Genomic DNA, 72,089 nt, shown 5'->3' on the forward strand with positions numbered 1-72,089 from the left:
TTTGGAATAAGAGTCAAGAAAGTAGAATTCAATGGCCGAAGCATCTGCTTGCTAGAATAGGATTCCTTAACCACCTCCAAAAAATCATGATTAATGATGTCCCAAAATTCCTAAAATAATTCAACTGGATAGCCATCATGACTAGGAGCTTTTCCTTTGAGCATACCAGAGATCACCTCCTCTAGCTCTTCCAAAGAGATTAGTCACATGAGATAATCATTCATTTCCTAAGTAATAAGGGAAGGAATACAAGAAAAAATAATATTTTCTTCATTATCAGCAGGAGGAGAGTTCTTAGAGAAGAGGGTAGAAAAGTATCGAGTAGCCTCCTGGAACAAAGTAGGCAAGGAAGACAATTGAATACCTTGATAATTAACCAATGAAAAGATATTGCTCTGATTCTAGTGAGATTGCACAATTTTATGGAAAAAAAATAATGTTCCTATCTCCTTCATGGAGCCAATCAACTCTAGCCTTTTGCTTCCAAAAATTTTCCTCCCCAAGTTCCCATTCTTCTAGAACTCTAGAAGCTAGGGATTTAGCCCTTCCAAGATACTCCAAGAAATCTCGATCTCTAATATGCTTGGCTATGACATCAAGATCTTCCTAAGCAAGCCTCTTCATATAGTGAAGGTTCCCAAAACATTGTCTATTCCATATCTTGAGTTGTCTTTTAACATATTGAAGCCTTTTAGAAAATGAAAATATAGCAGTACCATATGCAAGAGCTCCATCTCGCCGCCAACATAATACAAGATCATGAAGAGAGGAGTCATGAAGCCACATCAACTAGAACTTAAAAGGTGGACACTTTGAAACAATAGCCCCCCAGTAGCAAAAAATTTGATAGGCCAATGATGAAAACCCCTCCAGTCTAGAATTTCTAAAGAGAGAGTAAGGGTGTCACTAACCTAGAAACAAGAAACAAGAAATATGTCCAAACATTTTGAGATAACATCAGCTCCAGTCCTTTGATTATTACAAGTATACAAACCATTAGAAGGCTTAACATTAGAGAGGTGCAAAAGAGTTATGTGCTGACGAAGAAGAGCAGAAGAAGGCCCCAATCTAGCCAAACCACCTTGCTTCTCCTCTAGACTTAAAATTGAATTGAAGTCTCCTGCTAACACCCAAAGATGAAAAGGGTAACGATTTCTAACTTAGTGAATGTGCCTCCAAAGTTCCTCCTTTCCCACAAAATCAATAGGCATATACAAATTAGTAATCATGATTACCTCTCATGAGTCCAAAGCAGAAGCCACCATAGAGAGAGAGCTGAGCGAGAAGACACCCAACCAAGGGGATAGATTTTTTGTAGATCCCAAAAGATAGCCAAACCACTAGCACTTCCCATAGCCCCAACAAATTGGAATTTCCCACGAGGCCAAATACTAGAGGCATATCAGACCATAGACTTCATAGAGAGCCTAGTCTCTTGGATACAAAAAATGTTAGGAGAATGATCAACCACTAGATTCTGAATAACCTTTTGTCTAGGGATGTTATTCAACCCCCTAACATTCCATGAGAGAATAATCATCATTTAGTAGAATGGGGAAAATGAGCATCCAATGGTTTCACTGACCCAAACTCTATCAATGTATCTCTTGTAAGTTTAATCTTCTCCTGGTCTGTTTTGCGCCCACTCCTTAGAGGAGTAAAGGAAACCCGCTTAAAGGGTCTATGCATCAACCCCAAGGGGAGAGGAGACCCCTTACCCTTACCAGATGCTAGCGCATCCTTAACCAAGTCGGTCAAAATAATGTCATTATCCTTTGGCACCATAGGTGTGACCAAAGTAGCTAACTTAGGAGCTATAGGGACCTCACTCTTATGGTGAACCACAACCTAGGTTGCCCCACAAGCATCATGAGGTGAAAGTTCCTCATATGGGCAAACTGGATCAAAAGAGATACTAGGAGAAATACCCTCCTCTAAAACCATACTATCCAGCACCTCAAATTGATTAAAACCCAGATTAGATTATCGATCTTTCAAAGGCCTCTTTTGACCATGCCCCTTAGCTAATGGGCGAGCAAGGGTAAATTCATCCTTATCCTGCATTTGAGCCTTTCCTTTTCTTGTATTATCAGGTTGACTTTTCCCCTTAGTTGTATTATCCATTTGAGCTTGTCCTTTTCCTACAACATTTGCCAGACCACCACCATTTTTGGCCATAGAACCATCCACTCCTTTGGAAGTTAGGTTGTGAGGACACTAACACTGTAAATGACCATACTAATGACATATCTAGCAATAGAAAGGAAGGGATTCATAATCTAACTGTTGCACCCAAGAAGAAGCCCTAAGAAAAATTTCCAAAGAATCTACTAATGGGTTATTCAAGTAAATTTCAACCCAAATTCTAGCAAAAGAGATAACCTTTTTATCGAGGGATTGATGTGCAATCATAGTTGGCTTTCCTAGCAAAGCAACAATTTGATGGAGAATGTCTTCTCACTAGGATTCTAGGGGAAGATAAGGCAAGTGAACCCAAACTAGCACTATAGAAGGGAGATCCTTAGTAGAATTGAATCCTAAATGCTAGGGTTTGACAAATAACCCCACATGGTTGTAGAAATAAGGCCCTCCTTCAAAAACATGATCACGATTAGACATACATGAGAATACAACAAAAAAAAAAACTATTCCTAGCTAACATGATATCCTTATCTCCTTCTACCTACCATGAGCGACAGATCCATGCCTCAAGAGTAGATAAGGAAATCCAAATTCCAAGAAATTTGCATATCAAAGCATGCTTAGTCCAATATTTAATATCCTCCATCACCATCGTTGGAGGAATAACCAGAATAGGGCGATCATGGCTACATAGAAAACAACCATTATTTTTTTCAGCTTGGAGATCTCCCCTGAATAAAATGATTTAGACCTTGTTACATGTACAGTTGGAGAAGAACCATCTATCCTCACCAATGTAGAAGAAATCATAGGCCTTGCCATGCAAACAATAAAAACCCCAATCTAAGAATGTTTGCAAATGCTCTCCAAAATCTGGAACCCACCCTAACTTTCCCAACAACCGTCAATCCAAAAAAGAATAGAGAATAAATTTAGCAAGGAAGACAAACAACAAACACAAGGGCTAGGGATTAAGCCCTAGCCTAGTATGCCTCCATCACTCCTCATTGAAATTGTAATCTAGTTCAATGACCTAAGGTGATTGAATGCCAATCTTTCTCCTATATAGTTTCCTCTTTTTTAATTTCTATCATCGCAAATTCTAAGATCCCCTAAGCTCTCTTTCTTTGAGATAACCTTGGAATAGGTCAACTTAGAGGACTAGGTTGACTTGTGAGGAATAGGTTGACCTAAGTCAACATATTCTAGGCCAGGTCAACTATCCCCCAATATGTTGAATTCTAGGGCCACTTTTACCCAGGGGAATTAGTTTTTAAAATTGGGTGACACCATCTACTTGCTTTATTTTTTAGGCTGAAAACTAGTATAAAAGGAAGCATACACACCTCACTTTTACATCAAGAGACATCACAAGGAATCATTGAACAAGAAAGGATACTAAAGCTAGCAAATTTACTAAGGCATTTTGAGTATTCATCAAGCATTCAAGATTCAAGGATTTTTTGTGAGCATTTCCTCTTCACAATCTAGCACTTTTTTGGCCATCAAAGGAGAGATATATATTGAGGTATTTATCATCTTTCTCATTGATGCACATTTACATTCATGACTCCATGACATGGTTTTGGTAGATCCATTGCACTTGTGGAGATTTCATACATCCTACATTGCAAATTCAACATCTACAACATACAAACATTGTAAATCCTTATTGACAAGGGTTTTGACAAGTATGGTGACAACTTACATTTATCTTGCTTCCTTTACATATTTTTCATTTCCTTTTTCAAGTTTGATTCCTTAATCTCGGGCTTGACCAAGGCAAACCCTCGTCCAAACAAAACAAAAAGCAAGTTTTACTTTATGTAAGAACAAGATAGCTGAATTGTGACCACAAATTTGGAAACTACTCACTAATACATTTTCAAAGAAGTTGGTTTGAATTTGCTAATATGTCTCAAGAACCTGTATATCTTCCTACAAAGTGTCTGGACACTTTACCACTAGGTTGATGTCTTCTCGAAGGCCTAAGAAAAATAACTTTTTTTTAAAAATTTTCAGTTGTGGTTGCAAATTCATAGTCGAAAGTTCTATCACATGTTCAGATCCATGATTTTCAGAGCAAAAATATTTCCTTGCACATTTTGAGGTCAAAACTTTATTATTTATTTCACCTTTTAGTCTAGACCTATTTTCATATTTTAATTGTGTTGATCACATTTATTTACCACCTAGAAGAATCTTACTATTCTCATTAAATCGATTAAGTTCAATTTCACATTCACATTGCATATCTTTAAATAATTTACATCAAATGAAAGAAGACTTGCTTGCGTACTTCCTTGATATAATTTGGGTTTAGTATTGACATCCCTTCATCTTATTTGGGTTCTGCTAATAACACTTGGGTTATATTGAGAGTTATGTTTGGAAGCCCCTCTTTCTCTTGTATTGAATGTTAGTGTGAAAGTGGAAGTCTTATGTTTAAACACCTTATCGAGCACTTCCATTTTCCCTCTAAACATAACTAAAGTGGGTATTTGTAATAATGTAATGCTTCAACTCTAAGTCTAGGCCAACAAAGTGGCGTTGGAGGTGGCTCACCTCTAGGAATGTTTATATCATTACAGAAACATCTCTTGTACAATTGCCAAAGTTCCTTTAGACAACTCTTTCTCTAATGTGGGCCCCACCTTGTAGTTGCTATCTTAGTCGTATTTCCTCTTCTTGATGCTCTCAAACTCTGCAATCCTAAGCTCCTTGTCCCCAATCTATTGGTGGGAGTAGTTTCAACAAGTGATGCTATACCTCTCCATTGTGTGAAGGTTTTTCCTTCGCACGAGATTCGAGGAGTTGGTTCATCAATTAGTAGTAAATGGTTAGCAGATATTTGGTAGGATGGTGGTTGACTTGATTCATTCCAATGCCTTCCCAAGTTGACTTTCATCATTTTACACACTTTTGAGGATAAATACAAAAGAGGAGGTTAATGTTAACGACAAATACTCTCTCCTTAACACAACCCCTTATCCTATTGATTTATGAGGAAGCTAAATAACAATGACCCTCTCTGCCACCATCTAGTGCTATTGTTGTTACTTAAATGACTTATTTTTACTATTTTCTAGCCTTTTGAACTCTACCTGTATGTTTATGTTTCTTCAGAATTATTCAAATGATTCTAAGAAGTGACCTAATATCGTACATTTTTGTCTCTACATAAATTAATAGAAATCATACATATTATTCATTGATTTTATTTTTAAAATTATACCATTCATATAATAAACAAGGACACGTAATGTTTAGTTCATGCCGTTAGAAATTATGTTTTGATGTTATCCCTGCTATGGTATTTGACTTGGTAGTAAGAAGTCAATATATAGAAAACTTGTGTGAAGTTTGGAATGCCAAATTTTGGTAAGTTTCAATTTTTCATTTGCTTGGCAAATGATTCTAGACTTTGAACAACTCTACGAATTTTCTATAATGTATTTTATTTTTAACATTTAAAAATATTAGTGACCAAATAGTTGACCTATTTTATAACAAATGAACAAGATGTTTAAACAAATCTTCTCAATGCTATATGAAAACAAACCTAAATCAAGTCTTTAATTTTTTTATGTGAAAAAATTATAATATCAAAATCTACATTAATAAATTGAAAAATAAAAAAATGAATGTCAAAAATATAAAATAGAATTATAAGAAAATCCACTTGTAAAGAATTGAAGTTAAGATTTTCAAATATCATATACAAATAAAACAAAAGAAAAATCACAACAAAACACATGAAAATAGGAAAAAAATAAAGTCCTAAAAAATTCTAATAACTATTATAATAAAAATCACAAATAAAATTACATTTAACTTGAAAGGAAGATTGACTATGCACAAAATTTAATAAAAGAAAACACCTAGAATGATCCAGATAAAAGGATCAACTCATAGTAATGATAATTAAATGCTAAAAGCAAATAAGACCTCTTTATTAATTTCAATTTAATATGCCAAAAGTTAAAAAGACCAAACGATTGGTACATTTTTTATTTTCTATTATAGTTGTCATTTTAGGAACATTAAAATGTAGAAAATTTCTAAAATTATTATTACTTTTTGTCAACAAAAGTCTCACACACCTATGCAATAACAATCTAGATAAATAAGGACGCAAATCATCTAGTTCCTGCTGATGGTACATGGGGTGATAGATATAATTTTAGTAGAAGCATGGGGTGGTAGATATTATTTTAGTAGAAGAACATATTGGAATGGTTTTATGTTGATAATTTGCCATTTTATTTTACAATGCATTTCATCTAATACATTGTTTAGATACATTACATATTTTTCAAAGTATTGTTATGTATAGTTCTATCATACATTTGATTGTTTATGCGAAAAATTATGAAGATAAGATCAGAAATGCTACAATAGCTAATGTTGTGGTCTGATAACATTGGCATTATTTTTGTTTCACAAAATAACCATAACTGATTATAATGTACTAATGTTTGGTTTTATATTTATTTTACATCCTTGGAGTTGAAGCATTTCTACATATTTGGACTAGTATAGTAGAATACATATGTATTCTAATTATTTTGCATTCTATTATTACAATGTACATATCATTATCCAACATAGATTGTTGGAGCGAGGAAAGGTGGATCATAATTATTCTTTTTTTGTTTGCAATAGTAGGGGAAGAATTGAGTTAGATATGTATGTGTGATATATTAAATATTATTGAATTAATTTTTTTGGTTGCTCTATTAAATTCTGTGGTGTACCTTTTGTCTTTGTTGATTGGTGGAGACCTGATTAACATTGATTATTGCATTTGCAATTAATTTCTAAATACAATTTTAATCTATGATAAAAATATTTGAATTAGTTAATATATTTGATTTTTTTAGTACATATGCAAAAATAAAAAATAAAAACCCAATCTTATTTATTATTCTACTTGAACATGTATGCACTTTTTACTTTATTTTCATTTCTAAATAAAACATTTTAGTAATAAAAATTCATTTTCCTCATCTCATATTTACGTAATTTCATATTGCACTTCCTTTATTGCAAAATAAACAAGGACACAAAGCATCTAGCTCTTGCCGATAGAAGAAAATAATATGAATTTTATGCAATAGTAAAATGCATAAATTCTCTAAAATAATTTGAAAATAATATTAATTTTATGCTATAGTAACTCATATTAATGGTCTTCCTAAAGATACAAATTTATTTTGGAATATATTGTTGTCTAACATTCCTTGGCAGATCTGGAAGTGCAAGAACGAGGAAAGGTTCCAAGGTAAGCTGAGGGATCTTACTAATTTTTTTCGAAAATTTACTTATTTAAAATTTTTTTTTGCAGGTGCATGCTATTATGTTGATTGAGCATGACAAGATGAGAAGGTTCCTTCAAGATGGGCATGCTACTTTTTTCTACTATGAGTTGAATCATAGATACCAATGGCGTAGAACCTTGGATGATCTATAGGCTTTTGAGCAAGCTTGCATTAGGCTGAACAGAGAAATCAGTAAGAAAGTGAAGGCTAGAAAATAAGATTTATTCAGGTTGAAGCAAATTCAAGAACGTAAAAGTATCGTTTGGATGGAGTGTCCCTTAGGTTGGACTGCTTGGGTGGTGAACTACTATGATGTTCTTAGTTAGATAGTCCTTCTTCTCCTCTTTTTGTTATGTTGTATAGCTGATACTGTTCTTCCATAGTGAGGCTTGGCCTCCTTGTTGATTTTTGTGGTGGTACTTTGGTTGCTTTGTTTTTTTTTCTGAAACTATTATATCTAATAGGAAAAAAATTTAATTTGTTGTATTTTGTGTAAAAAAATTAAAAGCCCTACAAAACAACAATCAATAACGATAGAAGAAAATAATATGAATTTTATGCAATAGTAAAATGATGTATAAAATCTCTAAAATAATTTAAAAAAATATGAATTTTATGCAATAGTAACTCTAAAATAATTTGTTGCATTTTGTATAAAAAATTAAAAGCCCTACAAAACAATAATCAATAAATATATTTTTATAAATTATTTCAAATATAATATAGATGAAAACTTTATCGTTGCAAAAAGTAATTGAATAATTAATTATTTTGATTGAACAAACAAATAAAGGAAAAAGTTGCACTCCCTAGTGTAGCACAAAACAACCACTCAAATTATGAATAAATATATCGTGCTGAATTATTTTAAATATAATAAATATGAGAATTTTTTTTTTTTGATCAGTAAATGGGCCAAAGCCTAGATTAATTATTATTTGTTGGTATTAATTATTATTATATGTTAAGTGAAGGTAGATTCGAACCCATGACCTCCCACATGAGAGGCTCGCAAGTTACTGTTGCGTTGTACGCTTTTGCCTAATAAATATGATAACTTTATAGTTCAAAAAGTATTTGAATAATAAAGTGTTCTAATTGGACAAACAAATTAAAAAGTAAAAGTGCATTGAATGCTATAGTTTCTTGCCTATGCAGGAACTAATAATAATAACAAACACCCACATGATAAAACATTATTTAATTTCTCAAGATAAGATGTGTGAGAATATACAAAAGATATTCACATCCTCTCAAATATATTGTCCCACTTGTGAAACAAAAATATAAAAGCAAGTTTGGGAACAAAAGTATAAAAGCTCCTTCATGACTGTAGTAGGCAACAACCAATAGCAGGAGACATAAATGTCTTATCAAAACACTAATCAAATCTGAAAATACATAAGAATTATATAGAATGGAAAGTTTTTGAAAAATAAATGGTTATGATTGGAAAATTTAATTAAAAAAAACATTGTAATGAATGCTATAGTTTCCTCCACGAACTAGTAATTTCTTATAGATTATTAAAAAATAAATTAAAATTCAAACTATATACTTACGAAAAATTGCTTAAAAATAAAATGTTCTAAATAAAATGTTCGTAATTTCTTATAGATTATTAAAAAAATAATATAAATTCAAACTATATACTTTAAAAAAAAAAAATTTACTAGAAAAAAAAATGTCCAATATGTCCAATAGTAAGTAGCATTTCACCAAAACTAATAGTATCCTATGGAATCTGCCTAGAAACTAACAATTTATTAAAAATATATATAAAAGTCGAAAATGGATGTGAGAAAACTGCAAATGCAACTAAGCAAAACAAAACAATGTAACTCCCTAATCTTTGCGACCAAGGTCGGTCGGTCTACGTGCATATTAATCTTGAATAAGATGTTGAGTTTCTTCCCTATTTTGGCGAAAGGGTAAAGACTTATTTGCTTGCCTCCCATCTTCCTCCCTAAGTATATCTGCAGCCAAAACTTTTCTCAGGCGGCGCATATTTTTGTTTCGCAGCTGATCAATCAGAAAATCTTTAATTGAATTTTTCTCTTCCTAAGCGGGAGGAGCAAAAATGGTATGTATACGATTTCCTTTTACTCTGCTATAAACCGTTTCATGGTTTTGAATTTTTTCTCGTCTTTTAATCATTGTTGATGATAACGTTGTTCATAGTTGGTCGATATTTTTCTTCTGGGTACTTTTTTTTCCTGCTGTTTTTTTAATCGCGACAAGGTAATTGAATACTTGCAATCATTTATGTATGGGTTATTTCTGAAGTGTAAAATTCTTTCCGCGTTGAAATCTAATAGCCAGATTTCTTATTTTTAGGGTTTTCTGTAAAATGGCTGGTTTGGGTTCCGTAGGATTTACGCCCTTGACAGAAAATGGCTTGATTTGCTTTATATGTATAATATGATTATGGTGCTATGTATATGACTCATGTGGTATGTGGTTGATTGTGTCAGTCCAAGGGGTCTGTTTTGCAAGATTGATCCAAGTATCAGTCGATAGATTCCATTAGTTTTTCACCATGGAGGGGCATTGAAATGTTAGTCATCTAAATTTTGTGTAGGTTGAAGGGTCGTCGTAAAGATAAGCTCGTTTAATTGATTTGATATCAATAAATTTTGCCAATGAAGTGGAATTGCAACCGGGGCAACATGAGTTTTCCCTTTGTGATATATTTTTTCTTTTCAATATTAGCTTCTCAATAATTGTCGTTAGTTCCTAGTTAAAATGGACTAGCCAGAATTTGGAAACACAGCATCCTAGATAGCTGTCTGCATGCCCTAGCAAGTCAGTCCTATTTGTTTAGAGATTTCAATTAAATGTTTAACGTATTTTTGCTTGGTAAGTTTTGGGTGGGTTAAACTTTGGATCGCCCACTTAAAAGGTCTCTCAATACCGAGTCATGCTTTTAAATGTGCCCCATGCAACAGAGCCTTGCCAAGTGTCCTGCTGGTGTTATGGGAAGCTCTGTTGTGATGACTGTTATGAACCTGTGTTTTACATTTTGGAATGCCCGACTTTTACCTTAACTTTTCCCTTGTCCTATTTGTGTAGAGATCTCAATTAAAAGTCTTACTTGTTTTTGCTTTTTAAATCTGGGTGACTTAAGTTTTGGGTGGGTTAAACTTTGGATCACCCACTTAAAAGGTCTGTCAACCCTGAGTCATGCTTTTAAATGTGCCCCATGCATCAGAGCTTTACCATGTGTCCTGCAGGCGTTTTTGGAAGCTCTATTGTGATGAATGTTTTGAACCTGAGTTTTACCCTTTGGGATTCCTGAGTTTAACTTTACTTGCCCTTCGGACTCCAACTTTGGATCATAAGGAAATTGTATCAGTATTGTCCTACATAGCTTGGTGGAGAACTCCCTGTAATGAAGCTTTGACAGATTTCAGCCAGTATTGATTAGTAAATTTTTGTTAATTCGTTTGGGTTGAAGCCTCGTCACTGGTTGGGCTCTGTGAATTTATATCACAGACCACAACCCTATAGTGTTCTACCACAACCCCGCTAATATGCATGGCATTCACTACTTGAGTAACCTTCCTGGCTAGTTAATGGTCATTTTAAAATGATATTTTACTTTGATTGAAGAGGGAAAAAACAAGGAGGAGACCCTTCAATGTATTGACACCTTTTGCCTGGCTTTAGCCTTTGCAATTCAATGGCATAAAGAGTGTTTTCAACAATCCTTCCTCTTGGCTTTGCTTTGGATGCTCTAGTATGGAGGGAATTAGATTGGGTATTGGGCAAATCTTTCAATTTATGGGCATTCTCACTCGCCTTCAAGCCTCTTTTGAGGACCTTTGGAATTTGGTTTTTGCAAGAGTTGCAAAGAAGCTTTTTTATGGGATTATCAAACCATTGTTCTTGGCTAGTAAATTATAGGTGTGTTCTAGAATTCTCGTGACCTCGCATGTATATTATACTTCGTGTTAGGTGTAAGCATGCTTTCAAAACTCGATTTTCAAACTTCAAAATCAACCCCAAAAATGAATCGTTGTTTGGTTTTGGTTACTGATGACACCTTTGTAAAGTTCGAACTTTGCAAAAGCAGTGTCCTATGTTCATGTTGAACTTGAACTTGAACCTAAAAGTTCAAAGGTTCCAAGTTCAAAGTTTGAAAGGCAGATTCATATGTTCGGGGGTTTAGGTTCAAAGTGCAGAATCAGAAGTTCAAGTTTTATGGTTTCAAGTTCAAGTTCAAAAGTGTGGTTTATTTATACAATTCAAAGGTAACATTGCTGAAGCAGTCCCAAGATTTAGATTTTCAGCTCTGATGTCCAAGGTTCTAATTTCAAGTGTTCAAGCTCAGATGTTTGGGGCTGAAGTACAAAGTATCGATTCACTAGTTTAAAATGTAGATCTCAGACTAGAATCTCAATTGCACATAATTTCAATATAGGCTCCATTGTACAAGTTCTATCGCCACCTTTGGTATACTATAAGCTTGGGGTTTGTTCACATGACTACTCGGTTGATAGCATGAAAATTAAGTAGTTGATTATTAAATGTTCCCTGATGACATTGTTGAGGTTTATGTCATGAGCACCAAACTTGGGAGTCCTACCAAAGCCATGTGAACTGTTTTACAAAATGCCCATGTGTTCATAGCATTTGATAGGCCGCGACATGCTATTCCATCCCAGTATTGAATAGTAAATTTCCAAAATAAAGGTACATGGCGGCAACACACATTGGGACATACCGAGAACCCCATGACAACAACGGTACTTGTTTAATGAGATTGAGTTCTACAATTGGTAATGATAGTTTATGTAGGGAGAATGCTATATCAGGATGATGAGAAGGTAAGCAACGTGTTGACTCCTTTGTGCATAGGCCTAATATGGAAGAAGAAATGAAAATGTCTTCCAAATTATACCCATCGACACACTCTTTGGTGTTCAAAAGCGGTGCAAGCCTGATTGAAATTTTCCCATTTTGGTCATTCGCCTTAAAGGAGTGTACTAAGGCTAATGTCGTCCAAAAATATGGAGCTCCTACGCACCGAATTTGTTTAGTGTCACATTTTATGAGTAATCGAGAGTGAAGTTTTTGTTCATAATTGAACAACATTCGCAAGAACATTGAAGATAATTGGCTTATAACAAGCCTTAAATCTATTATTGTGATTTGCATATGTTATCCTTTAGAAGACTGAGCATAAAGAATAAACCAACATTATTAATAGCGGTGGAGATATGGTGAATCGAACGTCATTGGAGTCTGTGGATCGAAGACACAAGAAGAGTTGAAGCACCGTGGTAGCCCAATCGATTATATAATTGAGGAGCATACAAGCTATTTGATAGAATGCTTGTGACGGTCGAGGGTAAAGACAATTTAGAGATAATGATTCTTGAATAGCCATTTTTGCTAATTACATATGCACATCATCGTGGTGAGTGCCCAAAGCATGTATCGTGCCATCTGTGACAGGTGGAAGGCTCGATCCTTCATTCATGGAGTCTTAACTCAGCACGGGTATTGAGAAGCTGCGTGCACAAATAACAGATGCACAAGTGTATACCATGTGGTAGCAAAGGAAGCACACAGCTGTGTGTAGAGATCACTACTGAATGCTAAATGCAAAGTTGAAAGTCTTCAATTTTAAGAGTGCACAAAAGCTTAATCCCCAAGATCATTAAGACCTTTGGTGACTCATGGTAGAAGTCGCACAATAACCTAAGGGACAGGTGGTCGTTTGAAAGCTCTTCTTACATGTCGGTTTGATTGTTATGGTCAAAGTGACTTAAAAAGAAGGCATTGAGAGCTACAAATGCTTGATTTGGGCCCTATGAAAGAAATGCGCAAACTATTTGACATAATGCTTATTAGATGTTCAACAATGTCACATGTGTGTTGAATTACACAAATTACCCATAGGAGATAGCTTGAGAAGTCATAATAATGAAAAGAATGTGGGAATGTGATCGATGATTGATCGAAGAAGATAATCCAAAAGGGCACTCGACTCACATATTCAAGGTTGATGGTTTTAACTCTGAACTAATGCTCATCACCAAACAGGGCGAGAGTTGTGATCATGGATTATGCATTCTCATCATCAAAGGATCAACTCTCTACGATATAGCTGGGAATGATAGATAAGTTGATTGTTTTGATGCATAATGTTATCAGAATTGGTCAAAGATGAGGTTGCTTATAAAAGTAGGGTGTAGAACAAATATTTGATGTACAAATGCCATATGATATCACAAATAGCGGCAACCTATGAGAACATGTGTCGATGTAGATAAGAAAGCGCCCAATGAAGAATAATATCATTAAAATGGGCAAGACATGGAAGATTAAGGGATTTGGATTCGAAGGGAGTAAAAATAGGCCATCATTAAGAAGTGATGAAAGGCTTTGATTCCAAGAATTAGTTATATTGGTAACTGAAAGGTTACGGATGGGCAAAGATGTTAAATAGGAAATTGAATGATAGCACAAGGGTCCTTCTTTTTCAAATGTCGTGTGGTTGCCACAAGAGGGGCATATGTTCTGTTTTGTAATAGGGAAATGGGGAAGAATATTTTATTTTTTTGCAAAAGTTGATTGTAATCACAAGGACAAGGAAATCGTGTGGTTTCTTTTGTTTTGTGTATAAGACGAAGAGAAGTTTATATTTATCAGTTCTTGTGGTCTGAATAATTCTTTCTTGGATTGATACTGATCGTGTGGTCACATCTTCCGTGCTTTGGATGCAGTCCTATGGTCACTTGTAATTTGTAGAAGAAAGAACATTTTCCTTCATTTTCTCTGCAATGTAAAGAAGGATTGAATAAATGGTCATGTGGCTATTTGCTGATCTTTCTCTCTTTATTCTAACCTATAAATCTAGCAATGCATTCATTCCATGTTTATGAATGAATGTCAGAAATCCTTAGCATCTTCAAGTTAAAGATACATCCTATTATTTAATTCATTGTAAATCTTTCAACAAGGGAGCTGTACCTCTCAATTTACAAGAGTGTTATCAACCTATGATAACTTATCGAACTATTAGTTATGTTTGTTCTTCTTTCTAGGCATTTAAGAGTCGATTTATTTCATTATTGTCGAAGGACAAATGTGCTTACTAACATTAGGCTCCCTACAAGGCATCCTATTTGAAATTAGAAAAACTTTTGCAAGATCTTTTTTGGGCCTCTTTGGAAGACCACAGGGGTTTTCATAGTGTCATTTGGGAGTTCCATTATTTCTCATGTGACTTGAGAGGTCTTAGGCTCCTCTCAACTTAGTAGTAAGGATTAGCCCTTTGTGCTAAATAAATGAATTGTTTGTCATTTCTTGAGATGGAGGTTGGAAAGTTCCTAGGTATTGCATTTCTTTTGGGTATCTAGCAAAAAAACTAGCTTAGAAGGGGATAAGATTTCAAACCCTTATGGTTATGGTAGATGTTATTCACATTAAAGGCATTTTTCTGACCAAAAGTATGTGGCTTGCTTGAGAAGCCATGAAACATAGTGTTATCTAGGGACGTGTGTCTGGTATTTTTTCAACCGTCCCCATCTTGGAGGGGACTTGGGGATGCCTAGGTGACTTTGACTTCTAGAATGAACTTGACCTTGACTCTTAAAATAACACAAATTTGGCATATGAATTCTGCTAATTCATATATATTAAGGTTCTATTATGTATAAGTGCATGCTTTATCCATGTTTTTATATGAAAATTTTAAATTTCTCTATAAATCTTAATTTCCCTGTTGTTATATTGTAGTCCCCAAAATTGGCAAAAGAATTTTGCCGCCTTGAAATCTCGTCCCTTTCGTCCCCTTCCATACCCTTCTTGAAAACTTGGGGTAACACTGATGAAATCCTAACTTTGGCGTTGGTTTATGCTTTTGAGATGGCCTTTCTTTCAATCAACATAATTTTTGATGCTACCTTCTTATTAGGATTCAAGGGGCTTCCCCTTGTTCATTTTCACAAACATGACATTCACACACCTTGAGACATTTTTTAGAGCCATTGTGAATTGCCAATTTTGGGAAGGTATGAAAGCCTAGTTTTGAGTCTCCCAACCAGACTTGACGTTTGACATTGTTGTATCTACTTCTGAATAAAAGCTACACATGATTGACATTTACATAGTAACCATGGTGGAAAGACTGGCATTGGTTTCCCAACACTACTTTTTGCAATTACAAGCCTTGGGCGAGTTACTGCTGGCTCTCTCCACACCTTCCCACGGTTTTGATTCAAATCTTCAATGGCATTTGTAGTCACCCTTGTTTGTTTAGCAACAACAATTTTGCAACATTTAACCCATTGTCATTAAGCCTAAGCGCACCCATTTTGCTTGGTGTATTTGTTTCTAAGGCTTGCCAATGGGTTCTCATCTTTGACATATGGGTATTCCCGACCCTTGTCCATCTTGTGGCTAACTAGAGTCTTTCAAACACTTGTTCACCTTTTGTCATTGTGCTCAAAACTTGTGGGTTGGATTCATGACTTTCTTTGCCCCTTCTAACCACAACTGTTTTCTTGGCATATGGCCCTTTGGGGGAATGTGCCTCACATACTCTTTGTTTACCCGAATTTGGCACACTCTCAAGTTGGAAATCATCATTTCTCGCAACTCCATTGATATTGGTGTTTCACATTTCTAAAGCATGTATTTGGTATGATGTGATGCTCGAGCTCCGAGTATAGGCCAACAAAGTAGTGTTGAAGGTGGCCCACCTCAAGTAACTTCTAGATCATTGGGGAAACACCTCTTGTACGGTTGGTGCAGTCCCCACTTTGCAGCTGTTGTGTTAGTTCTAGATCCTTTTCTCAACGCAGTCCGGTGGTGGGAGTGGTTTTGCTAAGCGACAGTCTGCTCTCCTTTGCGTTAAGGTTTTTCTTTCGTGTGGAAGTCTGGGGGCTGGGTTCATTAACTAGTGGTGGCAATGGTTAACTAATTTCTGGTAGAGATGGTGGTTTCCTGATTCTTTCGAAATGGCTTCCCAGTCTGACTTTCACATATTCACACTCGTGAGGATACAGATAAAGAGGAGGCTACTGTTGATGAGATATATTCTCTCCTTGATCCCGCTGATGTATGGGGAAAGATGAATGACAAAGACCCCCCTTTGCCACCGTTGGTGCTGCTCTTGTGGCTTAATTGACGTGTTTTTACTGGTTTCTAGGTAGGCTCTACCTGTATGTTTATGTTGTCCAGGTACTATTCCAGTGACTCTGAGAAGTGACCTTAGGTTCTACCTTTGTTTTCTATAAATATGTGTATTTTTATAAATTAATAGAAACTAGATGCACTATTCATTAAAAATAAAATAAAATTACACCATTCATATACAATACAGTTTATTCAAAAAAAACTCACAAGTCTTGAAAAAAGTTTATCCACTTTGCCATTTTTCTCTCTAACTGTATCCTATAGCCAAAACCTGTCACAGGAGGAATAAATTTTTTGTAACAATCAGAAAATCTTGAATTGAAATTTTTTCTTCTTAAGCAGGAGTGAAAATGGTATTTAAATGCTTTCCTTTTACTCCTATAAAACATTACATTGTTTTGTGATATTGCTATCAGGATTTAACTATGTGATTTTTGAGTCAAACTCATTGACCCGTATTTCATGAGTAGTGATTCAACACGAATCCATCTCTCATGAGAATAAATGGAACACTTAGCACTCATTGGATCTAGGTGATGCTCACAGGGGTGAAGCACCGGGACTTCCTGGGAGGTCACCCATCCCAGTACTACTCCAGCCTGAGCGCGCTTAACTACGAAGTTTCCTCCATGGTTAAACGCAAAGCTTGCAACCCCATTTGCAAAACCTTCACCAAGTGTTGTGCCTTATGAACCGTTCATTAGAAAGCCCCTTAAGCTCATCAATTGATAAGTAGGAGATAATTTCCACAGCAAGTCAAATTGTGATATTGCTATCAGGATTTAACTGTGTGATTTTTGAGTCAAACTCATTGACCCATATTTCATGAGTAGTGATTCAACATGAATCCATCTCTCATGAGAATAAATGGAACACTTAGCACTCATTGGATCTAGGTGACGCTCACAGGGGTGAAGCATCGGGACTTCCCGGGAGGTCACCCATCCCAGTACTACTCCAGCCTGAGCGCGCTTAACTACGAAGTTTCCTCCATGGTTAAACCCAAAGCTTGCTGTGGAAATTATCTCCTACTTGTTACATTGTTTTTTAATTCTTTCTTGTCTTTTGATTGTTGCTGAAGATTGTCCTGTTCAAAGTTGGTTGATATTTTCTGTTTGGGTACTTTTTTTGTTTTGCTGTTTTTTAATCATGACAAAGTATTTGGAATACTTGCAATCATTTATATATGGGTTGCTTCTGAAGTGTAAGATTCTTAGTGTTGAAATCTAATAGTCAGGTTTCTTAATTTTTAGGGATTTTTTTTATAATGGCTGGTTTGGGTTCGGTAGGATTTATGCCCTTGACAGAAACTTAATGGCTTGATTTCTTACACCCTTGACATAAACTTAAAGGCTCTATTTGATCTATATGTATAATATGATTATGGTGCTGTGTGAATGACTTAGCTGGTATGTGGTTGATTGTTTCAGTCCAAGGGTTCTGTTTTGCAATATTGGCCCAAATGCTATTTTATAGATTCCATTGTTTTTTCACTGTGGAGAGACATTGAGATGTTAATTACCCAAAATTAGTGTAGGTTGAAGGCTTGTTGTAGAGATAAGCTTGTTTAATTGATTTTATATCAATGAATTTTGCTAATGAAGTGAAAGTTGCAACAGGGGGCAACATGAGTTTTGCCTTTCTGATTTTTTTTTCTTTTAAAATGGACTGGCTAGAATTTGGACAAAGGACCTTGTAGATAATGTTCTGTATGCTCTAGCAAGCTCTCAGTTCTATTTTTCTAGAGATTTCAAATAAAGGTTTAACATGTTTTTGTTTGATAAATCTTGGGCGACTTAAGTTTTGGATCGGTTAAACTTTGGATCACCCACTTGAAAGGTCTGTCATTACTGGGTCACCCTTTTCAATGTGCCCCACACATCAGCGCCTTGCCAAGTGTTCTGCTGAACAAATGGGAAGCCCTATTACTATGAGTGTTTTAAACCTGGGTTTTACTCTTTGGAATGCCCGACTTTACCTTTACTTTGCCCTTTGGACTTCCACTATTGATTATAAGGAAACTGTATTATTTCCTTTCAAGAGTTGCCACCTACATAGGTTGGTGGGAAACTCCCTATAATGAAGCTTTGACAGATTTGAGCCAGCATTGATCAATAAATTTTTATTAATTGGTCTGGGTTGAAGCTTGGCCATTGATTGGGCTCTCTGAATTCATAGCACAGACCACCCTTACTTTGTTCTACCACAACTGTTGTGTTCAGAATGGATGCAGCTCTGCCAATATGCATGGGGTTCACTAGAGTTGATCCATCTTGACTCAATACGGTGTGATTAGAGGTGTTCAAAAGACTCAAGGTGCTACTCCCCATTTTTGCAGCCACAATACCATATTTTAATATTTCCGAAATAGTTAAAAACATAGTGAATGACTCCTGGCACTTGAGCTGGTTAAGAAACACTCGATATTTCTGTCACATTTTGTGTCCTTATTTGTTTAGCTATTTGATTGGAGGCAATGAGCTAGATTGATGCTAAGACTTCAAAATATTTCCTTCTGAATTCAATTTGCGTATTTAACATATTAAGATAATATCTTATACTTTCTATAATAGTCAACTACTTGTCTATAGTCCGTCTTTCAGTCTAGATAGGAATGTTTCCTATCCTGTCTCTTTTTTCTTCAGTCCAGATAGGAATGTTTCCTATCCTGTCTCTAGTTTTGTTTCTAATTCCTTCTTCAGTCTACGTTGTTTCTTTTAGAAACAATGTCCTTGTAATTCTTTATAAGGAACACATTTGTTCCTCTGTTAATCTATCAATCAATCATCTGGAAATCCGTTAATCTGCCAACTCTTCTTGAATCTTGTAACATGGTATCAGAGCCTATTTCTTAAATTTTTTTCGAAAATCATAATTTCTTCTTCGAGATTATCAGATCCATTTTCGAAATTATTTTCCTGTGTTCCTTGGGAAATTGTCTGCACCTTGCGATTTCGTTGTCACTAAAAAAATCGTGACTTCAAATTCGTGCTTTTTTTGTGCATTCGAGTTTCTCTCAGCCGCAATTTGGTACCCTATTTTCGCATTTTTCAGGGGTTCGTTCCGACTGCAAATCATGGCACAAATCATGCCTTTTCTCCTCCAAGTCGAGCACGCCTAAAGCAGCTCGCATCTGTATTTTTTTTTTCCAGGCTCATTTGACAGGGAAATCGCGTTTTTTGCAACCTGCGCGATTTATTCTGTTTTTTCCTGCAAATACAGTTGCGACCTTCACCCAGTACTTGTCGCCTTTGCAATCCCACCTGTTCTTAGTCATTTTTGAAGCAGATTCGACCATTTTTTATCAAGAAATTTGAAGTTTTTTCAAGCTTTTTTCAGCTAGGGCCTTTTTTTCGAAACCCTAATTTTTGGGGTCGGAAAATGTTTTGTTTGCAGATTCTTGGTGGGTTTTTCGAGAGCTCAACTGGGTTGTCGTCCGTTTTTTTTGGGTGCCTCGATTTTCAAGCCAGCGGATCCAAAAAACGACAGCAGATTCCTTTTGGGTTTTTCGAGCTCTCTTCTGGGTCATTCTCTGATTCTTCTTGGTCTTTCGTATTTTTGCCTCGACGAACGTGCCTTCACAGATTTTCACAGTTTTCATTAAAAAACGTGCCATGGCATCTCTGACAAATATTCTGCTCGAGCATAATTCCAAATTCAATGGTCACAATTATGGAACCTGGAAGCAGCGCATCATCGCAATCTTCGAATATCAAAACACCGATCAACTTGTTCTAGGTGTTAGGCAGCATCCGACTTCTCCAGGTCCTGATCAAGATACATGGGATCTGAATAATCGAGAGGCAGTAATACTTCTCAAACTATCCGTAGCTGATGACCAGCTTTCTCAGATTCCATCCGGCAAGACAGCTGCCGAAATTTGGACACATCTAAAAGGTCTTCATGAGACTTCCGACAAGAGCAGAGCCTTCTGAATCTGTTTCTGTTTCTTCTGAATTTGTTTCTGTTTTTCATGGGTTTGTTGATTTTCTCCTCAAAAATCATTTCAAGTTGTTTGTAATACGCCAAGTTGCGTGAGATTCTGGGTTTTACCGTTTTTTCCACAAAAACGAAGTTTTGTAATTGCAACTTATTTTGAGTCATAGCACTCTTTTGACAAAGCTTCTTGGTTTCAGCATTTTGTAGATCCAGGGAGGGTCTCAGTTATCACAAAATGTTCCAACATCCGTACGTTGACTATTAAGGGAGGGTATTAAGATAATATCTTATACTTTCTATAATAGTCAACTACTTGTCTATAGTCCGTCTTTCAGTCTAGATAGGAATGTTTCCTATCTTGTCTCTTTTTTCTTCAGTCCAGATAGGAATGTTTCCTATCCTGTCTCTAGTTTTGTTTCTAATTCCGTCTTCAGTCTACGTTGTTTCTTTTAGAAACAATGTCCTTGTAATTCTTTATAAGGAACACATTTGTTCCTTTGTTAATCTATCAATCAATCATCCGGAAATCCGTTAATCTGCCAACTCTTTTTGAATCTTGTAACATAACATACATAGTTTAATCAAATCCACATAAACTTATAAGAGGCACAAAATGGTAGAGAAAACTTGTATTGCTGTTTACTCTAAAATAGTTAACCTTTTCTGATAAATATGGTAAAAGCCAAAGGGATTTTCTAATTGAAATAGAGAATGTCTTTAATATGACAAGCATATGTTATGCTCCATCGTTTGTCATTTTTTCTTATAAATATTCTCAAGTTTTATCTAAGCTGTTATTCTATCAAAAAGCTATCTGGATATTTCATACCTTCTCCTCCACCCTTCTCTGCTCAGGTACATGTATCTCAGTATCAAATATGGATGCAATACTAGATATGTATTGGGTTTATATGCAACTAGTCTTGAATCTGTATCTAGGTTGTATCCAATGCATCCCGATATGACACTAGGCTTTTTGGAGCAGGGTTACCAAACCATCTGATTTTATTATATATATTTAAATTTATATCATGAAAAAATATTAATACTCCAGGAAAAATAGATCTTATGAAATCAACATAAAAAGCAACAATACACGTGTCTATATATTCACATATATATTGCTTTCGTTCTATGCCTGTTGTAATATCCAGCTATATTCATATTGGGTGATCTTCTATCAGATACTGTGTTCGCTTCCATGTATACTGTTTTAAATTTTTCCCCTTAGCACTATCCATACTTGTATTAGAAACAGTTTACCTATTGTTAATGAGGAAAATGAAAATTTATTATTAATTATACGAGTTTTGTGGTATTTCGTGTAGTAAATATTAGTAACACCAATCACTGAGAAACTGTTGTTGAACTAACATCACATAACCCATGATACCAGCCTTGTTTTGTTTTACGGATGGGTTAGATTGAGAAGGAAGGGCAACAAGCTGCTACATAGAATTTATATGGTGCAGCTACAAGGATGTGTGGTATGCACAAGATCTACAAAATTGAAGAAAAATTCAAAATTGTCAGTGCAACTGCACATAGAGAATCAGTACAAATCATACTATTGCTCTTTATTGAATGCATACATGACATCAGCTGGTCCACAACAATGACAGCGCTGCCACTACAGTAGGCTACTATGCAAGTCCTGTATAGCAGCTTGTTGCCCCTCGTACTCAAAGACGACCTAGGAAAGCTGGCTGTGAAGGCTTTTACTTTTGTGCTTTTTTTGTGATACATGCAGGTTATCTCAGTGTTTTTGCCTTTGTTCATTCAGGGTCCTGCATGGGGCCTGTGGATATGGCTTGGTACATTCACATCGTGCTTGGGCTGATTCTGCATGTCTGGGGCAGGACCCTGGCTGAATCCAGGCCAGACTTGGACAGTGATAGACAATTGGTCCATACTGGTCTGGGTTAGGCCAAGGTTCCTTAGAATCTTGTAGCAGATCATATTACAAAATTATGAACCATGCTGTGACTTCAACTTCTTCATGGAAAACCTTACACAGGTCAGCCTGACCATAAAAATAATAGCTGATATAGATACACACATACCTATGTTGTCTCACATTCACTTCCCATGACTGCGATATTTAAATAAAAACTGAGTATATTTTGTCGTCGTTTCTACTGAACCTGTACTGAGTTTCACAATTAAGTTTTGTCCGTCTAGTTAATCTCAGTCTATGTCACAAGGTTCATGTTTGATTTTGGTGAGGGTGAGGAAATGAGTAATATTATATATAGTATTCTTGATTTTAATATAAATTTAATTATAAAATTGACAAGATTAAAATTAAATAATTAATATTCAAATAAATAAAAGATATTAGAGGATAAATGATAGAAATATTAGAAGTTAAATAGATATAAAAAAGTTCAATGAAGTGATTCCTTACCCAAGGCCAAGTTTTAGAAAAATCACAATATTGTTGTCCATTTTTTCTACTAAACATATACTAACTTTCAGGATTAAGCTTTAATCATGTCAGTCAGTCTTACTCTATGTCACAATGTTCCTGTTTGATGTCAGCAAGGAAATAATTTGGAACAAACTTGACAATTGGTAAAATTTGAAGAAAAGGTCATTAAATTTCTATAATATGAATTTTATATGTCACTTTAAAATACATATACAATTTATAAAATGAAATTAAATAAATTTAAAAACTGTGGTATCACAATTTGACTTGCTGTGGAAAATATCTCCTTATCAAATTTGGAAACATTAATATATATTGATAAGCAAGAGGCCAAAGCTATTGATTAAAAATAGTAAAAAATTACAACCCAACTCAAGAGGCACTGAGAGGACGGGGTTGGACAGATTTGTCACTGTAAAATTACCTATAAGAGATGACCCTGTTTGCCCTGTGAACAGTGACAATTGTGCCGACAGTTGGAGAGATTGAAACCGGTCATTACCAGATTACAATCTTCCTCTACGTTTGAGAGGGGCAGCTTCCTCGTATGATGGATGTATTTGATTTTTCAACATAAATGAATTAAAACTTAAAAGTTAAAGAGAAAGCTACTGACAATGAATGCACCAAACGACTTCACAGCTTTCTTGAATTAACATAAATCGCTAATAAGAACGATCAAGAACTACGCTTGAAGGCTAGCATTAGCTTAGTGATGATTTGATGGTTCACTAACATCTACACCATACCGTGGACACATTAATTACAACCAGAATCAACACCCAAACAGTTCAGACTTTGGAGAAAAGAGAATACAAAATGCACATTCCTTTATTTCCTTGCACCAAGAACATAAGAAGAAACTGATGACAAAGACAACCTCTTTACATACTTTCCAAAAATTGTCTTATCATCGAAAACATAAGTGTTCCCTTATTCCAAATTCCAAAAGGTCCCCTATTACAATGAGATTCAGGAATTTATATTCTATTCTGGCATAACCACCTTTCCGGGTTCGTAACTACCTCAAAAGTTAGAGTTTAAATATTTTGAAATGCATATTATAACGAGCTCTAACCTTTTTATGAATCCAATAAAATATTTTAACTTATGAGTTACAACAAGTGACATGTCCAGAACTTTAAAATATGTAATTTTAAAGATATTCATGTGATTGGTTTGTAGAGGTAGCTTTCTATCTTCACATGCTTTTCTCATGCTTGTCTAATCATCTCAACATGAGCCCTCCATCCATTACTGTCCTTTGTGGAATTTATAGTCACTACATCTGGAATCTAAATACTTGTCCTTGTATTATTCCAACTCAAAGAATCACATATTGTGGCAAGGTAGTAGGTTAGCTTCTCACTTCCCACCTCTCCTTCTGCAGTCACATATGAGTGAGCTCGATATCTCTTCAAACATTTATATATCACATCATTATAACAGTCTGGAAGTCGCTTCTCATTGGGGCATTTTAGAGAATAGTCAGCATGCACATTTCTCTATCAACCTGTTCACTGCTCCAACGAGGACGCTCCTTCACGGCTGGGAAAAGCCATTATTTACATAGTGGCTTGAGTACTCAAATCTGGTCACAACGATATCTCAGGCTTCACGAGCTTCATCAATTTTGCAATGACTTCAAGCACGCCAGGCATTTTGTCAAACATCTTCACCTTTCAAACTTGACTCCGCCTAGTCTTCGCTGCATCTTCAACTTAGCTTGCATAGTGAAGTGGACAAGGAATGTGAATGAGAATGCATACAACACCGATTCATCTACTACGTATGAGCTGGAGGAAAATTGTTCATAGGCCTGGCCAATGTTGTCTTGATTGGTGACTTTATGGGTTCATTTGGTTGAATGATTGTCCTATTATTCTCTTGATACTTGATGCCCTTCAATAGGGGTGACTTGTATGCATCACAATCAAATCATTACAAAATCTCAAAGCTGAAACATGTAACTTCATAGATGAGTAATGATCTTGGGAGTCCATACTCATGCAGTGTTTGTAGCTGGTTTGAGGGAAATGTATTGAAACTTGGGAAGCTCAAAGTCTCCTCACAAAAATAAATTTCATACATATATCCATAATATTATATCTCCATGGTAACATTGTATCAAACAAATCACACACTTCCTCCATTTCATTATTTCTGCAGCCATGTTGCGCTTTCTATGACAATAACATTCTTCTTGGCCCACACACATTATTTGTGTATTTCCTTTGTGAGATTAGGATTTACCCCTGTTTGTGTTAGCTTGAGAATTTCTATCAAACCGTCCACGAGCCTTGGTTCATGGTCAAGCTGAGGATAGAAAGCTCGGATCAAACAACTCCCATCAAGCCCATGGATTTGTGAGGAATTGCGAGCATTTGATCAATGCATCGAGCTCCAACTTACATGTTTGGTGTGATATTATTTACATTCCATCGAGACCATCATCATCACTAGGGATTGTCCATGTCATGGGGGTCAACATGACTCGGGTTGGGCATGTGTTGCTGTAGAGGGTAGTCAAACATGTCAATGCATAATGGCATTCATTTGTGTGTTCACTAGCCGGGCATTTCAGATTCCAATTTAAACATTTTGTGAAATAGTTCACATGTCTTGTCTGGCTTGGGACGTTTGAGCAACACGCTTTTTTGAGGTATTTTGTCAAATAGTTTGGCGCCTTTTGTGATCATAGTTTGTGTTCCTCTAACTTGGGCTTGGTTTCAATAACCACAATCTTCACCTTCAACCTCATACCTTCAGATGCACACATGATGTTTGGTATCTTCCTTTCCATTCGTTATTGGTTCCATTTGAACAATGCCATGACCATGTAGGGGAGCCACAATTTCATTCCATGCTGCCAACAAGGGAGAATAAAATATGTCATGCAACTTGACCAAGATATTGAGGATAAGGCGGTTTATTTATACAAGGATTTGGCCTGCACTTTACATGCCTTGCAATTGCACCATGTTTCAATGAAGTGCGTCTTGAAATCTCACCTGTCAGACATATTGGAATCACTCAAGTATTTCATCAAATAGTTAGGCGCCCTACCAATATTCTTTTGCCATACATCTCAAGTGCTAAACTCTGCAATTTCGAGCCATCCAATAGTGAACTTTTCATAATTCGGAGAATGAACTGATGTTTGCATGAGAAAACATGTGTTTTGAGAAAAGATGAAACTTGAACTCAAGAGAAGGTTTGAGTACGTAGAGAGAGGTAGTACGTAGTGAGAGGGGTTTGAGTATGGGGAGAAAAAAAAAGTTTTAGTATGTGGAGAGAGAATGTTTTAGTACAAGGAGAGAGAAAAGTATGTGGAGAGAGAAGGTTTTAGTATGGGGAGAGAGAAAAGTATGTGGAGAGAAGGTTTTAGTATGGGGAGAGAGAAAAGTACGCGGAGAGAGGTAGTTTTGAATATTTTGGAATTAACCCCCCCACCCCCCCGCTCCCTAGAATTAATTTAACTAACTCTCATAGTAAATATTTGGGTAACAGTAATATAATAAAACCACAAATTTGGAATTTTTCATTTTTAAAACCATATAGTTCGAAGGAGATAAGAGGACTAAGAACTCTGTAAGTGTGGCCTCAGTAAGTAGATTCTATGTGTAGCTTGCAACCTGTCCAACAATCTTCAAACAATAAGTTTGCCACAATTGGATTCCAACTTGGGATATATGGAGTCACCCAAAATGATTGTGTGATGAAGACACACAATCAAGAGTCATAGATGAGTGATAATCAAGAGTCATAGATGAGTGATAATCACATGAGCTACAAACCTTGACACTAATTTTGTTGTACTCTACATCATAGTTCAACTTCTTGTTCTTGGCCACTTCTCGGCAAGGCCAAAAAAATTTCTCGGCAAATATCGGAGAGAAATCGGCAACTTCTTGGGAATTTAAAAAATGACTTTAATTTAATTAAAAATGCATTTTTTTTTCACAAAATTCAATAAGTAGATGCATGTATTGAGTCAGTAAATGGGTAAACAAACTAAACAAGCTGATCTAGATATATATAAATGCAATAAGTAACAAAATCGCATCCTCATGTGGAATGCCGATATAGTCACAGTCTACAGACTCTGAACTTTGAAACAAGCTACAAATAGTAAAATACCGAATTGTCTTTATCAAAGACTCAAAATATAAGCAAATACAAATGTCAAGTTCAATATGAAACTAGTCTACTTCTTCCTCTTCCCCATCCCAGTAGCTCTAGTAAAAACTATGGGAGAGGGAGGGGGTCTAGCAGCTCTAGCCGTAGCAGTCCTCTATGGTGGTGCTGGTGTTGGCCTTGAAAAGGACTCCTCATTATCCTCATCCTCATCCTCATCCTCACTATCACTGTGCTCACTGTCACTGTCCTCATATGATGGAGAGAAGCGGTAACAAGGGTTGAGGAAATACCCTGCTGCATGAATGGGTTGGTGGAGCTGATTGCTCCACCTCCTTTCAATAATATCCCATAAGGGCTGAAATTTTAGGCTCTCCCTCTTGTACTTATTTCTTATAGCCTCTTTCGCACTAGCCATAGCCTCATAAAGGGACCCCATTGGGGTTTGTTCCCCATCTACCAAGCAAAGAACTCTAACCAAGGGCTTCACCACCTACAATTGAAAAGTAGAAAACAATTATTAATTAGAGAGTAGGGTTATAAAATAATAATGAAAGACTTGATTAATAAGTTAAAAAAAAAATCAAATTTCGAAGTTTCCAACTCACATACACAATTTTTGAAACTCGCTCAAAAAGTTGGATGTCAAACACAATGCATGCAACACTCTGCCCATCGACCTTCTTTGAATAACTTGACTATAGCCATTTTGGACACACAAACATCTGCCTCAAAGGATTCATATGTTTAAGAAAACTTTGCAACGTTTAAAAAATTATTGCAAATCTTATGACCGCGGGTCTAACCAAATCCTCATCTTTGGTGTAGTCTCTCATCAAGCGAAGGACCCAAGGGTGATTGTAGATATATTTTGTTATCGTCCTTGCTTTCTCTACAATCGGTTTCACCCAATCCAATTTCCTTATATCCTCCCAAAGAAGGTCAATAACATGCACTGCACAAGGAGACCAAAAGAGTGTGTTATGCTTTTCTTGTAAGATCCTACCCGCTGCCACATATGCTGTTGCATTGTCGGTTATGATTTGCACCACATTTTCAGCCCCAACCTCTATCACAATATTCTCTAGCATTCGAGCCAAAGTCTCAGCCGTCTTTATCTTGTCTGAGGCATCCAAGGATTTAAGAAAGATCACTTGATCCTTGCAAGAAACTAAAAAGTTGATGATGGTACGGTTTCTTCCATCTGCCCATCCATTTGAAAGTATGGTGCAGCCATACTATTTCCATTCTAACCTTTGCTCTTCAACCACTTCTTTGCCTCTACAAACAACATCTTTCAACAATCTACAAGCACAACATAAAAAATGATATTCACTTTAAGTACACGAGTTTGATTAAGAAAAATTACTTTCAACAAAAACAAGTAAATTGTAAAATTGTAAAAGTATTAAAGTTTGAAACAAGTGAATTACCTCCCACTCAAGGCTGCAGGAGTAGGTGGTTTGTAGCCCTTTCCTGCTACTGTACAATCAGTCACAAAATTCAGAAATTATGGACTTGCTGCAACATTGAAGGAGAGATTGTTAAAAAAACCGAAAATCAGCACATTGAATGTCAACGGTTTCATCCAATACCCTCCAATGTTGGTTGTGCTCCAGGTGTGTTTCTATGCACAAAATAACCATCAATAGAAGAGCTTTGTGGTCTACTGACCCAGTAGAAGTGGAAGTTGAGCTTGAGGACCTGCCATGAGTAGGTGTGTTCCGTACGCAGATCCTTGGGCCACGAAAAGAGCCACTATCCCCTTTATTGCTTCTTTTTCTTCATCAAGGGTGGTTGGGATACCTAGTCACATGACACAACCCACATCATCTCATTATGAATCATGATAAATTGATAATTGTTTTAGCACAAGCATTAGTTGTGATTAAAAAATAATAAATGATTGTTAAAACTTAAAAGGAAACATACCTTGTGATTCGTAAATGGCTACCCTCATAGCCAATTTTGCCCTTTCCCTTTTCAACTTCTTCTCTTCTTGGGCACTAAGCAAAGCAATCATCTCCCTTTTTATTTCCTCCATAGTCGCATCACAAATCCTTGTGTCACGCTTTTCTATACTAGCAAGGTGGTACTTCAAATGAGATATGCCTCCACGTATTTGTCTTTCACATTTTATGCATATGACACTATTATACTCTGTTCCTTCAAAGGCATATTTCCATGCAAAGTCTCTAGCTCCTTTAGGGTGTGTGCCTATGAATCTAGATGGACATGCTACAAGACCACTAGAAGATGCTGCTGCCCCAAATGCAGAGGGAGCCATATTTGCTGGAAAATCAGAGAATAAAACAAAAAACGTTAATGCCTTCAAGTTTTGAAATTATTGAGAAAAACTTGATTGTTTTTGGGAAAATTGCAAAAAGATGGTGTTAGGTCTTTTCCTCTTTTATCATGACTCATTCACTTTAAAACCGTAAAATGTATTAGAAAACATTACAAATGCAAGATATGCAAGTATGATGCAAGATATGCAAGTATGGGAAGACAAAAAAAGTTTAACTCAAAAGAAAGAAAATTTGAGAAACTTACTTGTGGATCCAGATTTGCTTGGAAAGAGCTTCAAATCCACTTTGAATCCGCTGAAAATCGCTTCAAATCGCTGTCACACCTATTTTTTGCTCCAAAACCCTTCTCCCCACCCAAGACGCTAAACGCAAGAAACAAAAATGAAATAACATTTTTATCAAACGTAGGTTTTAACTGGCGCCGCCCGCGAGAAGTTCTTGAGTTATCGCGAGAAAATGGCGATTTATTGCCAGTATATCGCCAATTTATTGCCGCAATAAGTTGAAGTTCTCAGCATCAAATTCCGGTGATAAAATCATGTTCTTTCTCGCCGTGCCGAACTTCTCGCGATAAGTTGACTTATCGTCGATATCTCGGCAAGAATTTAAACTATGGTCTACATTGTTGAAAACCTTATGCTAGAGCCACTTCTAAAACCCCCAGTGACTATTGCGAATTGTACAATTGAACATATTGCTAATTTGATTTGATATTTTGTTTTTTAAGGGTTTTGAATTTGTCACTGCAAACGTGTTGAACTTTGTTGCATAAATCTTACCTGTTACTATGATTCTTAGGCTCTATAATGCCCCCTTCGGGGATATTTTTCCTTCAATCATTTGATGCCCTGCTCCCAAAGTAAATCTCCTCCTTTCTATATGTTCTATTGGTGGGATCACACCCTTTCCTTTGTAATAGGTGTACCCTTTCAAAGTAGATCTCTTGACTGATTTAGATTGCTACCTTTCATAAACATTACCTTAAACATTTCTGCCCCCTATAGGGAATTGCTAACCTTACTTAGCATTAGATAGCCATTTGTTAATTATGTTCTTTAAGTGATCTGTTCTGAGTTAACGATAAAGCGTCCCTTGTTGCTAACTGCACACTGTTCATCACCTGATGCTTTCGTAATTTCTTAACTGTTAAGATATGCACCCCCTTGGAGAAGTGTTGTCCATAGACTACCCTCCTTTGTGGTGTTTTCTTTGTCGGGCATAATGACTTTAAGGCTACAATCTGAGCCTATATGATGGGATATGACAGGGACTTTGCATAATCTTAGTGTAAATATGCAAAAGAATGATGGATTTGTTTTTCATTTTCTTATTAAATATATTTGATAAGGCACAATTACTAGCAAGCAAATGTCTATATGACGGGATATGACAGGGACTTTGTGTAATCTTATTGTAAATATGCAAAAGAATGATGGATTTGTTTTTCATTTTCTTATTAAATATATTTGATTAGGCACAATTACTAGCTAGCAAATGTCTATCTATCAACACTTTCACAGTTTTGTACTTTTGTCGTTGTCATTAATTGATGCATATTAAATATTAAAATTTACTTCGGTAATCTTCTTGTTATTACTTATGTAGAATGTGATAATGAGTTCATGCCATTCCCTTCTTATATGGGCTTTTGTATTTTTTTTAATAATTTACAGACATTTTAAGTTGTATCAGAGCATGGTTTTGCCAGCTTGGGGGACATTCGATTACCCCAAAGGATGGATCTGCCTAGTTAGACATTCTTGCCTTTTGTGGACCAAGTGATGAATTTATTACCCCAAGAGATGGGTTTGGTCCTGGTTGGACATTCTTTCCTCTCGTGGGCTAAGCGATGAATTGATTACCCTAAGGCTAAGTCACAACATTCAAATTCGAATTCGAGTTCGCCAATCATAAAATTTGGATGAAATTCGGCAGTATAAATTTATCTATTTCTAAATATAAGTAATATATCTACAAAATTGTCAAAATAGTTTGACATTGCTAATTAATTAAAGTAAATAACTCAATATTATTTTAAAATAAAATAATAGTATATTTAATATCTTAAAATTCAGATGAAGTTCGGAAAGGGTAAATTCGCCGAAATTTGAACATCAGAGATGAAATTTGGCGTATCATGTGACTTAGCTCCAAGGGATGGATCTAGTCTTGGGTAGACATTCCTGCCTCTTGTGGGCTGATTGATAATTTGATTACACTAAGAGATGGATCTGGTCCTGGTTTGATGTTCCTGCCTCTCATAGGCCAAGTGAATTATATCTACATATATTCATGTGTATGCTGTGTTGTTATATTCAAGTATCTTCTTCGTGTATACTCTTTGTCTTCATGCATTCATGTGTATACTTTGTGTTTTCAAGTGTATGCATGGAGTGTTGCACTATAATTTTAGTTGATCTAGAATAATAGATTGACTAAGAGTGAATTAAAAGATATGAATTTGATGCATGCTATCATACAAATGCTGGTTTTTGCATATTTAAGTGGCACAATTATGAGATGGCCTTGACCTTTCTTTGGAAGATGAGAGAAAAGCTTGTCCTAAGTTTTAACTATTGATCATTATTCAGATTCAAAATAAGGGAGAAAGCATATTTGATAATATCAATGTTACACAGCAGAAGGTGGGTTACAAATGGGATTTAATGATTTTTCAATCGTTGCTCGAGGACAAACAAAAGTTGGGAGGGGAGGACTGTCACGTTCCCAACATAAGGGATCCCTAAAATAGGCGTTACTCATCAGGAAATTGTCTTACTTAAGACTCCATGATTTTCTCATAAATGGGGATACAGACAGCTACCTACAGCAGCATTTAAAAAAAAAGTTAATAGCTGGTTTGGGCCAGCACCCTTTGTATTATATCAGAAAAAATATTGGATTGTTCTGCAGTTTACATCTGTCATACCCACATTTACAGACCCCACATATATACTTATACCTACAAGGAAATCAAAATTGCAGCTCCATAAGCCTCATACACCTTATACCTATACTCCTGATTCCTACCTATTATTGCTGTAAAATTCAAAATTACAGCACTATATTCTTCATTTATCTCTAATGTGTCTACGCCTCTGCACATTGCATTCTGTGATTTGTATATCTACGACAAAAACTATTTTGAAACAGAATGCCATTTCAGACTATGACAACAATTTTTTTAGCTTGTTCTCTTTTACCTGATTTAAAAATAAATCTTACTCCAAGTTTGCTGATTTATTTCCAAAATGATTTTTGCTCCTTTGAACATAGAACTAAAAAAATAGTTGTAAAACAATAAACGATGAAATACCATATGAAAATTTGAAATAGTCTTATCATATTTGATATCGCACATACACATGCACGATTCTTCAAATCATTAAGCATCCTCATAGTTTCAATTCAAACTCCTTGCTCCCCAAACTGCTAGATTCCTTAGGCCAAAACCTAGCCAAAGCGATATTAGCCATTCCTATTTTTGGTACATCTTCATCAAACTGTGTTGGTGCTTTTGGCCCTAAATCCCGTTTCTAAATAAGCCACAAGGCACTATTTATAACTACAAGCTTCTTTGTTTTCTTAGAGGTAAGTCGGTTCTTCTTAACATGGTGGATGAAACTATAAATACACTGGTTCCTCATAGGAGCAGAAGAACTATGAACCTGGGACAACAAACAAATTCGCTATAATAGTATGTAGAAAATTTGGCCCATCCATAGGCCACCATACAATTGGATCCTTGTGCACCATAGTCTCTCTATCTATTGTGACCTCTTTGGAATATAGTAATATACCCCATAGTCTTCCCATCTATTGCGACCTCTTTTGAATATTCCCCAAGGGTGGCAAATTTTGTCCACTTGGTCAAATAATACTGGCCTCTGTAGAATCATATATCTTTTGAATTGTCTTTGTGAACTCTATCTTCACCCAATGTTTATGATTCCACCTGTGAATCATTGTGCAAGCCTTGGTTGGGAATCGTAAATGTGTTGTTAGACTGTGGTATTCATGTTGGTTCTTGTTATTGTGATGTTATTTGATTGTATCCCGGTTGAACCTTGTTTCCCTAGCGCGAGGGTGGTCTCATTGAGGCTTAGGTTGGGAGGTGAGCCTCCATGGTTCTCTAATTTTGATCTTTGCAGGTTTTTTTTGATGCACTTGGATACTTGTTATTTTGCCTTTGCACATACCACTTTGGGTCTGATCCATATGTAGCCATGTGCAAGGGAGTGTTTGAGCTTTTCCTTATTGATGGTGAATGATTGGCTGTATGTGTTATTGTACAATGCCCTTTGTTTGGCCAAGCGCTCTGTCAATACACTTATACACCTCTCCAAGATGGTGCTTTGCCATTCCCATAGCTAACTACTCTGAACACTGGAGTAAGGATGGCAACAACGTGTCTTGCATCAGCACTAAAAGTTTCCCTTCCTTGCTTTGACTTAGGATCAAGCCATTGGTTCCGATTTGCGATCATGACTATTTGTTGCAATGCCTCTTGCAACGCAAGTATTGTTTCCATGAATGAAGTATGATGCATATCTAGTCTCTAAGAGTTTCAAAAACTCCTTCGAGAAGTTTCTAAGGAATGCATATGAAGTTTCCAAAGAATGCATATGAAGTTTCCAAAGAATGCATTCTAGTCTCTAGGGGTTTCAAAAACTTAAACATTTGCACATCTCTAGCATCCTTAACCACCCTTTTGATCAATTAGTGCATTATTCATGACATGCACAAAAGAATGAGTGGCCAAATGTTTTTGTAGGTTGCGTCAATTAGTTACTGTTAGTGTTGCACCCACATTCTTAATCTATCACTACTTGCCCAACTTTCTTTGGCTCAACCTCCTCAGTATCATTTCTAAGGATTTGGAACTGAAAATCAACATCCTTGTGGTGTGCTAAACAATCACCAGTTCCTAAGGAAGTCGGGATCCTCCATGCATGTGACCACAATGTTGACGAGTTGATGATGCCTGATATTCGCTCGTCCATCCATGATTTTGTTGCATTCACTAGTGAGCTAGGAAGCTTTCATTTTTTCTATGGGAATATTAATCGCAGAAGACTTCTTATCCAAGATAGTTCTCTTCAAATTTTGCTCCACCATTATAGAACATGTGATGGTCCTGCTTTAATTTTTTTGCAACAGCCTCCTCATAATAAGTTGAGCAAATCTGGAATGGAATGCCACTGGCAAAGGAGAATTTGCCAATGACACCATTTGTCTCATCACTATTCTGCACATTGAATAACTCTGCCACTGAGTTTACTGGTCATTCTATGTTTCCTCTTAGGCTCTGCTATGACTGCCCCTGAATTAGATGGACAAATAGATGGTGGATTCGGGGTAGTTTGAGTACTACTCTGAGTAGGAGCCATTGATGACAATGCTGCAGGTATGAGACTGTTCATTAGCATAACCCCGCGATTTATTTCAATTCATTTTCTAGGGACAATCCCTCATGTAGTTTTAACTCTTGTGATGGTGCCTTAAAATTCAAGTTGATTAAAATGACATCTCCAGTTTCTAGTGCTCCTTGTTGACTTAGTTTTTCCTTCCATTCTGGTGGCCAATTGTTTCAGAGGTGACTTCTTATCAAAGAGACCCCTTTTTAAAGTACTCTCTTAACAATTTGGAAGCAAAACTAGAATGTGTCCTGCCAATGGAACTAGCTGCCTCACTGAATGCACAGTCGTATTCAGAATCTTTGATTGAACACCATTGACCCTTCCTGATCCTCTTGTTGTGTGATGTACAATTCATAGTGACATGGCAAGAAATTAAAATTATGGTTACCAAAGATGCAATTATTTTCCTTTTACTATTCTTTCATAGGTTGCATTAAGTGTAGAAGCAAAGGATACACAAAAATATGAATGTTACTTCAGACAAGGCATAGAAGTGGAGGTTACACTAAAAACAAAATGATAATCAAATGTCTAATCAAATATAAATGCAAGTTTACAGTTTAACAAATATTATTTAACACTTATATATTGCTATAAAATTCAAAAAAATAAAATTTGATAGTGTACAACTAAAATTTAAGTTGCAACAATGTAAATCTGTAGGGCCTAAATAATTACTAAAGTCTGGGTCCTTGAAATGTCTGCATCGCTTACTAAAGGACTGCTAACCTTTGTTGTTTTATGCTCCTCCATTTCCATCCATTACGACTAGACTCTCTGCCATTTATCATGATGATCTTGTTATAGATGGCTTTATTTTTAATTTGAATGGCTTTGAAAACAATTCCATTTTGACCATTCTTTCAACAGCTGCTTCTGTTCAGATTGTTTCAGTTTTATGCACATTTTGAGTGTTCCCTTGTCATGTTATTTTCTAAATTTATTGGTACAGATAAATATATATTTTCCAGTGAAAATTATTAAACTTTTGTCTCACATATATTGGTTTTCATATATTGTAATCACCTAGAATTGGTCTAGTAAACTATGAGCCTTTGATCTCAAATAATTAACCCAAACACGGCACTAGACCTATGCAAATAAATAAACCGACTTGCATAATTAATCAATAATGAATCATCAAATCCTAAGCATCAAAGCTATTTACAATATCAACCAAGACATTGAATATTGGACCAAGCATGCTTTGATTTGCAAATTTCTTGGAATCCGGATTTCCCTATTTACTCTTGAGGCATGGATCCGCCGCTCATGGTAGGTGGAAGGCGATATGGAGATTATGTTGGCAGGGAATAGTTATTTTTTTGTTGTATTCTCTTGCATGTTTGATCGTGATCGTGTTTTTGAAGGAGGCCCTTATTTCTACAACCATGTGGGGTTATTTGTCAAACCCTGGCATTCAGGATTTAATTCTGCTGAGGATCACCCTTCAACAATGCCAGTTTGGGTTCGCTTGCCTCGCCTTCCCTTGGAATTTTGGCGCGAAGACATCCTCCAACAAATTGCAGCTTTGTTGGGGAAGCCGACTGTGATCGCACATCAATCCCTTGATAAAAAGGTTATTTCTTATGCTAGAATTTGTGTTGAAATTAATTTGAATAACCCATTACCAGATTCTTTGAAAATTTGTCTTGGGGCTTCTTCCTGGGTGCAACAGTTAGATTATGAATCCCTCCCTTTTCACTGTCGGATTTGTCACGAGTATGGTCATCTATAGCATCAGTGCCCCCGTAACTTGACTTCCAAAGGAATGGATGGTTCTACTGCTAGCAATGGTGGTTTGGTAGATTCTACAGGGAAAGGACAATCTCAGATGGCTAATACTACCAAGGGGATGAATCCACAAGATGCTACAGGTAAGGGTAAGCCTCAAATGCAGGATAAGGATGGATTTATCCCTGCTCGCCCACGAGCTAAGGGGCGTGGTCAGAAGAGGCCTTTGAAAGAGAGATTATCTGATTTAGGTTTTAAGCGCTTTGAGATGCTGGACAGTATGGTTCTAGAGGAGGGTATTCCTCCTCCTATCTCTTCTGATCCAGTTTGCCCAGATGAGGGACTTGTTCCTAATGACGCTTGTGGGGCATCGCAAGTTGTAGTATACCAGAACTGTGAGGTCCCTGTAGCTCTTGTGACAGAGGCTCTGATGACTCCTGCGGTGTTGGAGGATAATGATGTTGTTTTGGCTGACCTGGTTAAGGATGTGCTACCATCAGGTAAAGGCAAGGGATCTCCTCTCCCCTTGGGGTTGCTGCCTAGACCCTTTAAGCAGGTTTCTTTTACTCCCCCTCTAAGAAGTGGGTGCAAAACAGACCAAGAGAAGATTAAACTCACAGGAGATATATTGATTGAGTCTGGTTCAGTGAAACCTTTGGATGCTCATTTTCCCAATTCTACCCAATGATGATTATTCTCTCATGGAATGTTAGGGGGTTGAATAGCATCCCTAGACAAAAGGCTATTCATAACTTGGTGGTTGATCATAGTCCTGATGTTTTTTGTATCCAAGAGACTAAGCTCTCTGTGGAGTCTATGGTCCAACATGCCTCCAGTATTTGGTCTCGTGGCCAATGCCAGTGTGTTGCGGCAACAGGCAGTGCTGGTGGTTTAGCTATATTTTGGGATCCACAGAAAATTTCTCCCCTTGGCTGGGTGTCTTCTCGCTCAGCTCTCTCTATGGTAGCATCTGCTCTAGACTCAGGAGAGGTAATCATGGTTACTAATGTGTATGCACCTGTTGATCTTGTGGGAAAGGAGGAACTTTGGAACCATATTCAATATGTTAGAAATTGTCACCCTTATCATCCTTGGGTGTTAGCAGGGGACTTCAATTCAATATTAAGTTTAGAGGAGAAGCATGGTGGTTTGGCTAGACTGGGGCCTTCTTCTGCTCTTCTTCGGCACCACATATATCTTTTGCATCTCTTTGATGTTAAGCCTTCTAATGGTCTATATACTTGGAATAATCGAAGGACTGGAGCTGATGCTATCTCAAAACGTTTGGACAAATTTCTTGTTTCTTGCTTCTGGGTTAGTGGCGCTTTTACTCTCTCTTCGGAAATCCTTGATTGGAGGGGTTCTAATCATTGGCCAATCAAATTTTTTGCTATCGGGGCTTGTGTTCCAAAGCATCCTCCTTTTAAGTTCCAGTTGATGTGGCTTCGTGACTCCTCTCTTCGTGATTTTGTTTTATGTTGGTGGAAAGATGGTGCTCTTGCATATGGTACTGCAATGTACTCATTTTCTAAAAGGCTTCAATATGTTAAAAGGCAACTCAGGATATGGAATAGGCAATGCTTTGGGAACCTTCACTCTATGAAGGGGGTTGCTCAAGAAGATCTTGATGTCATCACAAGGGAGATTAGAGATCGCGGTTTCTTTGAGGATCTTGGCAGGGCTGAATCCCTTGCTTCTAGAGCTCTAGAAGAATGGGAACTTCGAGAGGAAATTTTTTGGAAGCAAAAGGCTAGAGTTGATTGGCTCTAGGAAGGTGATTGGAACACTGCCTTCTTCCATAAAAAAGTGCAATCTCGTCAGAATCGGAGCAATATCTCTTCTTTGGTTAATTCTCAAGGTATCCAATTGAATTCCTTGCCAGCTTTGTTCCAGGAGGCTACTCGGTACTTTTCTACCCTCTTTTCTGAGGACTCTCCTCCTGCTGATAATGAAGAAAATATTATTTTGTCTTGTATTCCTTCCCTTATCACTCAGGAAATGAATGATTCTCTCATGCGTCCAATATCTTTGGAAGATCTGGAGGAGGTGGTCTTTGGCATGCCTAAGGGGAAGGCTCTTGGTCTTGATGGCTTTCCAGTTGAGTTCTTTCAGGAATTTTGGGACATCATTAATCATGATTTGTTGGAGGTGGTTAAGGAATCCTATTCTAGCAAGCAGATGCTTCGGGCTTTGAATTCTACATTCTTGACTCTTATTCCTAAGAGAGAGGGTGCTAATCAATTGGAGTTTTTTAGACCAATTGCCTTATGTAATGTGGTTTACAAAGTTATTACTAAGTTGATTGCTGAGAGAATTAAAAAGTGGCTTCCCATTATTATCTTAGAAGAATAAGGTGGTTTTGTTGCTGGAAGACAAATTTTGGGTGGGTTGGTTATTGCTATTGAGGCTATTCACTCTATGGCCACTTCAAGGGAGAGAGCAATCTTTGTTAAGCTGGATATGGCTAAGGCTTATGATAGAGTTAAATGGAGTTTCCTAAGGAGTATTCTTCTTTCTTTTGGTTTTAGCTCTGATTAGGTTAGTTGGACTATGAGTTGTGTTACTTTTGCCTCTTTTTCTGTTCTTATTAATGGGCAACCTTCTCAGCTATTTGGTGCCTCTAGAGGCCTCCGCCAGGGTGACCCCCGCTCCCCATATCTTTTCATCATCATGGCTGAAGGCTTGGGTAGATTCATTAAGTATCAGGTGACCCAAAATTCTATTCAGGGGTGGCGGTGGGGAAATGCTTACCTTCTCTTTCCCATCTTCAATTTTTTGATGATTTTGCTCTTGCGGGTCTTGCTAGGATCAAGGAAGCTGAAGCCTTTCGACATGCTTTGGACATTTATTTGGCAGCTTCAGGCCAGAAAGTTAATGAGCACAAATCTTCCATTTACTTTTTTAACACTCCTGATTCTATTCAGCACAGGATTGTTGGTATCTTGCGGTTTCAGATTGGGTCACTTCTTTTGACTTATCTTGGCATTCCTATTGCTGTTTCTAGGCAGCCACGTCTCTTCTGGCAAAATTTGATTACCAAGCTTCATGATAAAGTTAATCATTGGACTCATAGATGGCTTTCTACTGCTGCCCGGGTTACTCTTCTTCAAGCTGTTATCCAAGCTCTTCCTACTTATAGATGTATGGTTCAAGCTGCTCCCATTTACTTTCTCAAGGAGTTTGATGCTCTCTCTCGGCAATTCCTTTGGAGTGGTAACTTGCGTAGTACTAAATGGAGCTTGATTAGTTGGGCAACTGTTTGTAGGCCTAAAAAGGAGGGTAGTCTTGGTCTTCGATCAGCTCTCTTGAGTAGTCAAGCATTGGCTGCTAAACTTTATTGGCGATGGTGCTCTGGACAACATCAACTTTGGGCTCGTATTATCACTCATAAATATTTTCATGGTGCTGATCCTTGCTCTGTTTCTACACTTCCTCTTGAAGGTCGTGGCTCAATGGTCTAGCATACTTTGAAGATAGGTGCAGTGCTAGTCAAGAGGGGTTTGTTCTGGATATGTGAAGGAGGTTCTCAGGCTTTGTTTTGGTCTAATGCTTGGGATGGATTCCCTTCCATTTTACCCATGCACCCTCATCTTCAGTCTCTTTGTGACTCTTTTCATTCCGCTAGATGGGATAAAGTGGCTTATTACAAGACTCCTTATCAATTGGGACCCGTTGTTGGCTACAGATGGAAGCATTCTTCTAATTGGCCTCTTGGAGGTACAGACGTGGATCATCAGTAGCTTTCTCAAATTTTGGCCTCTAGAGAGTGTTCCTCTTTGCTCGGTCCAGATGTTTTGGTTTGGGGAGGTACCTTGTTTGGTAAATATTATCTCTGCTGGGTATCAGGAGATAACTAGACAATTATTTGTGGATGTTGAGGTCCCTTGGTGGAAGCAAGTTTGGAATAAAGTCTCTTGGTCCAAGTGCAATTTTTTCATGTGGCTAGTGGCTCACAACCGCTGTCTTACATGGGATAATCTTTGTAAACGTAGATTTCAGGGCCTCTCTTTTTGTGTTTTGTGTGGTAATGGGGAGGAGTCTGTCTCCCATATGTTCTTCCATTGCTCCTATTCTCTTCAGCTATGGCACCTTTGGTGGAGTACTTGGGGTTGCTCTTGTAGGCGTGCTTCCTTTTTGCCTCAATTTTGGGCCCGCTTGGGAAGTGCTCCCTCCAAGTCTTCTCCTCTCCATGCTGCTTGGATTGCTGGCCCATCATTCTTGCTTTGGCATATATGGTTGGAGAGGAATCGTCGAATATTCCAAGATGTTCGGCTTGGTGTTTTGCATCTTTGGTGGAAGATCTTACATTCTCTTCAGGAAGCTATTCTTGTGAAGTGTGAGCTAGATGGGGGTATGGATCTGGTTGATCTTGCTATATGCAATCGCCTCAATTTTCATCTTCAGGATGGGCCTGCAGCTCAAAGGTTTCCTTCTATGTCCAGGTAGCTTCAACATCAGAGGAAGGGTCGTGTAAATCGGGATGGGCATTGGACTCCTCCTCCCTATGGAGTTTTGAAAATTAACACTGATGGTTCTTCTCGGGGGAATCCAGGCCCTGCTAGTATTGGGGGAGTGGCTCGTTGTAGTTCTGGTGATGTTAAATTCTTTTTCTTAGTTCATAAGGGTGATTTCACTAACAATCTCATGGAAGCTTAGGCTATTTTATATGCTGTCAAACAGTGTTGCTTGTGGGGATGGAGTAAGATTATCTGTGAGTCTGATTCCCAAGTGGTGGTGAACTTGCTTTCTTCGCAGGAGCTTGAGGATGTTAGTTGGCAGCTGGCCACTGTTGTTAATCAGATTATTCTCTTCTCTACCTCTTTTTGATTCATTAGGTTCATGTATATTCCTCGTGAATGGAACAGAGTTGCTGATTGTTTAGCCAAATGGGCTTCTAGTCATGATCCGGGTTGGAATATTATGGATCGGAGGCAACTTTCCTCTGAGATGGTGCGAGAATTTGATGATCTTGTTGCTCAGGATCGAGCTCCTTGTTGAGCTCTCCTTGTTGTATTCCTTTTTGTCTTAATAAATTTTTTACCCCTCTTTTTCAAAAAAAATTGAACGAACCCATTCATGTCGCACGTTTCTAATCTAAAAAAGGAATTACAAAATGGCAAAATGGTAAAATAGGTAAATTCGTACAACAAGACACAGAAACACTTTTCAACCAATAACGTGCATTCACATGGACCAAGAAAGAGAGAATCTCAACCCTTAATGTAGTTTGCATCCTAGCTGCTTGAATCCCATGGGAATCTTATAAAAGCATGTGCACCCTAGTCTCATCATATCCATCATTTTCGCATAGTAGAGTAATAATGCTCATTTGTAAATAGAATTTCTAGTTATCAATATTAGTTTGCATTGACATCTTGCATCTCATAGCTTAAATCTGGTTGTTTTCATTAACTTGCATTGTTGTTACTATAGCATATTAAACTAGTTTGCTTATCATTGTACAGTCTCTTATTTCATTAGCTCAGCATGCATGGATTGACAAAATCTTGAGTGGTATATGCAATCATTGCATCCTATCTTCATTGAATCATCCATTATAAGTTTGTCTAGTCGTTGGTCTTGCATGCTAATCTGAGAGCAAAGTCAAGAAGATCATACTCACCTTAACTAGGAAGCAATAAGTTGCTTCGTTTTGGGTTTTATTGTTCTCATTGTATCATTTATTCTACTAACCCATAAGAGCAATGATTTATACAAGTGTTATGCATTGAACAACAAATCACACACATTTTTGGCACATAATATACTGGCCCACATTTGCATAAATCCAGTGAAAATTATTTGTCTCATATATATTGGTTTTCATATATTTATATATATATTTAAATAATTTGGATTTTTTGTGTTTACAGTCATCTCTTGCTGCTGCCAGAGCAGACAATTTTTACTATCCACCAGAATGGACACCAGAAGAGGTACTGAAAAATTACATTAGTACGTTTTTTCTTAAGTTTCTTTATTGAACTAAATCAAGAACATATTTTAGCCTACTAATAGAGTATTTGCAATAGTCTGATAATTATGGAGGATTTGATTACTATGTTGAATATCCAATGCTCTTAACACATTTCTACCCTGGCAGGGATCACTAAACAAGTTTCATGGACAGCATGCCTTGAGGGAGAGAGCAAGAAAACTAGATCAGGGCATTTTGATTATAAGGTGCATTTTTATTATAGTTTTATGGCACAAACCTAAATGAAAAATGACTTAAACTGAATGACTATATATGATGGTTTGTTATATTGACTGCGATAATTATATGCATGTTAGCTAAAAGAAATCTGGAGCCATCAACTTTTAAATAGGCATTGGACTAGTTTTTCCCCCTTTACATCTTAGACCTAGTTAGACATATTAATACATCCCATACAATCTGTCGAGTTATGCTCATCTGTGAAGCTTGGCAATAACCAAAGCCTTGGTGTATAGAGAAGTTGTATTACAAATGATTACGCTTGGGTAGTTCTATGAGCATATCATTGATGATCTGTAGTCAATTTATTTAGAGGTTTCAGCATATATTTTGAGTTTACCTAACTTATGATTTTTGGTATCTTCTCAAATTTTTGACAGATTCGAGATGCCTTACAATATCTGGTGTGGTGGTTGCCAGTCAATGATTGCAAAGGGTGTTCGGTTCAATGCTGAAAAGAAGCAAGTGGGAAACTATTACTCCACAAAGGTATATGCCAAGTTTTAAATTCTCACATTAGGTTTACATTTAAATACAGCATTAGGATTCTTCAAATATTTTGCTCTCTCCAAACAGAGTGAATCCTTAAAAACAAATTAATGAAACCGCTAAAGAATTGAGACAGAAAGAAGAAAATTTGCATTAAATAGCAAGAGTATCTACTAATGTAAGTCTTAATTATTGCATCATTCTTGCTTGTTTACAGATATGGAACTTTGCAATGAAGGCAGCATGCTGCAAACAAGAAATAGTAATCCAAACTGATCCAAAGAATTGTGAGTACGTTATAATTAGTGGGGCTGAACGAAAAACTGAAGAATATGATGTGGAAGATGCTGAAACTCTTGCTCTTCCTGGAGAAGAAGGTCCAGTTTTCCGTCAATATGACTCTTTTCTTTTTGGTGCAGGGATATACAGAACTTAATCTGTGTCTCCCTGCAGGTCTCGTGATATTATCTATTATCTGTGTTACTTGATCCTGTTATTGATCAGATTGTTGAAAGGTATTCTTTGCAGAGAGGGGGAAACTGGAAGACCCCTTTTATCGTCTAGAGCATAATGGAGAAGATCTTCAAAAAGGAAAGGAAGCTGAACCTCTTTTAGTACGCCTCCAGCGTGCTGCTGATCTTAAGCACGGTGATGACTATTCTAGGAACAAGGCCCTTAGATCTCAAATGAGAGTAAGTGTGCTTTGTATAGCATTTATTGTCTTTTCTTTTGATAGTTTCATCTCTTTATACTCACAAAATTTATCTCCATGGTTATAGAATTTATAATTCCAAGTGTTTGGTGTCATTCTTAATACATTTCTTGTTTTCTCAGAATCAAAAGAGGCGGGTTGCTGAAGAAACAGCTCATGCAAGGAAAAGAGGGCTAGGCATAAGATTGCTTCCAGAGTCTAAGCAAGATGCAGACATGGCTGCAAATATAAGATTTTCTTCAAAATTTGATGTGAATCGAAAGAACAAGAGGGCTGCGATTTACTCATCTTCTATATTCTCCAATTCCTCTGCATCAAAGGTCACAGACAAGCAACTTGATCTTATTGCGAAGAGGAGAAAAATTGATGCAAAAGGGGTCCATACTTCTCTTTGTGGAAAGTTTAAGCCATCTTTAGCGTCTCAGACAACTTTTGGTCCCCTTTCTGGGCCAAGGGGGTCTCTAGTAGCTGTAAAGCGCAGATGATCAAATGGTGGTAAATAGCGTTGTCTAAAGAGCCCCTTGAGATGTAATTTGAATGCAATAGTTCTTGATAGCTATTTTAAGCAAGTTTGAGTGTAGTACGATCCTGATGTTCATATTGAGCAAGCTCATCACTTTATTTTATCCTATTAACAATGTTAATTTCAAACAAGACTTCCAAGTACCACATGAAGTGTAGCTCATCACTTTATTTTATCCTATTAACAATGTTAATTTCAAACAAGACTTCCAAGTACCACATGAAGTGTCATAACTGTAAGATTTTCTTTTGCTTTAGGGTATTGTTACCAAGAGATGGCTATTTATTTTCTACTACAATGGTAGTTGGCACTTGTCACCTCTTAAGATATTTCTGAATTTCGGTCCTCGTGATTCGACTCCCTTAATTTGGCATAGAAGCAGTTTGAGGTAGAGCTTATTCTCTTTGGTGGGTGCATCACGTAAACTAAATATAGTAAGATATTTATTGTATTATTGATATTCATAATTTCTTTTGCGGTCTCATAAATGTTTTTTGTTTGATCTAATTTTCTGTTTCATAACAAATCGCACAATTGTACCATCTTAAGATGATAGCTTGTTAAGTTACAACTACTATTATTAAATGGAAAAGTTCAGACCTACATAGAGTAAATGAGGAGCCAACAATAACATGAAACCATAGCTTTAAGATATGTACCCGACTATTAGTTACGATTGCTTACATACTAATAACCCATATCCGTATACATTGAAAATGGCTTCATTTTATTGAACTACAAAGGTAGCTTGCCCCATCATCTTTATGGCTACACTACTAAGCCACCACGACATCACATCGAAACACCAATACCAACCCAAAACATTAACGGTAATAAGAGACCCTTCCAAAATATATAGTGATAAAAAACAAATGAAATATTCGAAGATAATAGATTTGCACAATTCACAAGATGCCAAATCATCGAACACAAAAATCTTGGACATTCTAAGGCATCATGAAGCTCAAGCAAACAATCAAACCTATCTTATTAATAAGATCTATACATTCCAAGGCATCAAACAATCAAACCTATTGTATTCATAAGATCTATCAATATTTTATGCCTATCGTATTCATAAGATCTATCAATATTTTATGCTAAATTTCAAGAAAACTTACCTCCAACTAAAGTAATTAAAAATGCCTCATGGACCATCAAAATCATACATTCCTCAGTGACCAAAAAGATCTCATCTTGAGCACGTGTGTGAAACCAATCTCTGCAACTTTTTACATTGGCAAATTGTAAAATAACCAATCTTCATCTATGATACCTTAATTTGTTCAACCAATCATGTTAGCAACTAAGACTTGACATGAATCATGTGGACAAACTCTATATCATCTTGTGAGGTGTGCTATTCCCCATCTTCAGTAACCTCGTTTCTCCAATCTTAAGAAATTGACAAAACTACAAAATAGACATGTTGACAACAATGACAATACATCCAACTTACCAACAATCTCCCCTTTGAAATTGATGAAAACATATGATGGAAAAAACAATAATGCAATTATATTCTATTAGTACTACCAATGATATTCAAAATGTATCATTATCTTTCAATGCCTTTCTAACTTTTCTCTGCTACCTCATCTTTGCTCTATCTCCATTCCTCCTAGGAACAAGCTTTCCATGGTTCCAATTTGATTACATACTCTTCTCTCCATTAGTTTATCTCCCTTGGATGTGACTATTCTTCTTGGCTTAAACTTGAAGTATATAAACTTGATTTTCCCATATGCTCCTCTCTTGCATCTTCTCTTTTTCTCTGATTGTTTTTCACCTATGCTCCTCTCCCCCTTTAACAAGTATCAATAAAAAATGGTGTATCACTTGCTTTGGGCCACTAAACACATCCAACCATTGATCATATACATCTACCTTACTATGTTTACTCCTAAGTAGTAGTCTCCATACATTAATTCAATTGTGCGATTTTTCTTTAGAGTATTATTGGATTGATGCAGTCTCTTGCATCTTAGTTCCGATCAGGGGCTATCACTTGCTTTGGCCCACTAAACACATCCAACCAGTACTCATATACATGTACCTTACCATGTTTACTCCTAAGCAGTAGTCTCCATAAATCAATTCAATTGTACGATTTTTCTTTAGAGTATTATTGGATTGATGAAGTGTCTTGCATCTTAGTTTCGATTAGGAGGGGTAATGACCCAAATAGTCTCTAAGATACTCAAATATGTCTTTAGGCATTGGATTTGTGAATATGTCAGCTATATGTTCCTTTTTGGGCATACACATCAACCTTACTTCCTTGTCATTCACATCCTCTCTTAGAACATGGTACTTGACTGATATGTAATTTCTCTCACATGCATTGGATTCTTAGAAATGTTTATGGCAATTGAATTACCATAGTAAATCACAATAGTCCATAAAAAATAATTCTAGTATCAACTAACATTTGCTTCATCCAAATGATTGGAGTACAAGACAAACAACAAAAATGCATTTTGCCCTTGTAGTAGATAAGGAAATTGAGTTTTGCTTCTTGCTCCTTGAGACCAACTTGCTACCCAAAGAGAATGGGCCACCACATGTTCTCTTTCTGTCACTTTCCCAGTTAGCATCTGTATATGCACAAGTATGCTATTGGATCCATCTCACCATTATCCTAACAAACTCATAATAATTGCATAAAAATATTTCTAGTATTATTTATTTTAATGTGTTCTCATTACCCTGTGTGAATAAATAGAACAACATTAGAAACTATCATTAATAAAATACAAACATTTATACTATCTACTCTAGTATGGTCCTTAACCTCGAGCACTGTAAACTACTTTGACATGAGCATAAAGTGAGAAGGAAAATAGAGGTACATTATATAGTGGAAATGATTTACAATAAGAAAGTTATTTATTCTCTATAGATTCATTCAACTTTGCATCTAAGGGGAACCTCCCTTAGTATTGAAAATCCAAAAGTGGATTTCTCAATGATTTTATTAAATGGTCATTAATTTCCCAACTAAAAATAAGTTTGCTAGTTAACAACCAAAATATCTGATTGTCTATTCATCCTTAGGGATTTCTAACTTACAACTCGACACTATGCATTATAAATTTGTTAAGAAGTGTAATTACCTCTCATAACTCTTATCTATAACTAATATGTTCTTCATTTGCAATGAAAGATACCCAACTTTTGAAGGTCATAATTTTTTTTTTGAGAGGTTAGTGGGGTCTATTATGAAGTAATAGAATAAAAAATATCTACACAATAAGCATCCTTGAAAAAAAAGATAAATAGGTTAGCCCAAATTTTGAGTTTTGTGATTTGGTCTAAGAACAATTTTTGAATGCACTCAAAATTATAAGCATGGTTTAATCCAATTTCCTACCATCAATTCAATGCCAAATCCATCTAATATTGAACTATCAAAATATAAAATATAATATAGTGAGTGAGACTATTGTCATGATAATGGATGAGCCTTACAAGATTAAATTGGCATATTTTTCATTAAAGGAAAATAAGAAATTTTCTTTTGATCAATAAGAGGTCGAAGTCAAGATTAATTATTAATTTGTTGTGATTAATTATTATTATTATTTATTGAGCGCGAGTAGATTCAAACCCAAGACCTCTTCAATAAGAGGCTCACAATTTACTGTTGTGTTGTAGGCTCTTGCCTAAGAAAAATAAGAACTTGATACATAAAGTTTTTGAGAATTAAATTTTACTTTTGTGCTGCCAATGTGCTTATATGCTTGCCATGCAATGTTCCTCATGCTACTGAACCTCTCTTCTATGTACATGTTTGTCTCATGGTCCAATTATGCTCTTTGGGAATTAGTTACCAAGTCTAACGTTGGGCTAAGCTTGGCGCCCCAATTTTGTAATTATAATATGGTTATAGTGGCTACTCATGATTAAGACCGGGTTGTGCTTGGCTCTCCTATTTTGTATCTGTAATATTGGTATTGGCTCTCCAAGCATATCATATGTTCACTCCCCTAATTGCGTTGAGCACGACTCCACTCTTTTTTTTTTCCATGGCTAGCTTTGTCGAGGTTGAGCTAGGTTCCCATAGTTTTGCTCCCATGGTTTGGTTGAGATTTTTGGATCATCCTTTTAGGTTGAGCTACATTCCCATAGTTATGCTCCCATGATTTGGTTGGGATTTTTGCATCATCCTTTTAGGTTGAACTTTTCTCCCAGTTTCATTTTATTATTCTTCTCTGTTAGTATCTTATATTTCTCCTTATATTAATTCATATGCTCACATACACACTTCATTTTGTCAAAAAATATATTTAAAATTAAAACGTGACACTTTTTAAAAAATGTATAGAATTTAGTTTATTAATTCCTATCATCTCAAAAATAAGTTAAATACATATAGATTTTAATAAAATTTTATTTATATTCATCTTATTTAGAAGAGTTATAATAATTATTCTAATTAATAATGAGAAGGTTTGGAAGATTAAGTACTTCTCTATATTTATAATTAGTGATTGAAGTACGCATGAGTAATGTATGAAATGATGAGTGTGCTGAATGTATTTTCAATTATAAAAGAAGATGGTATAAACATTTTAATTTTACCTTTCTTTAAAGTACATTAGTAGTTTACTATTTCAATTAATTGTTGTCCTTTCTAATGCATTTAATGTAGGATAGTAGTCTTTTTATGGGGGAAGTTAGCTTATGATTTTGTTTATATAATGATTAATTTTTAAAATAAGTGGGTGTAGAAGACAAAATAAGTTGCATTAGTTTTCTATTTGATATTAAAATTCATTAATGATTTATTTGAATTCATTATATTATATGACTAATTTTTTTTCCACTTAATAATAAATACAATATTTTAAAAATATATAAAACATAATTTTTTTTTAATCATTGACTACAAATTACACACTTAATCTATGCAAATATAATACTTACATACTTATGAAAGCTTAAAAATAACTATGAAAAACATAAAATAAAATAATTAAAATATTAATCTAATATTCTTAATCAATTTATTTGATTAATGACATTGTGCTAAGTAAAAGTTGCTTCCAATCTCATCGAATAATTCTATCATGAAAAATTTGGAAAAATCTAATGTAGAATATATTTTCATTCCATACAATCAATTATGCTACATGAAGAATATTCTTTGTCACTTATTATGTTTAATGACTAAGCATTAGTAGTGGAAATAAATAGTCACTAGAAAGAATATTCAATTTATTTTAAAATAGTAATTTTTTTTTTCTTTATTCAAATATTATAAAATATATTTTTACATCTCACATCCGTAGTAGATTGTGACATAATAAGCTGATTTGATATTGGTCAATTATTTTTTAAAATCAAAATTAATATAACTGAGGCAAATGCTTAATATAATATTCCCATACAAGTGCAATAAATCATTACGTAGTCATAGCAAGTTGAATATGATAATCACAATACTATGTGAACTTGTAAGCCTTATAAATAATTACATAGAAACAAAAACATTACACAAGGAAAAACTAAATATAATATAATATTTTACAAATTTTTAATGGTTACAAACAAAACCACTTTTGTTTTCGTGGGGAAGAGATGATGTTTTAATATTTAGAAAGTGGAACCCATAATTATTATAAGATAAGGTAATATGGTATAAAATTTAATTGGGTCAAATCTTTATTTATGTTAGTGCTTATTTGTTAGGCAACAAATCAAACAAATCTCCTATGTGAATTGACCCTATCATTTTCACTTAATATTTTAATGTGGGACTACCAATATTTTAATGCGGGATTACCAATTCACAGGAAAAGACGGTGGCAAGCTTCTATCCTTGTCCCTAAATTCAATACAAGGAAATGTATAGTCTTTGCCTTCATAAGTGACATTTTTGGAAATCAATTAATCAAATTTCATGATTGTCAACACTAAGAGGTGTGCAAAGACCAACAATTGGGTCTGCCATTTTGCTTATGGAATATGTATAAATGTGCACACTTTCACATAGATCTTCTAGATCTAGGAGTGAGTATATATGGGTAAATTTATATAATAACAAAAAAGTGCATAATTTTTATTTTTATTTTTATTTTGTATTTAGATATATTAATTCGATATTTAAATTATTTTTATGTATTTGTATCTTTATTTTATGAAAATTTATTAAACGAAAATGAGAAATGTCATGATTAAGGTAGTCTATCAAGAAATCAAATCAACCATTTAAAGAAATAAAAGGTGAAGAGAATGGATGAATATTTGATATAACTCTATTTGAAAGATACTTTATTTTGCCTCTTCACAATTTCTGCATTCCCTTATGATGGAGAAACATATTTGGGCCATTAGCAATCTTGCATCGACCAAAAATATCAGTTTGTTTTTAGTTCCTGTTTGTTTCATTTTTAGTGCTTTTGGGGTCAATCCTTCAATTCCTCTTGCTTTGAATTGCATAGCTAGGGGTTTTTTCTAGGCATCTTGTAGATTTTGTGTCTAGGTTCACATCTCAATATGTTCTTTCCTAATGGACATTTCTTCAATTTGGATCCAATCCTATTTGTTGTTCCTGCTCTTATGACCAGATTTGGTTTTCTAATCTTGTGAAGCTATTTCATGATTGGCAAAGCTTAATAGCACATTGTTTGATGTTTTATGTTCATGAATGACCTCCTTGTACGATCTCATGCATTTCATCATTATCAAAATGAGTTCTTATGGATTTAGGTTTGATCTTATATGTTATCATATGTTTTCTTCTTTCTTAGAAAATGCGATTCATCTGGTTGACTTTTGGCTTGCGATCGTATATAAATTTGTTGTAGTTGTTCCTTTGTAGGTAATGGCAATTTAGTTGTAGTTAGTAAAAGAATGACATCCAATTTGGATTTTGATTTATGTTATAATTAGGCATGTGTGCTGTGATATTGTAAATTGCACGTTGTGAACTAATTTGATGTAAATCCTTGATTCTGAGACAATGAGAAGATTTGTTTAGCATATCCATTGTATTGTTTTGTGTTTGAGATTATCATTTCCAATGTGTTGACATGTGCTACATGGTTTGGACTATCTCATTTGGGGGAACTCTTGCCATGACTGGGCCAAGTGGTATCAAAAAATGATTCATGATCTTGTGTTAGATGATGAAAGTTCCCAAGCTTGTGAAGTGCTAGATGTATTGGTTGCGAGGTGGAAGATTGGAGATCTAACTCATGATGGAAGAGGACTTACACAAGGGGATCACATAAATATTGTTGGTTAGTTGGTAACTTGGTCGAGTTATGCTGTTCTAGAGTTGAACTTATCACCAATTAAAAGGCAGATTGTAAGTGTATTAGATAGATTACCAATTGAGAGATAACCATCACCTTGTAATCATATCATCATAGTTGAAGAAGTTGCACCAAAGGATTGGAAGGATGTCTCCTAGAAGGATGAGCCCTAGAAGGCTAGAACAAATGATGGAGGAATTCAAGAATGAGACGAGTACTGAAATTCGTAATATTTTGACTTGATTACAAAAGAACTATGAGACTGCGGATAAATATGAGGAAGCTTTTGAAGATCTTGAGAGTGTTGATGTTGATATCCTTATAGAAGATAAATTTTTGAGAGCAATGACATAAATAGGTACGAGTCATAGAATGGATGTTTCTGATTTCTCTAGTTCATTACATCCCAAGGATTTAATGGATTGGATTGGTGGACTAGACAATCATTTTCAGTTTGAGAATATTAAGGATCCAAAAAAAGTTAGGTTAGTACATACTACATTGAAGAGCCATGCTGCCTTATGGTGGAAAGAATTACAAAAAGATAGGGAAGGTAATGGTGAATTGGAATACACTAGATGAAGGGTAATGGTTTCTATACTTTAAGGCTAAATTCATACTTAAGGTGTATGAATTATAACTATTCAAGAAGTTGGAGAACTTGAAATAGAAGGAATTAAATGTGAAGGATTACACTAAGGATGTCTACAAGATGATAATCAGATCTAGACATTGAGAGTCATCTAGGGAAAATGTAGCTAGGTAAATTAATGGTCTAGGAATTAATATCTAGGATGATTTAAGTATGCTGAGGATCAATTCTGACGTAGATGCTTATTGATATGCATTGAAGGAAAATTATAAGTTGAAGATGAAACAACATAAAACTAGGGAGAGGCATACGAAAGTTGGTAACATGAGAAAAGAGAAGTAGGTTGTTGATTAATAACCTAATAAAAAAATATTTGGGAAAGAAAGTGGTAACAAGTAATTCAAAGATACTTGTTTCAAATGTGGTAACAAAAGACAGAGATTTTCATTGTACAAGACTATTTGGAAAAAGCATTTGTAAACAAAATCTTGTGGCATATGAGTAACATTATAATGATGAATTTGAAGAAGCTATGGATGAACTTGAGATGCGATAATCTCTTATGCTTTGGAGAAGTATGTTGAGTAAGAAGGGAGTTGAACCTATTCAAAAGAGGATCCTGTTTAGAACTATATGCAAATTAAGAGGCAAATGTTGTAAGATTATTATGGATATTGGGAGTACCAATAACAATGTCTCAGAAGAGATGATACAAAATATTGGCTTAAGGAAACTTAAACACCCTTGTCCTTATGGGATAAGTTGGCTCCACGATGACTATCTAGTGGAAGTCAGAGAACAATGATGGGTTAATTTCAAATTTATACCTTATAAGGATGAGGTATTATGTGATGTGGTTAACATGAGTACTCATCACGTTCTATTAGGTAGGTGTTGACAATATGATAGAGGATCTATTCATGATTGTAGAAATAACACAATCTCAATGGAAAATGATGAGTAGAAGTTCACTTTAGTTTCTTTGAAGGAGGAACAGTGTTGAAGTGCAAGGAACTTGAGCCTTATAAGGAGTTACTATTTGGGGAATTAGGTTGTTGAAGATCAACTAGGGAATAATGTGAATAAAATTTCTCAAAGGTTGAGAAACTATAGAAGGATCTTGTAATCAGATTTGAAGGCAAGAGTTTATTGAGTGTCGATAAAGTTAAAATTGTGCAACAACAACAATAGACCTTGGTTACTGAGAATCAAGTGAAAACTAGTAGTAGAGGCAATTTGATTAAGCTTAGTAAGAAATGTAGAGGTAGTAACCATAGTAATCAGTTGTTACCCGTTTATAGAGGCTATAATGTAGAATAAGGAAATATGGCAAATTTGATAGTGGGAGTAGCCAATTTGCAGGTAATGAAGGCAAAATATAAAGAGGATATTTGGGTCAAGAATGGGCATGAGACTTATGTTATGTCCTACAAGATGTTCATAAGTTCCTCTTATGGAACATCTTTTTATTCACCTAGGGTGTTGGATGCATGAGCATCCTTGATTCGTTAACAATCTTGCATCAATAAAAAAAAGTCTATTTTTAGTTTTTGTTTGTCTAGTTTTAGTATTTTTGTGGTCAATCCTTAAGTTCTTATCACTTTGAATTGTGTAGTTGGGGATTTTTTCTAGGCATCCTATAGATTTCATGTTTAGGTTCTCACCTTGATATGTTCTTTCATGATGGAGATCTCTTCAATTTGGGCCTAGTCCTATTTGTTGTTCTCATTCTTACAACCAAATTTGGTTTTGTGATCTTACGGAGTTGTTTTGTGATCGGTGAATCTTAATGGTGCATTATTCAATGTTCCTACATTTGTAGATGAACTCTTTGTATGATCCCATTACTTTCATCCTTATTAGGAGTTCTTATGGATTTAGGTCCTTCCCTATATGTTGTAATATGTTTTCTTCTTTCTTGGAGAATACAATAAGTCTAGCTGACTTGTGGCTTGCAATCATGTACATATATTTGTGGTAGTTGTTCCTTTGTAGGAAATGATAATTTAGTGGTAGTTAGTAATATAATATCATCTAGTTTGGATACATATTTCTATTGTAATCAAACAAGTATTCCATGATAATGTAAATTGCAAGTTGCAGACCGATTTGATGTATATATTTGATTAAGAGATAATGAGAAGATTAGTCTAGCATTGTCCATTGTGTTTCTTTGTGTATAAGATTATTATTTCTGAACATTATTAGATTTCCACAATCCATTTCAATGCAATTGGTTTCTAGATTTGATTGTGTCTATTTTTTTTACCATCAATGTTTCGGATCACACTTTGTGATCCATCATCATGATGAGAGAGCAAAGGATATGAAAGAAAGAAAAAGGACACAATCAAATCTAGAAACCAGTTACATTATTATTTCTACTGTGTTGAACCATGCTGCATGGTTTGGACCATCTTCTTTGGGAGAACTCTTGCCATGACTATATCACCTTCCCCCCTCTCTCGACTATCCACCCACTCAACAAATGTTTAAAAAATGACAAAGGGTGGGTGTATTGGAAGGGAGTGGGAGAGGAAGAAAGAAAGTTTGAGGAGAATCATCTTACCTCCATATTCGACTCACCCTTCCGATTCAATTCAAATAAGCTCATTCATTTATATATTTTACAATTCATACATTCCACATTTTATGGTTGAGAATGACTTGGTCTTACTTGTGCAAATTCAAAAATTCCATTTTTAGTTAATACATTGAAAGACATTCCCTCAGTGACTAGTATACTTATCAAAGAGCGCCACTAATGTGTCAAATGAGAGTAATTCAATATAAAGAAAGGAATAATAAACATTGTTGATAAAATAGGAATAATACACATTGTTGTAATTCATATGACTAAACAACATTCACAAGAATAGATATTGCTAGTTTCTTTATTTTAGGCATATTATATCCTTATACATTTAATCATATGAAGAAACAAGCATTCAATCAACATATAAGAAAGTACCTTACTTCAACATTTACGAAACATATTCCTTAACGTGTTCCTCAAGACCATATCACACATTCAAATATCTAGATTAAAAATCAAAGAGTATACAAAAAAAAAGAGATTGTAACAAATAATCAAACTTGTATACACAAATTTATTCAAAACCACAAATTATTAAGATTTAATCTAACACAATTATCTATACATCTTTCAAATTTAATATTCAATACAACATATTAATCAAAATGATGTTTCCCCATATCATAACTCAACCAATATATAAATTTTCTAATTAATTTATTATTTCTTCACTCTAAAATTGTTTACAACAATATAATTTTTGGTATGTAACATGGATCTCATTCCTCCCTTCCACCATAGTTGGTGTCCTTTTGTCAACCCTAATATTATATTATATATATATTTATATTGTTGATATATGGTTTTTGATCATTGGTATTTTATTTAATGGCTTGCCGTGCAAGGTGGGGAGGCAACTTTTATAGTGATTAAATTAGAGAAGAAGCAAAAGTCAAATATTAAACTCGTAGCACAAGCATCCAAAAAGGAATTTTGAATAGTCATGAGATTTAAGAGGAGACTTTTCATGGAAGGATCAAATTTTCACACCATAAAGGTGGACATTATAAGAAAACAAATAAAACACCATTGGGTTCCACACGTCTTCTTTAATGACAAGATGTCGGTGACAAAGTATATTAATGTCCAAGATTGATTTTTTTACAAAGTGGGTAGGAATGAGATTAGGTATAATCAACCTTGGATGAATTTATGGTGACAAATTGTGGGGGACAATGAATATTAATATTAGGATTGAAGTTTGAATTTTTAAAAGTGGGTAGGAATATGTTTAGGTGTAAATTGGGGGTGATTTCAATAGAAAGTTATGTTTTTCTTCTCATTAAATTTGGGATTGTACACAATGTCTTCAGTAGTTGATATATCTATATCTTTTTAGTGTACAAAATATTATCAAATTAGTGATATTTTATTTTTAAATATTAATGAATATATCTTTTATAGTATATGTCTTTTCTAAATAAATTTAATAATATAAATACAATATAACTTATTCTTATCGAAATATACTGTAGTGATGTTCTTAAATTGAATCAGAAATACATAGAAATATTTTAGTAGAAGAAAATTTGTTAAAACAATGATACATTCTTTTCAAACTATCATTTCTAAAATACCGAATAAATAAATCTTTTAAGATACACCTACTTTTCAAATAAAGTTAACATAATGACATATAACTATCATTATTCATTGTAGTTACAATCTTTAATTTAAATCAATGATATATGGACATTAATTAGTGCAAAATAATTTGTAAAAATAGAACACATTCAACATAATCAATTTTCAAATAGTGAAAAATACACCCACTTTTCAAATAAATAACATAAATTATACTTAATGACATATTCTAATCAAAAAAAGATTTATTTTTTCCAAATGAATTAGTAATATAAATACCTCTTTTAATATGAACTATTTTGTAAAAGTAAACACATTCATTTTAACATAATGCTTTCTATAGAATAAATAAATACTCCCATCTTCCAAAATTTTTAATATAAAAACAATTAAAAAAAAAACTTTTCACATATAAAAAAAATACAACTAATAGTAAATATAGTTAACAACATTAAATAATTCAAAACACCTCTATTTAAATTTTAAATACATCTATATTCCTTCGAATCTAATAATACACCATTCATAATACTCTCATCTTTAAACTCAATACAAACACATACATAGTTTTTCTTAGGACCATGATTTGATGGCAATTGAATTCCTTTTATTTGTCAAAAATTCAAAAAGTATTTTGTAGATTGAATGGTCCTAGAATTATTTAATTTTTAAAGTTATTTTAGATTATATATATTTTAAAAAAATATTAAAATAAAAAACTATTTACTAAGAGATGAAACTATCTACTCAAATTTTTATAAACAATTATAATAGACTATGACATTATTATATATACAATTTTTTATATAAATTTAAATATAAATTATCTAAAAAGACAAGTACTATTACGAATATCATATTTTTAATATGCATAATGCAATGATTTAGGGGAAGAGTATAATTATTATAGCTAATTTCATATATCTACAAATTCTAAACAATGCATTGTACTTTGATGATTTTTTTGTTGTTCGTGTTGTGGTTGTTGTGGCTTTTATATGCAACTTAATTGTTTATAACTATTGTTCAGCTTCTAGTAGTAACAACAAACACTATGTGATTTCTTATGCACACAAGGGTAAAAAGTGAGTTAACAAATCCTTACTTAAAGATGCCCCAATAACTGTGCACTACAATTGCCTAAAAAATACTGCACAAATGCTCCACTAGTCATTCAAAGTTTTTCATTAGAGCACAAGTAGGTGATTATTGGTACATGATAAATTTATTAATGAACTTTTAATTAGCATTTTTAAATTTATTTAATGTGAATAATGAAAACCTAGATGAGCAAAGAATGAACAATAATTCAAACACAAATACTTACTTGCACTCTTGGTACATCATTTATTTATTAAGAAACATTTAATTATATTTTTTTAGTTTTCCTTAAAGTGAGAAATTAAAAAATTAGATAAACAAAGAGTGAACAATAACTAGAACATAGATGATTACTATACTCTTTCCCTAATTAAAAGATTATTTCTACACATATCTTATGACAACAAACTTGGTCAAGTGCTAGTACTTACTTGTCCACTAAAGTACTATTTGTGAAGAGAAAAATAAGTATTTACAAATATATACTAAACAAATGTTTTAATTAATACTAGATATTAGCACACTGAGCTATGAAGAAAACAGATATATTGTAAAATAAATTGCAGGTGGCAAGATATGTTTATAATAAACCTTACAAATCTCATGTTTGATTTTAATACGAATCATGCTGGTTTATAGACCAAACAAATCCTCAAGAGAAGCTCTTGCTAGTGTAGACACAAGCAAAAGTAAACGACACAATATGCTCATCAACTACAGTGTTCACATTGCAAAGCTTTTGGAGAGACATGATAGGAATTCAATATAGTGTTTAGAAGGACAAAAAACTAAGAATACGGAGTGAGCTCATGACTTTTATTCCCAATAAATGCCATATGAATGACAACAAGGCAATTTAGATGTGAGTATTCCCAATGAATACCATATTGAAATGAATGACAAAAAGGGAATATGCATAGATGTGAGCTCAAAAAGAATTGATGACAAAGAGCCTTAAATGAAAACTTGAACAAGACTCTACTCCAAGACAAGATTGAATTTGATGACATTTTCAATAGGTGACAAAGGAATGACTATTATAATAATAATAACAATAGAAATCTATGGTGGATCCCATTGCTGTTTGTTGGGCACAAAATAGGAAAAGCTTTTTGGAAGAGAAGAATGGAGGATAAGTTAACATGGTCAAGCATAGAGTTTTTCCTCCAAAAGTTTCAAAGGAAGGGAAGAGCGTGCAAATAGCAAATGATTGTAAAAGAGAAAATGCTGAACATTTTGCTTAGTCGGTTGGGTTGAGAATGGACATGAAATCCCAAAATCCCTTCCTATTTTCTCAGTGGACCAGTCTTGAGGTGGAGCAAGTGTATTGTACACGTTTTCTCTTTTGATATGAAGAAGAAAGGGAGGAAAATGACCGTTGAGATCAGCATCAAGAGAAAGTCCAAAGTGGAGATAGACTTGGGCAGCACATTTGGTGAATTGGATAATATGGTGCATGTTTTGTCAATGCTCAGAGGTCATTGATAGCTTCTAGGTTGTGTAAATATAATCAAACGTTGAATGGCTTGTAAAAATGAAATGGGCTGATTTCATATTATCTATAACCAATAAACATGGGAGTAAAGTCTCTATCACAATCTTTTTGGTTGAGAGTAAAAAGGGATTCATCAAAACTCTATAGTACATACTTTTAATTATAATTTGTACATTGTGAATTTTGATTATATAATTAAGGAACTTATTATTATTTTCATTTGAATGGTTACTGACAATGGAACAAATTATCTTTTTGTGTTTTTATTATCTTTTTAGTTGAGTAGAAAATATATTTAAGGATCACGGGAAGAGTTCAATTATTGTTCATGTTCCAATTGTTGGACTAATTGCTAAAGTTTCTCCTTTTAAATTCAAGATATGGACTAACTACATCCTATAGACCCATTTAAATCTAGCATTTGTGTAAGGCATTAATAGGTCAATCTTTTGGTGCAATGCCAATCGTGTTTTGATAATTGCTATAACAACTGGGTTATAGATTCAAATCCCCTCAGGTGATACTAAGGAGGGGGAGGCAAGGAAGGGGAACCATTGGACTAATCACTAGCCCCCACCACCCCCAAATTTGGCATAGAGACTAAGCACATCGCGTAGTTCCATTTATCTCTATTGGTATCCATAGGTCAATCTTTTGGTACAAAGACAAATGCATTCCAATACCAATTATTTTCATCTGGATTTTGCTAATAAAAAATTTGCTAAAAAAAACATCTAATGAGTTAATAAACAACCTTTCATATACTTGGAAGCTAGAAGAAAGTTTGTGATAAGACCAATTGTGTAAGTATATCAATTGGTATTGGTAGCGTATAATTATTGGGCCATTGTACATAACTATTAGATAAATTGTGCAAATTTTATGGTGGTTAATAAATATTTTAATACTGTAATTGAGAATATGTATACAATGCAACTTATTTAATTACTATGTTTTGACCCTTGTGTGCATTAATAAGTCCACAAATATCACCATTACCATCTAGGAGCCAAACAATAGCTATAAGCATTTAAGTTGCATACAAAGATAATAAAAATAAAAAACATTTAAAATTCAAGGTACTATTTACAAGCTTGTGAAGTTAGCTATAATGACTATTGGTACCTCTCCTATATGAGATCAAAACTTTATAAATATCTTTTTAGGTGAGAACAAAATATAATCAAGGATTCAGGGGTGTTTGTTTCATCAAAATTATTTGGAACATAATCCCAATATCATCCCTCATCTTGTATATCTTTTAGAGCATGGACCTTGGTGGATGGTATAATCAAGGAATGTGCCATCACCCTCCCAATGGTTTTATTTCTCCACCTAAACTTAAAAGGATTGTTATAAAATATATTTCAAATTTATAGAGGATAAAAGGTTGATTTTATGGTGGGACCTATTCACTTTAATTTAAATATATGGTATATATTAATTATTTATATTTTTCTATAAATCAGGTAAGAATATTTAAATTGATATTTTTTGATTGTATTCTATGATTTACCATTAGGATAAAATGAATAAATGAATGACAATTGGAAAACAAATTATAGGTTGTGCTTTTGTGGAACACCTCATTTTGGCAAGATTAACCATTCTATTGGCATTAGTATAGTAGAAAATAATGCATATATTAAATTTATGAACAATCTTTCCTTTTTGAACACTCCTCAAACACCAAATACCGATACACACTAGGAGGATACTTAAGTCCTTTCCAAATAATATAATTATTTTAAGAGTAAACTTAAGGAAGCTATGGAGATTTCCAAGCAACTTATCAACCACAATCATGATGAAAAACAAAGTTTAAAACTCTCTCTATAATTGATATGTAATCACTTAATAATGTTGAAAACTATAATTGGAACAATTTTTATGTTTTCATTGATGTCAAACCTATTGGTGAGACAATTTTTTATATGATCTAAGTGTCATATCTATTTGATTGATGAAGAGGATTTGAATTTGTTCATAACAAAAGTATCTAGAGGATAGGTTGAGTAATGAAGAAGAAACTGTAAATGAACACTTGATTAGTTGGACTTTGACGAGGTAAATTGATTGTATAAGCCATGTTACAAGTGGATAAGATAGTTACACTAAAGCCTGGAAGGAGACATCTAAGACATATCGAATGCATAGGCTTGACTAAGCAACAAAGCAAAAGATAAAAGAATTTGAAGTACATGTCGAGTGATGCTAGTGTCGACTGAGTGTTTGAACAAGCCGAGTAAAACTATTGATGACCAAGCATTAGTATCAATTGAGTAACAATGTATGTGTCGAGCAAGAAATTTAGTAGTGACCGAGTAACCCAGTGATGACCAAGTGCAAGAACACAACGTTGGCCAAGGAACAATATTTTAACAGTTTATGAGAAATCGTAATTTCTAGCCAACTAAGTTGATTTCTTGGAATATGGAAAGTGGGTTGAAGATAATGATCGATGAGTTGGATCATTTAATAATGGAAGAGGATTAGGTAAATGACCTAAGCAATGGATTCCAAGAGAAGTTTCTAGAAAAAAAGAGGATAGACAAGATGATGATTAGATACACTATATGTGATGGATCTAATTGTAAAACCTAAGATCTACGATGGTGTTTAAGTGAAAAAAGATTACAGTTACCTATTTAAGGATGTACAAGGGCAAACTTTCAAAGTGTGTGCATATGTGCAAAGTGTTGTTAAGAGTTGTAGAAGTTGTTGATGTTATTGATTGGCAAATCTAAGCAGAAGGCTAGGACAATTTGAGAGAAAGTGAAGAGTTTCCAAGCAAATCAGAGACTGAGATGATCATGGAGGCCAGACAATGAATTAGTTTATGATATGAACTGAGATCTGTACATGCAAATTGAGTGTTACTTAATAGATCAAAACTTGCTATTACTTTCTAACCATTGTAAATAGTATTTGAAATCCTTTAATCAAGGTTGACCTAGTAGTCATATGTAAATCCTTTAGTAGGGTGACATTCTAATGGAATGTTCTAAATTCCTCTAACAAGGCCACTCCTAACAAGGTGATTAAATCCTTTAACAAGGTCACATTTAACAATGTGTTTTGTAACCTTTAATAGGGTTGGCCCCTAATAGAGCTCACTTCAGAAGAGTGAAAATTAGTGACATGTTGTTGGTGGTTTTTCCCAAATTGGGTTTCCATGTTAAATCCTAGCATCAAACTTGTGTAGATTTTATTTGTGGTGTTTTATTGATTAATGTTTACATTCAACAAGTCTGTTATATTTAGGATAGTGGACAACTAGTTGATGTTACTAAAGGTTGACTGTAGAGACTGAGCAATAAGGTCTGAATTTGATTAAGTAATTATTTGTTCAATTGGTACATCTAAACCTTGGATAACTGATTCACCCCCCTCAGTTATTCTAAATATTCTAAAAATAAATATCAGAGCAATTGGTGCTTATAGAGAGAAGTTTGAAGGTACTGAAAGCTAAAGATCATGATGTACAAAAATGAGGTACCAAGGTTGAACAAAGAGAATTATCCTGCATGAAAAATGTTGATGAGGCTACATATAGCTGGTATTGGTGATGCTACAGTAGAGTTTCTAGACAATGCATATGTGAATATAACAACAGTCCCTCTGACTGCCCAACAACTAAAAGGAAAGCAAGAACATAATCAAATAATGTTGGAGATTGCTTCAACGCTAAGATATGATGAGTTTAATGACATAAAATAATGCAAGAATGCAAATGAAATGTGGGATAAATTGAAGATCATACATGGAGGAGATGATAATGTCTTGAGAGCCAAATTAGAAAGTTTGGGAGGAAAATTTGATGAAATGAGAATGATAGAAGGCGAGAACATAGTTTAGTTCTGTGCAAGAATCAAAGATGCTGTCAATGCTATTCAAGGTGCCAATGGAAAGATTGAGATGAAATAGTAATCTACAAGGTATTGAGAACTCTACTTCCTATCTATACTATTAGGGTTTCTACAATACAAGAACTAAGATGTACACCAGGTAAATACCTAACTTTGGAAGGTGTGATCAGTAGGCTTACTACTTTTGAGATGTCTAATTTTGATAATTAAACTCCTTCTACTGTTGAATATGCTTTTAAATCACAACTGGTTCTTAGCAATAAAGGAAAAGAAAAACATGTGAAAAGTGACAATGATACTTCTGATGATGAACTTGATGAACTTGAGGCACTGATGGCTAGAAGACTTGGAAGAGACAAATGAAATACAAAGGAAAACTTCCTATAATTGGTTTTTCATGTAAAAAAGTTGGTCATATTACTGCTAGATGTCTTGATAGAGAAGACAAGAATGAGAGAAAGGAAAGCAAGTACAAAGAAAGAAGAGATGACTGAGGTAACAAGAAGAAAAAGGACTACAAAGACAAAGGTAATAAATCTTGTTATATTGTTGAAGAAGAAACTAATATTGAATCTAAAAGTAATGATGAAGAAGTAGTCAATGTTTCTATGAAAGAAGATTCTAATGAAGATGAGAAAATTGGCTTAATCTCTTATGTGAATAAAAGTTATAGATAGATAATTGATAGTGGTTGTTCAAATCACATGATTGGTGATAGAAGTAAATTTGAGAACATTGGACCATACAAGGGTCGCTGTGTTAAATTTGGTAATGATGTTCCATGTATTTTGAAAGGTAAATGATCAATACAACTGGCTGATAAGATCAAGTGTGACATTGTTTATTAGGTTGAAGGACTTAACAATAATCTATTGAGTATTTCACAACTAAACAAATCAGGTTACAGAGTTGAATTCCATCACAGAAAGACCAAAACATTTGATGCTGATGGTAAAATGATTAGAAATGGTGATTAAACATGAGATAGCTTGTTCTCTCTAGATTTATTTGATGAGACATGTTTGTTTGCACAACATGAAGATATTTGGTTATGTCACAAGAGGTTATTTCACGTAAATTTTGATGATTTGGTTAGCATTAGTAAAATGAAAAGAGTAAGAGGTTTTCCAAAACTGAAGAAACCTGACAATGCTATGTGTAAATAAAGCCAATTGGGAAAAATGACAAAGTCTAATTTCAAGAGCAAAACATACTCATCAAATGATATTTTGGAATTGGTTCATATTGACTTATGTGAACACTTGTGGAGACAAATATATCATTCTATTTATTGATGAATACTATAGAATGATGTTTCTTAAAGAAAAATTTGATGCTTTTTAGTTATTTAAGTGTTATTTATCTAGATTTGAAAATGAGACATGGAAGAGTTTGAAGTGCTTGAGATCTGATAGAGGTGGTGAGTTTATTTCCAATGAATTTAACATATTCTGCAATGATAAAGGAATCAAAAGACAAATGTTAGTACCTAGGACCCCTCTTCAAAATGAAATAGATCAAGGAAAATGACCTCAAGTTGTCTTTAAAAAATTACCTTTAGTTCAAACTTGTCAAAGCCGTAAGGGAAAAGAACCTGTGTCTGTTCAATTTCTTGAGAGTATTTCAGAAGCTTTGTTTGATCCTAGTGGTGATCTTATTGAGTTGAGTACACCCTTAGAATCACCTCATTTAGATATGGATATGAGTTTTACAAGAGCTACACACAAGAAGAATCAAAGTAGTGAGTATTATGTTGACCTTTTGAGTGGTGATCCCACTTGTGGAAGTAGACCAACCTCACCCTTTATTGAGGATAGGTATTTGGATGCACATCAAATGGCTAAGAAAAGTAAAAATTATGCCTATCAAGAAGAGGAATCCCAACATTATGATCAAATTAGCGAGCCTTCTAGCACTCGTGTGAATGCAACATTTACTAGTAACTGGTTTAGACAGTCAAGATTGTGTACACCGCTCATGACACCTTTGGGTTATGCGAATGATAGACTTAAAACACTTGAGCGTAAGAAGAAAGCCCTTCTAGAGTAACAAGCTAAGAAGGAAGAATAATTTAGATGCCTAAAGGAAGAAAGGAAAGTTATGATTGAGATTGAAAGAAAAGCCCATCAAGAAGCACAAGATCTTCTCATGGCTCAAAAACTTGACAATTAATTCAACAATGTGCACATTGGTGGTGGAAACAACTCTCCTCCACTCACTCCTCCCAAGAGTCCACGAAATGAAAAACATTGGAGAACACCTTCACCATCCTCTAGTCCTAGAGGAAGGAGAACTTCGAGGCATGATGATTATAGGAGACCAACACCTCCTAGAGTTTCAAGACAATCTTCACAACATGCTCGCCATGGTTCACAGTATGGTGGTAGTTTGAATGTTGACTGCAATTCTTATGATATCATGGCTATGCAACAAGATCCATAATTTTAACAATATGTAGAAGCATATATGGAACAAAATAAAGATGCATGCTTTCAAAATTTAGCCAACAAAGGTGCTATAGGAAAAAAGACTCAAAAGCGTGCTTCTTCTATGGAAGAAGAATTTGAGCAAATGAAAAAGAAAATGACGCAAATGGAAGCACCCAAGAGTTCATTTTCACTTGATTCAGCTTGTCCTAATCCTTTTGATAAGAGTGTGTTGACATGAAGGAGTTTCCTAGGAAAATTGAGATCCCCCAATATGACAAGTATGATGGAAATGGGGACCCAAATGATCATGTGCGTCAATTTTACACCATGAGTTTTGAATTTCATCATGAAGACTCATACCTTATGAGATTGTTTCCAAGGAGTCTTAGGGGTCAAGCAATGGGATGGTTCACCGATATCACTCTACCTATTAAGACGTTCCTTGAGTTAATTCAGATATTTGTTAAACACTTTGTATACAATCTTTCATGATCTATCTCATTATTGGATTTATGTCACACAAAATAAAATCAAGGAGAATCCTTTGCCACTTTCTTATAGAGATGGAGACGAAAGTGCTCTTGTTATTCTAGGACTATCCCTAATAAAGAAAATATTGAAATCCTCATTAGTAACATGGTTCCTGAGATGAAGTATGAAGTTAAGAAGATGGTCTTTGAGTCTTTTGATGCCATTGATTGAAATTGCATTTAGAATTGCGGATGTTCTGAAAGAGAAACATATTTTGACTAAGAATGGAAACAACAACAGTGGTTAGAATAACAACAACAATAAAAAGGATAAAGGAAAGAACACATATTGGAATAAGAACAAACAAGTTATTAATGATGGAGTTGTGGATTCCTCTAAGCCTAAAGATCAAGTTGTTATCCATTTGGCTAGTGCCATTCAACAAAGTAACAAACCAAGATATTAAGAAAGGCCTAAAGGAGAGAAACACAACTTTACACAACTGGGTAAGTCATATGAAGAGATATTCATGAAGCTCCTTGCTCGTTATCTAGTCAACCGTTATGATGTCACAAAGTTCCACATACTTGAAGTTAAGCCATGGTAGTGGGATGATAAGGCCTATTGCAAACTTCAAAATGGTATTGGACATGATATTGAGAACTATGGTAGATTTAAGCATGTTGTTCAAGATCTTATCGAGAATGGAAAACTTGAGATAGATGGATTAAATACCAATACTGATCACACAACCTTCAAAGAGCCTTTGCCCAAGTATGAGAAAGGGGAAGCTTCCCAATCTAAGAATGGCAAGGCTACAATCAATTACACTTATGCAAATGCAAAAAATATTGTTAATATGCTTGAGATTGTAGAAGAAAGTGTCAACATGATGGAAGATAAAGATCCCCATGGTCATGATTTGAACATGAGCTCTCCTATACATGGTAACAAACCTATTTTGATGCTAAGGGGTGCTTACTCTAAAGAGTCATCTCAAGGTTCCCTTGTCATCAGAGGACCCAATTCAAGCCAATCAAGTAAACCTAAGAAAGTTTCCTCCCAAAATCTCAATGTTGTTACATGAAGTCAAAGTCCCCTTATCATCAAAGGACCTAGTTCAAGCCAATCAAGTAAGCCAAAACAAGTGCAATCCAAGAATGTTCCTTTGAAACCAATGATTAATCCTAAGTCAAATTATAATCTTGTTGATCAATTGCAAAGAAACCCCACTCAAATTTCAATATTTGAGCTTTTAGAGTTGTCTTTGAGACACAAGCAAGTCCTTAAGGATGCTTTGCAAATGGAAAACATCCCCAACAATTTAGACATCGATCAATTCCAGAACATGGTTAATCATATTGCTAGCCCTCATTAGCTTTTATTTTCAGAGGAAGATGATAAGTCTTTGAGTCATCCACACAACATTTCCCTTCATATTGAGGTCATGATCCATAAAAATTGTGTGAGGTACATGTTGAGAGATGGGGGTACTAGGCTTAATATTTTTTCTTTGAGTCTCTTACAAACATTGGGTTATTTTAAACAAGTTATTGATACTAGAAGAAAGATTACTATCAAAGCTATGATGAGGTAGAGAGAAGTTCAAATGGGTTGGCCATCCTTCCTGTTAGGATTGGCCCTATTGAAAAATATGTCTGATTCCAAATAGTTGACATTGGACCCCTTGCATAAAATATTTTACTTGGTAGACCATGGATTCATGATATGCAAGTAGTGCCATCTACCTATCATTACTGTGTTATGTTTCCTTACAATAGAATATAGATTTGTATTCCTGGGGATAACACTTTGTCTATTAACTCAATTATAGCAAGTACTCATGTTTCCCTCAATTAAAAAGAAAATGATTTTAATGTAGTTTTAGCTGACTGCAAAGACAAGTTTAAGTCCATAAACCTTGGCATGGGGGGATATCAACTTAACTCCCTCACAACATTACCAGTTTCACCTAGGTCTTATGGTAAACCTACACAAGAGATGAAACCCTCCTCTTCAGCTATGATATTATTTGACACATTTGTACAATAGTCAATACCTATTCAAGATGAGAAAGAAGATGTGGCTATTAGAGATTGGATTTATAGAGAAGAGAAGTATATGCACAATGCGAATTTCACTCCTTCTCCTAATGCTTATGGAAGAGGGTACGCTCTTGTCAAGAAAATGGGCTATCCTGGACATGGTCCTCTTAGTAATAGATTGGATGCTAGAGCTGAACCCTTTGATCATGGTCTTTTTGGCCTAGGATATGTGAATCACAGTAAGAATGTTGCTCCTATCCTTGATAAGTTGGATAGTGAAGAAGACACTGAATATATGCCTAATTTGGAAAATTAGCAAGACATGTGTGTAGATTGGGTCCCTTGCACTAATCTCCTTTCGGGAGATTTAGATTGTTTAGCCACTCATGACATAGTTGCAAATTTAGAACATAAGAGTGTGACCCTTAATGACATTGAGGCATCCATGTCCAGGCATCCAAAGACTTCACAGTGTAAGCATCCTAGTCGAGATTCAGAAATAGATTCACATGAGTATGAATGTGACTCTTTCTTAGAACTTTCCATAGTTGATATGGATGTTGATTTTTTTCATACATATAGTTCTCAACCCGAGTTAGTCAATGAATCATGCATATGACTAGAGGATTTGAACTCACATGTTGCTTTAGTGGATAATTCTTTGCTTGTGAGGACAAATCTTGATTTGGGTGGCTTGGGAAGTTACATGATGGACTTTGAATCTTCAATCACAAGAGATATTCATATTCACAACCTTGAACTGGTCATTAATTTAACCCTTGTTCATCTGGACCTAATTGGTTGGTCCCAATGCAATCAAGAACCTAAGCTCTTAATATTTCAGAATGACTATGAAATAGCCTATTATTTGAATGCCATTGAACCTGTAGTCTCTTCCACCAGTGAACTAACTACCAGTATGACAAAGCCAAACATCAAGTACCTTAGTTACAAAATAAAGAGAAAAGAAAAGAAAAAGAATAGGAGTTCTGATGGCGAAAATCACAGTGTGGCAGAGTTACAACCAAAAAAAGTAAAAAGAAAGGATGTATGTAAGGATGAGAACCTCTTTGAGGTGCCTAAGGATGAGGTACTTGATCGTCTCCCTAGTTATTTTCAAGATAGACAAAATGATGCACCTATTCAAGTTGATTTCCTAGACAAACACCTCATGTATATGACTTAAAGAACATGGAAGATGTTCTATGATGGATCCTTTATGCAAACTAGTTCAAAAGCTTGTGTGTTGTTTGTTTCTCCTCATGGGTACATGATTCCTAAATCTTACAATTTATTATTTCCATGTACAAACAACATTGTTGAATATGAAGCTTTAACAAATGGATTACGATGGCCATAGAATGGAGAATTATGGAGTTACACATCTATGAATATTCACAGCTGATAATACACCAAGTCAATGATGATTGTCTAACAAAAAATGAGAAATTGGCACCTTACAAGAAAATGGTTGATTCCTTGAGACTCTACTTCACATTTGTCTCATTTCAGTAAATCCCTCGAGCATAAAATAAAGCAGTTGATGCTATGGCTACACTTGATTCACTTCTTCAATTAGAGTAGCATGAATCAAGATTTGAATTCCTGGTGGAAGAGCTACATCACCCTATCTATGATTCTCAAGAAAATATGTCATTTGTACAATTATCAGTCATGAGTCATCCTGTTATGGTGCTATTTACTCATACCTTTTTGATGGAATTATACTTGAAACCTTTAACTGATCTAAATGTAGAAACCTTATTCAAAATGCTTCTTGCCATTCCCTTATCTCTGGTGATTTGTATAGGAGGGGTTTAGTTGGAACACTTCTTAGATGCTTAGAAAAGGAAGAATCTGATCAAGTGTTAGTTGACATCCATGAGGGTATCTATGGGGGACATTCTAATGGTCTTTCCATGGCCCAAAGGTTGATTAGGGTGGGGTGCTATTGGCCCACGATGTAGACTGATGCAATAGCTTTTGTAAAGTCATGTGAAAAAGTGTCAAAAACATAGTAACTTGATACATGCTCTAGGTAGGGAGCTCATTCCTTCTATTTATCATTGGCCATTTCAGTGCTAGGCCTTTGATCTTGTTGGGCAGATTCATCCCAACTCATCATGTGGACACAAGTTTATTATCACTGCTATTGATTATTTCACTAAATGGGTATAAGTTGTCCCACTTTCAGTTGCCTCGGGCAAGACAATTTCTCTATTTATTTTGAATCATATTATCTATATATATGGAGTGCCTTCTCAAATTATCATTGACAAAAGAGGACAGTTTGAAAATAAGGACCTTAAACAACTTTGTAAGAAATTCAAGATAAAAAACATTGGTCCTCTATTTACTTCCCGCAAGGAAATGGTCAAGAAGAAGCATCAAATAAAACCATTTTAAAAATCTTGTATAGAATAGTTCATAAGAATGGTAGAGATTGGCACTTATAGATAACTCCAACTTTGTGGGCCTATAGAATGAGTATTCACACTCCTACTAGGGCAACTCCTTTTGCCCTTACATATGGTGTTGAAGCAGTGTTACTTTTAGAGCTTGAGATTCCTTCACTTAGAGTTTCTCTCAAAGGCCTAGTTACAGATGAAGATTATGACACCATGAGACTTCAAGAGTTAGAACTTCTAGATGAGAAGTGTCAACCATCATTTGACCATATGAGGGTCTATCAAATGTGCATGTCAAAAGCATTCAACAAAAAAGTTCACCCTAGAGAATTCCAGGTGGGAGATCTTTTCCTACATGTGAATCCTAAGAATTAACAGAATAGAGATCAAAAGGGTAAGTTTGAACCTAATTGGATTGGACCTTACATTATTACAACAACTTTTGGGTCTTGTGCCTATTTACTATCTATAGCAGAGGGAGAGCAACTCCCTGATCCTATCAATGTCTTGCACCTGAAGAAGTTCCACCCATGATGCCTGTTCTATCTGGGGGCATTGTATATTATTTTTATATATTTATTTATCTTGAAAAAATACAAAAAAATCATATATTTCAAAAATCCAAAAAAAATTATATATTGTGAAAATTCTAAAAATTGGAAAATATCTTGAAAAAATGATCATCTTAGTGAAAACCTAGTAATAGGTGCTTTGATGTATCTCCAAAAAAAAATTATATATTCCAAAAATAAAAAAAATAAAAAATTCAAAAGAAAAAGAAAAAGTGCCTTGGTGAAAACTTGGAAGGTGCCTTGGTAGCAAAAATATAATTTAAAAAATAAAATAAAAAGTCTTGAAAAGAAAAAAGAAAAAAGAAAAACCCAAGTGGTGAAAACCTGGAAACAGGCACTACTTGAGGCCTTTGTACCCCTATTTCTTAGTGTACATCCTCGACACTTAGCCTTTCTCCATCATGCCTTGTCCTTGTTGCCTTGGTTTGGAATTGGTCTTTGTCTAGGGGTTATAATTATGTTAGCTTCGGTCTTACGTTAGTCTTTAGGATACCTCGTAAATGGTGTTTTTCAACACCACCCCAATTGTATTTTTCAATACAACCCCTGACATCGAGTATTTTTCAACACTTATTTGTTTGGTCTTACTGAGTTTTGTCATGTAATCTTACTTGTTTGAAAGCATTCGATCCTTATCCTCGAAACTTGATATCAGTTAACACACTTTAATTTTTAAATATAAACACTTAATGTTTGAGCTATGTCATGATCTTTTATTTGTGCGTTGACTGTTATTTATTTTTGTCGAGTGTCATTGTTCCTAAGTTTCTCTGGGATGCATAGCTAGAGGACTTGGGGCATGAGGCATATGTTTTATTTGCTACATTAAATTGGGTAAGATAACATTGAAGTCATCTTGACCTTTATGTCTTTGATGCTTATGTTAGAATCTTTCCACATTCCAATCCGATATAAATTATATTCATATCTTCATAGTTGCACTTGTGTGAAATTTCCCTTTTCTGATTTTTCATGATATTTCCAACCTCTAATCAGATCTTTAAAATCAAACAGCTAATATCCCAAAGATCCACCAAATTCCTCAAGAAACCCCAAATCGGGTATGTTGAAAATAGTGCTAAAAGCTTCACAACTTCACAAATTATTAATGAATCTGAAAATGGAAATTTTTACAGAACTT

General features: G+C 35.0%; 1 protein-coding gene across 1 annotated transcript; it reads left to right on the top strand.

The window, feature by feature from the left end:
* The first annotated feature begins 9,389 nt into the window (after positions 1-9,389).
* LOC149580121 (coiled-coil protein (DUF572)) lies at positions 9,390-44,816 on the top strand. Its single transcript, XM_089789526.1, has 7 exons — positions 9,390-9,546; positions 42,457-42,519; positions 42,687-42,766; positions 43,181-43,289; positions 43,507-43,666; positions 43,818-43,981; positions 44,124-44,816. The coding sequence occupies exons 1-7, from the start codon at positions 9,544-9,546 to the stop codon at positions 44,484-44,486; spliced, it is 942 nt and encodes a 313-aa protein (XP_089645652.1). The 5' UTR covers positions 9,390-9,543; the 3' UTR covers positions 44,487-44,816.
* The last annotated feature ends 27,273 nt before the right edge of the window (positions 44,817-72,089 follow it).

This window comes from Cupressus sempervirens, chromosome 1 (assembly GCF_028749045.1).
Source record: "Cupressus sempervirens isolate cs-2001-9-10 chromosome 1, ASM2874904v1, whole genome shotgun sequence".
NCBI classification, from domain to species: domain Eukaryota; kingdom Viridiplantae; phylum Streptophyta; class Pinopsida; order Cupressales; family Cupressaceae; genus Cupressus; species Cupressus sempervirens.

What these genes read in the sequence shown, in the direction of transcription:
- LOC149580121 (XM_089789526.1), top strand. An exon ending in CAGAATGGACACCAGAAGAG is followed by an intron (nt 42,520 to 42,686) that starts GTACTGAAAAAT and finishes CTACCCTGGCAG; the next exon opens with GGATCACTAAACAAGTTTCA. An exon ending in CAGGGCATTTTGATTATAAG is followed by an intron (nt 42,767 to 43,180) that starts GTGCATTTTTAT and finishes AATTTTTGACAG; the next exon opens with ATTCGAGATGCCTTACAATA.